Genomic DNA, 68635 nt, shown 5'->3' on the forward strand with positions numbered 1-68635 from the left:
GTATATCATAATAGGAACAACTATGCATCATGGAGTCGACCGAAGTAGCAGAAAAGATGGTGCTTTGATGATCGTGTCACCAATGGAATGCTAATCTTTGGTTATATCTTACCAGACAAGTCCTGGTACATAACCCCTATTATTCTGCACTTTATTTTTATGCTTGTGTATTAAGTTTTAAGGAGTTGAATAAAAACCACTTGCATATATATATCCTTATCCTATGAGTCCTACTAGTATGCTAGGATCGTATAGATTGCTATGCTATAGGATCCGGTAGAAGTCAAGTGATTACCTATCACTCACGAGAGATAGAAAAGATATTATTATTGTTATTATCATATTACTATTACAAGGAATATATATATCAGGATGATAATTGGGGACCAGGCGGAATGGTATTTTTGATCTAGACCTAGTTAGGCATTCGAGCGAGGCTCGGATTGTACTTATTCCACCTATGCCGATTGAGGACCGTCCGTTGCTGTGGATGGTAGTCAGGTCACAGACTTATTATCCTGAGCACATACTTGCTTATAGGAGCGGAAAGGCTCGTTACGCTCTTGTCGTGGGTTTCCGGCTCTTTTCGGACCGACTGATTGGAGGCAGGGAAAGGTGGAGGTCTAAGCACCATACTGAGACCGGGTCTCAAGTGTCGGGGCTTGGAGTCCAAGTTTGGACGGGGACCTGGACCCCTCGGGAGGAGTGGAATGGGTTGATCTTGTTTGTGCCTGGGGTACAAGCGAGGCGTGTATTTCGGGGTACTCAGCTAGGATACATTGATTCGTGAATCACCGTTTCTATGAGACGCTACCGACTTGGCTATGGTCTAACACCGTAGTAAGAACTAAAATATGAAAGATGGTAAAATGGTTCTAATTGCTTACCACCTGCTTGAAAGTAGCATAGGTGCTTACATAGAATGATTAGTTAATGAACTAATGATGACTGCTAATAAAACTTGGAACATAAGGATGCACTATTAGTAATGCTTCCGCAGATGCAATAACCCACAAGCCAAATAAGCCTTGCATATCCTTGGGTTCTTTTATTTTTCTCCTATCGGATAAGTCTTGTTGAGTACAATCGAGTACTCAAGGTTTTTATTCTCCCTGTTGCAGGTGATCGGAGGATACATAGAGCTAACCTTTGTGTGTGGAAACCTCCTGGTGGGCTCAGAGAGGATTTCTTTTACGCTACGACCGTAGTGTTTATTTATAACCCTCACTAAAGGTTTTTATAAGAAAAGATGTAAAATCTGCTAGCATCTCTTGTATAAAATGTCAACTATGTTAATGCTCCACCATGTCATTAAATTAATCTTTGCTTCCTCTGTAACTCTGATAAGATTGTTATATTCTGCTGTTATAATCAATTAAGGTAATATTCCATTACTATAATAAAGTGATGTAAGAAATGGCTTAAGAATATTGTAAGTTTTATTCTCTCATTTATGATCCTGATGAAAAATGTGGATTTTTGAGTTCTCTCTTGGGGTATGCTCGACGGAACTGCGTAGTTTAGTGTCCCTCTCTTGAGTACTTAGTGCCTAATAGAAGACAAGTACTCCTAGAATGCATTAGATTATGCGGTTCTGCCACAAAAACGATCCTACCTCGGATAGGAATGATCTAGAGTAGATTTAGTTTAGTTTAAGAGAATTTGTTCTCTTAAAACTTAACCTTCCCTCTACGGCTCTGGGCATTTTGACATTTTGAACTTTCCTATTTGACCTCAAAACCACCTTTCATTCCCTATTTGGCATTAAAGGGTAATGTTAAGTCACCTATACAGCAATGCGAAATGACTTAATTACCCTCCTCTTCCTTCCCTATCCTGGTCGAATGCAAGGGGGGTGGCCACCGACGACGAGCAAGCGAGCAGGCAGCTCACTGACGACACTATAGCGACTGAAACCCCATCTTCAGCTCACTCGTTCTCTCGATTCCATACAGAAACTCGATCATCGCCTTTAACAAAAGTTGCCCTCAGAGAGTTGCCTGCTCGCTTGCTCGTCGGTGGCCGCCCGCCGCCCTTCAGTGCCGCACTCGCATGCGCCTACACGCAGCTGCCTGCATGGAGTAGCAAAGCACGAGCTGGAGGCCTCTCCCGCATCGTCGTCGCCCTTAAAAATAGCTCGAGCCACCGGAGCCTTCTTTCGTTTTCCTTCTCTACTCTGCCACGGCCGTCCTCCATGGCCACCTCCACTCAAGACAGCCACACCCTCGCCTTCCCTAGTTAGCGCCGCCGCCGCCGGAGCACCGCCTGCGGCAGCCACCGCCACCTGAGCACCGCCTGCGGCAGCCACCGCCGGCATGACCACCGTTCATTCTCTCTTTTTTTCCTTTCCACCGACAGCGCCTCTCGCGAGCTGAAACCCTAGCCCACACGGATGGAGGTTCTCGTGCTGAAACTCAATTTACCAAACGTGATTTACTTGTGTTTCCTATGTTCATGTTAGCTTGAGTTATGTTGCATGTCTAATAGAGGCTACGACTAAAGCAAGCAACACCAATTACACACATACTCCTTTCGTAACAAAATGTAGGTTGACTTAGTTTTATAAGTTAAACTTATCCAACTATAAAAAAAATCATAGTTGATGTACTAAACTAATAGGATAATATCTAACAGGTGGGTCGAATATATTAGAAGAGGTTATTAGTGATCTAAACAAGAAATATCCGTTAATAATCCAGAATGTGGTATTGTCCTACCCCATTACCACTTCTTACCGTGGGAGTTGTATTGAGATGCTCTAAGGGAACCAAACAAATGCGCTAAGTATTCTAAGAACAGACCATTCGAGGCCCCAGCTTTCCATTTTAGTATGAAGCCAAAACCCACACAGAAGAAGAGCAATCCAGTAAACCAAACTCCAGCACATGATTGGCGACCAGGAAGCATCACGGAAACAACATCCATAATATGCTGAGCACGACACTCGGATGCCCAGTTAAAGACGGAACGTAAATTTTCATGGCAAGTCACTGGGGCCGGCCAGTGCCACAACGTAAAGGTTTGTCCTCCGATTCAGCAGAATTAACATGGGGATACAATCTAGTTTAGATCACGTCGGAAGCATCTTCAACTCTGAGCTGCCTCAGTCTTGGCTTCCGCCGACTCCGTCTTCTCGGCCTCAACAGCCTTGCCCTCAACAGCCTTGCCCGCAGCTTGAGGTTTCGACACTTCTTCTAAAAAGGGGGGCAGAAGGAAAAAATGATAATGTTAGGATGTCAGATTGATACAACACTACATGTAGTTGTTTTTTTCTCTGCATAAGCATTACAGCATAGTTATCCAGGTCACATAAATGTAAACACAATTAAGGGTCTCAATACTAAGTATACACTGAGCTGAAAACAAATTATCAAATTTTCATTTGGTCCATAAACTTCCTGTGAAGTTTATTCAGCATCAAGCCAACAAGAACCAACACTATTGCTCTGGCCGTTAAATTTATGTAAGCTTATTATGTAGCACTAGATGTATAATGATATAATGGAGTAATCATTAATATCAAACATTTTGGACAATGTAATTACGTAAGAAACAAGGATAAAAATTTCAATTTTAAAACTCAAATTATCTAGTTAAACCATTTTTCACAAGTCTGCATTTCACACCAAACAGTAAATTCATAATTTCCAAAATCTGATTGCAACCTCTTATTAGAATATTAAATATTGAATATGTAATCCCTTTGTAGAAAAGGATAATGGATTTTCTTGATCATGCATTGAAAACTGATTAGTATGGCACATGTACACATTTGACTAGCACTACATAATTCACTACTAGATGGGAAATTTACAATCTTTCAGCAATTCAACCTTTTGCTTAATGTCAACTACATTACATAAGTTGGATTTCATGTGATTTTTGTTATCTTCTAGCTAAAGAAGCAAACAAGAAAACTAATAAGTGGGAGAGGTATAACAGCAGAAGAAATACAAACCTTCATCATCACTCTCATCCTCGAAATCATCCATTCCCATACCGCCCATGCCACCAAGACCGCCCATGCCACCCATGCCACCAAGACCGCCCATGCCACCCATGCCACCAAGACCACCCATACCACCCATGCCACCGAGACCACCCAAACCAGCCATATCACCCATGCCGCCCATACCACCCATACCAGCGAAATTCTACAAAACAAAGAAAAATATCAAACCAATTTGCCACAATGTCAAGGAGTCTTAGAAGAAAAAACTGGTGAAAGAATTATTTACCGAGAAGTCCATCCCATCCAAGTTCACATCAGTACCTAAAAAAAGGAATAGACAAATGTAAGAACTTTTACATGCCCATGCCCAATGTAATGAGCAATCTTCTTGCATAACGTGTCAAACAAAATATTTTCTAGTTCATATCTATGACAATGTTGCACTATTAAGTTTGTACATCGAATATACAAAATAATGTGGTGAAATCTAAGGCAAGTGTGCAGCCTCCGGGAAGTTGGGCACACTGTTCTTATGCCTAAGAGGTGGTGTTTGGGTATAATCTAAGGCAGAGGTGTTGCCCATGACATATTTTTCAGGTAGAAGCAGTTACAGGCAATAATCCACTACTCCACAGTGTAAATTTATCAAGTAACAAGGTTCTTGCTGTGTCTGCGGTTTACTAAGATCATGGTTCGTCATTGCTCATTAAACTTGGGAGTGTTAAACACTTGAAACCAAATCTTTGCGTACTGACATCGAGTCCATGTGCATGTATCAGTTTGTGTATCACCCTAGTTAATTTCCTTCAATAGTATCCAAGAATATAAGTACATAGCGTACCATCATCATCTTCGTCAACCCATTTGTCCCAATCAACTTTCACAAAGTGAGGTGCCCTTTGATCATCTCGTACAAGTTTCTTCCACCATTTGGCCTCAGCTTTTTCTACGATACAGAATATGGACCTGACCCCCACACTTATTTTGCTAGCCTGTTATATTAAGAAGTAACATTGGGTTAAGGAAGAACAACTTTAAACATCAAGGATTTAAAGTAAATAAACCTTTACACATTTATATCACATGAAAATGCATTACCTCAACGTTTACTTTGTCATTCAGATCTAGTTTCAATTCATACACGTTTGTACCAGCACTGCCAGAGAATGTGAAGACACCATCTGGTTCCAAATTGACCTTAGCATCCTTGGCGTCAGGTAACTGTACAGTGATGTAAACCTTGTCGATCCTCTGGGCCCACTTCACTTCAGGGTGCCGACTACAGAAGACAATGCCACTTGTCAATCAAGAAACCAACATATAAACAGGAATTCACCTCTCTACAACCTTAATAGTTTGCATGAGAAGATTGCATAAATCCACAAGTGGGACTAGTGCAAATACACAAACCCAATGTGTAGGGGTATTATCGATCATACACAAGAGCAAATAGGAGTGATTAGAATAGAAAAACAGAGAATCAAGAACCAATTGTCCATTAGCATTAGTAGCCAATGTTGGCTAGCCAAACTATCCAACTAATGAATATTTTACCATGAAATTTGGTTTATAGATAGATCGGAATAAACAACAACGAAGCCTTTCAGTGCCAAGCAAGTTGGGGATGCGACAGCCCGATCCTGCTCACTAGACACCATGCCCAGATCACGACACAGCACGTCACAGGGTGACGACCCAGGCCTCGCCCATTTAACACTATACCCGGGTTCCGATATGGCACGTCGCTAAGAGGGTTACGCCCCCAACAGAGTTCTCTTGGGTTTCATCTCCAATGAGTAGCTAAGTTTGACGTTGGCTCACAAGCCTAAATATTATAAAGGAAAAGATAACCATAAACTCAAACAGAACATGATAGCTTAACACTTCCTGTAACAAGAAAGTAATCATAGATTGTTCCCAGCTGCAAGCATGTGCATACTTTCATCAATACCATTCAACAAAAATGAAGTTGAGAATCATTACAGAAATCATGCATGACAGAATAAAACTACCAACTATCACTATCGGAAAGCAGAAGATTTTGGCATTTCATGTTTAAAATAACATTATTAGTATTACATTTTGAACGTTTGCATGCGGTAATGCATGTTAGATGATAGTTGACAGGCACCTTCAAGGAAAGCAGTACCAGGCAGCAAATCTGTACTCTTTTCAATGTTCAAAACATGCCCAAATAATTTAGTCACAAGAAATTGGCAAAAAAGAATCCCAAATGCTAAACAGTCAAAATATAGCCAAACTGTGTTAAGAAATAAGAAATGCAATCTGAGACCTGCCTCCAAAATATCAAGGAATATGCAAAACGTAGCAACATATTACATTTCATGGACAAAATCACTTCAGTGTTATGATTTTAGAAAATGTCATAATATATTAGAGAAGGCAGTGATCAAAGTTATTTTTTTTAGCTAGCATGCCATGTCCAAACGATACTTGATTGGAAGGAGTAGAAGTGGTGTGATTGGAACCAGAACATGCAGGAAAGTTTAAATGAACAGAAAGTTGTAGGAATGAGAGGCACCATCACTCTCTAATGGAAAAACATTAAAGAACTATGACACACTAGGCATGTCTGTGATTGTGAAACTAGCTATGAAAACCAAATGGGACAACAGAAATTATACCATGCCACTCTAGGGCATGTCGATCAACTTTACGTCCTGAAACAAATAACTAAACCATAAATTTGCCACAATTTGCACATTACTAGAACATCTGAAACAAACTAGACTTGTAGACTAAGAAGCCAAAACTTAAGGCCCGTGCATATCAATCTAAGCATGGTTAATTAGTGAGCCATTACCAGCACTGAAAACAACTGCAATTGCAGAACTATGAACACATGGACACCACACCACCACACAAAACCATGGCCAACAAGCCATAATCTGCAGTTACCAGCATAACCATCTAAAGCTTTGCCCCCAACAACCCATCCACAGCCAACCAACAGAACCATTCAAAACCGCGGCACCACGAAATGAACCACGCGCCCCGCCCAAACCCTAGGGGCACATCGTAACTCGAATTAAACAACAGGAAACCCAACGGTTCCATCGAGCAGCCACATCTCGGCGGGAAACCCCTAGGGCTCGTGCTGAACCATGGACACGGCAGAGCGTGACCATGTGCACCCCCGCCCCCAAGATCCGCCCGCGCAGCCGTAGGCTGCCGCTGCGAATGATCTTGTTCCCACCGACCCGCGGAGCGAGACCGCCGAATCTAGAGAGAAGAGTAGATGCTGGATCGAGAGCACCCGGCGGATTTTGGCTCACCTCATCTTGACGCGGCTGGTACAGGCGGCGGCGTGGGCGGCGGCGGGTGGTGGGGAGCGAGGGTTTTGTGAGGTTTTCGGTGTTGGGAGGCTGGGAGAGCAGAGGAGAGATGGAAGTTTGGGACGAGTCAAGTAGGCGGTGGGAGGGCACGGAGAGACTCGCCGAAGCTCCGTCGAGCGACAAGGGTGGCGGTGGGGATCAGCTAGAGAAGCATGGCTGTTGTTCCTGGGCTTAGGGGAGCCATCCCGTAGTCTCATTAGTCAATGTGATTCTGCTTCCTGGTTTCAAGGATATTATTAGGGGGAACGCTAGGCGCCCGGATGTTAGCACACAGCCCGTGTATCGAACGGCTCAGAAATCTTGCTTCCATTTCTTCCTATCGCGTGCTGCTCTGGTTGACCATGTTTCTTTCATGCCATGCACGCTGCTCAAGCATGGCTTCTTCCATGCCATGCTGCCGCTCAACAATCATTGCAACAATCAATCCCCAATGTCTCACCTAATACAACAAATCGAGTTTCCCCTAGAGAATCATCCCTATGCACATCGCCCACCCCCAATCGTTGCAAGCCATTTGGTGGATTTGTTTAAGTAGACTCATGGAGGAGGTGCTCCGAGCAGCAGATTACCAGTTCATCGATTAGATGGAGATCTCACAGCTGCCAGTTCTAGGAGCTTTCCCATATCTACGATTTCTAGCTTCTTCTGACCTATGCTTGCAATAGTGGATAGTTCCTTGTTCTTATCTGTAGCAGACTGTATGCAGATTACCATTTGTAACAGGGTATTATAGAATGTGAAACATCTACTTATGCAGTTTGCAACATGGGGTGTAAAGCAGGATGACCTCAAATTTATGATGTATTTGCTGTGTTCATTTGATCTAGTCCATGGTTGCTTATCTTCATGTTTGTACTAAGGAAACGTAGAATTATAGCACATCAAACATCTACTTATGCAGTTTGCAACATGGGGTATATGCATGATGTAAATAGTGCCAGCATGCAACAACAAACATTTATTAGGACTGCCACAAAATGTCATAAGCTCAAGCAATAACAATTGCAGTCACACAATTGTTCATACATCATGTGGAATTGTTGCTAAAGTAAGATCTTTTTGCTACATCAAGCATTGTTTCATTAGTTTCCTTTAAGGAGGGTGCACATATGTGTCATGCTTAAAACTTTTGCAACATTGTTTTGCAAGGCCAAGGTGAAATTGATATCAATCAGAGTGTCTCGAACAATGCCACTGATGTGCAAGGCTATATTGATGTGGATGTGTCATCTAAAGAAGAAGTTTACCATGAAGAAGATGTGTGTTCACAGCCTGTTGTGCTATTTGTGGGGATGGAATTTGACATGTGTTGAAGAAGTGAGGAGAGTTTACAATGCTTATGCATTCAAAATGGGTTTTAGTATCCAGGTTGCATCAATAAGGAACAATACTGTTACTAAGGAGCTTATTAATAAGAAATTTGAGTGCATACATGCCAGAAGGCCAGATAGTGAGCAGGAGGAGAACGCTTCAACTAGCATGGTGACCAATGATGTATCAAAAGCTAAGGCCTCAAAGAGGAAGAGCTTGACAAAAGATGTAGCACAAGCTAAGGCCTCAAAGAAGAAGAGTTCTTCGGCTGTACTGACCATAGCATCAAAGAAGTGCAACACTATCAAGAAATATGACTGCAAGGCACATATGGTAGTTGGTCTATGGGATGGTAAATGGAGAGTGATTGTGATGAAAGTAGAACACACACATCCCTTGGTGAAATAGATTGGAAGAAGGAAACAACTAAGGTCCCATCGGCGCATTTCATTTGCAGATTATGAGCTTCTAAAGGCACTCCACCATAGGAACATTAGCACCATGCAAATCATGGTTGTGCTTTCTTATTTCCATGGTGGGATTGGGAACTTGTCTTACAACAGCAAGGATGTTTCAAACTTGAGGAGTCACCTAAGGAAGGGAGTTCATTTAAGAGATATGGAGGCAACATTAGAGTATTTTCAGAAGCAGCAGTCTGAGAGACCAACCTTTTTTATGCAGTGAAGATTAATAGTGATAATGTTGTTAGGGGGTTGTTTTGGGTGGATGAAAGGACAAGGGAGATGTACAAGACTTTTAGGGATTGTATCTTTTTTGACACAACCTTTTGTGTTAATAGGTACAACATGGCATTTGCGCCCATAGTTGGTGTGAACAACCATATGCAGAGCATATTGCTTGGTTGTGCCTTGCTTTCGGACAAAATGATTGAATCATTTGTCTAGGTATTCTGAACCTTGAAAGAAGCAATGGGTGGGCTCAAACCAAAGAATATAATGACCGATGAAGATAAGGCCATGAAGACTGCAATAGCGCTGGTGTTCCCTGATGCTATACATAGATGCTACAAATTTCATGTAGTGAGCAAGACTTGTGAGAAACTTGGTTGGCTGATCAACTCTAGTGAAGAATTTGCTAATGAGTTCGATTCTTGCATTAATCATACTGAAACACTAGAAGAATTTGAGCTCATGTGGCATAGCTTGGAACAGAAGTACAACCTACATAAGAATGAGGCATTTTAGAACATGTCAGTTGCTAGGACATGTGGGCGCTAGCATGCTTTAGGAAATCATTCTTCCCTTTCACAAGCACTACAGGAAGGTCAGAAAGTATAATTTCACTCTACAAGAAGCTAGTGCATCCACAAGATTCAGTGCTACAATTTGTAACATAATATGAGTACATCATGGATACAAGGATTGAGAAAGAGAATCTTGAAGGCTGTAAGGGTGAGATTTTAGAACCACTGCTTTGTGGGAGATATGCATTTCAGAAGCAAGCTGCTCGCTTCTACACTAGGAGTGTTTTCTTCAGATTCAACATCATGCAAGAAGGGGCATGTCACTATAGAGGGTGAAGGTGTTTCCATAGAAATATTGAAACAAGTGAGCAGATGCGGTCAGCTAACATGGAAAACCTACAACATTTCAGTCCAAGATATTACAACAACATATTCATGCACCTGCAATATGTTTGAGCAAGATAGGACTTTTATGTCCCCACATTCTGAAAGTATTCACCAGCTCGATGTAGAACAAATTCCAGAGAAATACTTGCTTAGAAGATGGTCAGAGGAAGCAACCATAAAGATCAATGAAAACCTCTTATCACCTGAAGCTTGTTTTGGTGTTCCTACAATCAACAAACTCAGATATAATGTATTGTGCAGAAAAACAAGTGGGCTAGCAGTAGATGCTTGTTTTGCTCCTAGACATGTATAAAATTTCTTCACAAGGGATAGACAAGGTTTGGTAAGATGTTAAGGTAGCCGGAAGTGCAGCAAGTATGGAAGTAGATGAATGCCAAGAACAAAGGACAGTCAACACAACCATGGTGAACAACCCTCCCACCAATGATACACTAGGAAGGCCAAAGGATAAAGTGGAAAGGAAGAAGAGCATTGTGTAGCAAGTGAGGAAGAAAGCTATAAAGAAGAGTAAATCAAAGAAGAAGGGAAGTAAGAAACCTCCCCCATGCTCCTATTGCAGTGAAGACGAGCATAGCGTTCAAACATGCAAATACATGCAAACAGCACAAGAGATACTAAAAGCAATGAAAGAAACGGAGTTGAAGCTCTAGTTTGAGTTCTTGTTCATAATTAGGTCATAGCACTAAATCATTTTTAATTTAATTTATAGCATTTTATAATACAATTAATTACTACTCTTGCAAGTGGTGTTCTCAAATGTGATGTATCAAAGTTTGAGTGGATGTACCCTAAAGACTACCAGCGGCAAAAGATAGCTGCATGTGGTGAAGTATGGCAAAAAGCACATTGATGTTCTGTTATGCCATTTTCTGAGACTCTAATTGATCATGTCGAATTGGTAGTAGTGGTCTATTGCAAGTACCTAAATCATATGTTGCAAGTACCTGAATCATATGTTACATCTAAAAAAATGTGGTCATGAAGCAACATAAATTCACTACTGTTACATCTGAAATGCTCTAATGAAACAGCAGAGTCTCACTACTGTTACATCTGAAAAATGTGGTCATGAAAATAGCAAAACTTGACTACTGTTACATCTGAAATGCTCTAATGAAACAGCCAAGTCTCACTGCTAGTTACATCTGAAAATCCTCTAATGAAATAGCATAAATTCACTACTGTTACATCTGAAATGCTCTAATGAAATAGCCAAGTCTCACTACTATTACATCTGAAAAAATGTGGCCATACAACAGCAAAGGTTTAATACTATTACATCTGAAATGCTCTAATGAAACAACCGAGTCTCACTACTGTTACATATGAAATTGTGGCTGTTGACACCAAAATTTGGTAATGTTATTGCCAATAAAAGGCTACAGAAGAAAGCTGATAATTCGATGAGTATTGAGTTTAAAAGGTCGATTCAAGGAATGCATGCTAGCTAGATCTCCAATATGAATCAACAAACCAGTTTAATTATCATTGGCATACTTATAGTTGGGTACAAGCAAGCAAGATGGCCGAATTTGGATGTGTCTAGACAAGATGGTTAAATTAAGATACATGTCTGAATTAAGATACATATATAGGCAAGATGCATACCATATATACCTTGCAATAATTGTCGTATCTAGGCTCGTCCAAACGAGAGAAAGCAGATGATGCAAGGAGATGGGAAAGAAAAGAGTCCGGCCTAGATATTTGAGAAAGATAGTATTTTTATATTATCCGGCTGGGCTACACAAGGAAATTTAAATGATGTACAAGGAAGAGGCAAGCAAATAAAAGAGTCACATACATGCATGTGGGGCTTGATGTGGATGCTGATTAAAGCAAAGGAGATATATATGCATATACGTGATCACAAGGCTTGCTTGTTCGGCTATTAGGAATATATGTATATTCATTAGCAAGGTAATGTACTTGCAAGGCTTTGCTGGTTGAGCCAAACAAGGAAGGATGCGTTAGTCAAAGAGGTTTTATTGGCAAGGATTCTACAAAAGGGAAAGCTAGAGTCCATGTTTCTTAATATTTCCTTTTATTTAGATATTTCTTTTGAGACAAGACTTATACGTTATGAACAGTTATGAGTCATTAGCCCAAGGGTATAAATATGAACCCCCGACCATTGTAAAAAGACACACAATCAATCAAATACTAGTTATTTACTTTTTTCGGCTCCGACCACCCTTTAGGAGTAGGAATAGAGTAGATCTTGGAGAGTTCTTCAGTAAGTACGGCTGCATTGATCCGGTTGACCTCCACTGCTTGTCTGTAAGTACCGTCATGGCTTATACCTCTGTTCGTATGGCTGCATCGATCCGATCGACCTCCACTGTGACTCTGGTATGAGTTAGTTATCGACTCTTGTCTAGTTCAAGTACGTCTGCATCGATCCGGTCGACCTCCACTGCTTGAACTAGATTAAGGTCAAGTTATCGGCTCTATCTAAGGGTGGCGCTCCTTCGAATAGATTCATTAAGTTACCGATATTACTTATTACTTCTATTATTTATGTAATTACAACAATATCACTTCACCCGATTGGGATTGATCAAGATCGGCCATATATCTTTTTTAATCCATCGTTTGTTAATCTAAACTAATCTAATTTGTACTTTAAACGATGAGTTATGTTTTATTGGCTATTTTATATCAATCTTGATCGTGCATAGCATGCGGTTAAGGCGTGTCTGATTTTGAGTAGATCTATTGGCTAGCGAAAACCATTTCATGGCCCATTATCATGGCCTGAGTGATTCTGCCTCACACCCCACTGTTAGCACCGTAGAGTGGGGATCGTTATTTGGTAGATCTGTTCCTAAGAGGGCATGACCTTAACTGTGTGCTATGCCTGAATCGACTATTTTAGACGATATCAAGCGCTTTCATGAACAGTTCGCATCACGAGATCGTTGAAGTAGCGATAGGTTGAAAGATGTGTTAGCCCCATGATCTTATTATTGTATTACGGCCTGCATGATTCTACCTCATGCCCCACTGATATTAGTAATAAGTTAGGGTCATTGAGTCTATTATTGTTTCTATGGCCTGCATGATTCTGCTTCATGCCCCACTAGTCATAGCGATAGATGAGATCTAATATGTTCATTAGATTTACCTCTATTAAATGGTTGAATGATGATGAACTGTTTCTTTTACATAAAAAGGGGTTCGGTTACTCGTAGTCATTGGCTTAGCATGAACTAATTATTGTTGATATCCTTTTGCTAGTGACCAATATTTGTTTAAAGAATGATATTCATCCTGAACGATAACCGATTCCTCTTACACAACCCCATGAGCTTTAACCGATTTATTCTTACGAATATGCTAGAATCAACTATTTAGTCGATCTCCTTTCATATCGGTTTTCAGGACCGCACATTCAGGACTATCTGGCAACACCGGCATATTCTGCCCTTAATTACTTATAATCTTTCTCTCCTTGTCAATTGTAGGGTCAAATTGACTGGCACGTCTCAGGAGGAGTGCGCAGGATCGACCACCCCTGCGCTAAAGCTAGGCGGATTTCTAGCTCCATCGAGCGGACCCTTTTGGCTTGCTCGTGTGTCCTCGACATGGGACGAAATTCCATGTCGACACACATTTCTGGCACGCCTGGTGGGACCATAATCGTTTGATTGAAAGTCAGTGCTTTTTGGATATTCTATTAGCTTCTAAATCATGATGAAGCTAAATTTTTCATCTACAACAAAAGGTCGATGTCAGAGTTTATTCGGCCATCTACCAAAGCATTATCCATCAAGGCCTCAACATCTGGCATCAATGGACAACAAGTCAAGCTCCAAGACCAATTTCAACTACATCTAAAAATCACCAATCCTAATTAAAAACAGCGAGTAACTGAATCTCAGTTGCCATTGTCGAGCGAATACGATGGCTTTTCAGTATGTCGGCTATAGAGTATACATCCTTATCAAGAGCCAATAGAGCTGATATATATGAATATATTGGTGAGTGATCAGAAAGATTTAGCATTGATCCTATTATACTATATCATCTTGGAGAGCAGCGATCAGTGCAAACTGTCAATGGAATGCTTACAGATATGCACGAGGTCATAAGCTCGGTCCATTCATATTGTTTATTCACTAGTTGGGATCTAGTAACAGCAGGTGCAATTGATGAGGAGAGTTTTGATGATCCGTATCCAAGGAAAACGATACATCCGGGATGTTGAAGCCAGTGATAATTGAAGTCGATGATGCAACGACTCCAATCAATACAATATTCTTACAAGAGCAGCCGATGGGAGTTGGCTGTTGCATTCAAAAGTATAGTTAAAGATCGAATTCACGTGAAGCATCGGCTCAAGCATGCATCACCCCTAGGATTGTTTTGACTATATGCCTGGAGATTCCATGGTGGATCATGCATATGAACAGAATTTCCATTGTATTCTTGCTGGTCCCTAACAAACAAGATTATTTGCTTGACTTGGTCACGAAGATGCAATGTTTGAGAAAGAGGAAAGGTTTAATCATTTAATTGGCTTGGCCGAGGAAAAAAAAGAAATTGCCTTCGTACTGATGCAAAAAAATCTTGTGCGCTTTAGCATGGCCGAGCAAATAGGGATTAACAATAGTATATCTAGACTTGGCAAAAGCATCTCCATGGGCCCTAATCTTCCTGTTGCTATTGCCACTGAGCCGATTTCTCAAGGCCCTATCAAGGAACCAGGAAATAGCTACCTTACTAGAATTAAGTGTTTGAACCGATGATGCCGAATGGAAGCCAATAGGCATTGACTGCTCAAAAGGTGGTGGAGTCTAAGCAATTGTCATTAGAGATTGATCAATGGGACAGAAGCTATGGTCTGAGTCTAGAGCTAATTGGCCGAGAACGTAAGTTGGATAAATTCATCGGCTACTTGAAGGTCAAATTATAACAAGACAAAATAAGAGTCGATGCATTTCATATTCGTCATCTGACTACATGTGTCAGACTTTATTCACTTGCCTCATCACTCTCTGCCTGGATGAAGACTACTTGTTGGCCGACCTACTGGTATCACGATGATCATCAACAAAATGGAGGGTAGAATCGGCCACTAATTTTGAAATTCAAGACTTACATACATGATGCAGGAGGTTTCGGCCTATAATAACCGATTTTAGGAGGCACGTAAAATATCAGAGGAGGATGTCGATGGCCATACTCATTGCATCCAGGGAGCTGAAGGGGCATCGGGACTTCAATTAAAAACAAGGATATTTGGCCTAATAGAGTTATTTTATTAGAAGTAGTCGATAAAGAATGCAGAAGATGCCACAATTGCTAAGCACGAGACTGGTCCTGATCTAGGAACAGCTGATGCAACACATACACCTGGTGACCGGTCAGGCACAGCAGGACTAAGCACATCACCTAGAGCGACCACATGCTCATCACCTATGGTGCATGCACGGGCTTCGACTGGAGTACATCACAACACAAGATCCACATGACTCGTGTCGCCAGGACATGGTGCGTGCGCTAACAATGGACAATTGCACCACCCGATAACATCGACTACAATCTTGACAGATGTGCCAGAACATACAATAGAGATACAGACATTTAGAAAGCAGTGGTAAACCTAGAGAAAATAAGCGTTGGACTCTTTCATCGGCTCTTGGTTTTTCTCTCAACACATGGGGCATAGCCGATCAATGAGCAGAAAAGGAGCTAACCATGTTTTGGGTTCTCAAATATTTACCATCTACTCTGCCTACGGACAAGTTTGGGTTAGCTTTTTCTCCTAGTGGTACATGTGTATCAAGTGCTGTCATGCCACCACCGACAGCGACACCTTCGAACGCGTATTCGGCGACACGTGTTGTCCCACATCTCTAGTTTCTTTCAAATGATTTTGAGATTTGGTCACTGACTCATCAGAAGTAGCAGCCAGCTGATCAAGCAAGGAAGTAGCAGCCATATGCATTTTTAGATTCACTCTGTGCTTCATGAGAGGGATTTTTCACCAATTAATCATTCAGCCGAAAGCTTCTTGTTTTCCTAAACTGCTTGGAAATCAAAGGAGTACGTGGTCAATTTGCCTTGGTTAGTGCTTGACAATCAATCAAAGCAGAGATCTGCTTCATGTAGGTCATGACAAGATAATTCTTTGGAAGCCAGAATTGATCAGAGTTCTTCCATCAGCTATCAGCTACTCCGCCATCAACTCTAAGACCATATATACAGAGATCAGCTAGGAAAGTTGAGGAAGCATTGATGAAGGTTAGCAGCAGGAGATGGCTAATGAAATTAATGATGAGCCGATGGAATTGATGACCGTCATCAGCAATATTACCACATCGCCCCTCACAGAAGCAAGCCAAGCCAACGATATTATGTCTCATCAGCTTGGAGGCATAGCATTTAGTATGGTGGCCAGAATATTTTATTGTCTGCATCGAGGCTGATGGGTATTTGGACATTGGTTTGGCATCGGCTAATCACACGTAGATAGCAAATAGCCGATAGCAAGGAAAAGCCAATATTCGTGCTTATTACCTCTAGCTCCAGATATAGCTGATTATAATTATAGCCCGAGTCATCAAAGATATCAGCTCCTGGTATTCGAAAAGTGCTCAGAATATACTCAAACAACATTGATATGGTGACTAGGATCCAAGGTATCAAGCTGATAGCCGATTGGGCCTTTTATGTGATTATGTCTCGTCGGACGATAGAAAAAGTTTATCAGTCTTCAGGGTGAAATAATTTGAAGCTAGCAATGATCAAACTAGAAGGAAAGAATCTGGCTCGATGAATACTGTATGAAGGAAACAAACAAAAGTTGGAACCTATATGTGTCGACGTTAGCCACCCGACCTCTTATTGGCATCGTAGTCAATAAACATCCGATCGCCTGATTCTGACTGTTTCGATGCCGCTTGCAAGATGGAGAAAAAGATTTCTAGAATCGGCTATGCGCTTTGCTGATGTGGATTGTAGGGCCATCATCTTGGTTCTAAGTCTCAACCAAGATGACCGAGGGATGTTGTCGGTCGTGTGTGCATGCATGTTGCCAATACCAAGAAAACATGGAGCTAGAGCCAAGAACGTTCCTGATCAGGTGGTCTTTATATGAGATTGGAGTCAATAATTATGGAATTTGAAAACAAGCCGATCCTGTATGTGAAAAAAGATGGTTCTGATCACATGATCGGCTCTTCACTGTCCAAGTTCTCATTAGTTCATGAGTAATTTCGTCAGTCGATGGATATATATATATCAAGGTCAACACTGGACATATAAAGTCATACTTTGATGGGGCTTCAATTAAGTTGATGATGTCTATACGTGTTTGCATCCACCAGCCGTAAGTCAAGAAGGATTAAGAATATTATTTTCAGCAGCATACAGGGATTCCAGGGGCAGCAGCCGATAAGCGCCTTGGTGAAAGCATCATTAGGGATCCCGAGCAGAGGCACTTATCGACTCAGGGTGAAGGAGCATACATGCATATATAAGGTACATGCCTTTCTATGGTTGGTTCATATATTCTTTATTCCTCGCTTTTTCTGCTACTTGTGAACCAACTATCATAGGGAAAGTATGCTATCTAAGTAGTTGATGAATGAGATATGGTATGATGAAAGAAACATTGCTTCTTTTTGCAAAGTACTTGGGAATTTTTCTTATAAAAATTCAAAATCAATAGCTTGTCTCCTCAATGATGTTGAATTTCCTACCAGAGCCATATATTAGTCTCATTAAAAACCTTCCACACAAGCTGCTTGCTCTGTGTTGAGTTTTGTCAAGTCTTGTTGACCCTTGTTGAGAGATTTATCATGTTCCCAAGATCAAGATCACGTACACGCCACATATATGTGTTGCTTCTATACTGGAAGTACGCAATTTTTCATCCACCTCAAAATGTTTTGCTCCTACACTGGGAGAAGACAAAAAATATATTAGGTTTTATTAGAATAAATGCTCCAAGTTCTTGATAATATTTCTCTCAAAAGTTTGTTATAAAGAGAGACATGGGTTATGCGAAAGATGGATGCAAAAAAACTCCAAAATAAATAAAAGGGAAAAAGAAAAGATGAGAAAAGATAGCCCATGTTCTCGCAAAAATATTCCATAAGAGAGAAATATATTTCAAAGAGCATAGTAGAATTGGGTTAGCCACCAAATATTCCACACACATGCACATCTTGATCTAAGAGTATTATATTTCTCTCCTTGGATCCAGGATTTGACCTTACAATATATGCAAGGTAAGTACGCTGCATATTTTATCCCTACCTAAAACTCCACATAAGCTTTTTAGAAGTAGGATAAGAAGAGACAAAACAATGCTTTGATGAGAAACTATACACATTGAGTGATCTGAGAGAATCATTTGAGGAGCAAAGCTATGTTTTAATTTGAAAAATTTTCAAAAAACCCAAGTTTTCTGAGTAGGGGAAGCGAGGATGACTAGATTCTAATCCGTTCTATTCCTCAACTACCCAAGACGTTATGGTAGACACTTCAAAGTTCACATGTGTAAGTGAGGCTTGGAATAAGGTAATATTGCTGCCAGTAAATTCCTTGGCTCCTTGGAAGAAGACTATCGGCTAGAATACCTCAACTTTTATGCAGCATATTCCCATACTACCGGTTAACTTGTATTGCTATGATTGAACTCGGGGGGCCAGCTCCTAATCAGCTAAAGCAGATGAGTGACGATGCAGAGAAAGATCAATTTTGAAGTTATCAAGATCAAAAAGAAGATGGAGTCGATGTAGCTTTTAGTGATTGCGATCAAATGTCATCGGCTGGGGAAAAGAAGACCATCGGATCAAAATAGTTCGAAGCATGAAAATTCATACTTCGAACTGGGAGGGGCCTATGTTGACACCAAAATTTGGTAATGCTATTGCCAATAAAAGACTACAGAAGAAAGCTGATAATTCAATGAGTATTGAGTTTAAAAGGCCGATTCGAGGAATGCATGCTAGCTAGATCTCCAATATGAATCAGCAAACCAGTTTAATTATCATTGGCATACTTATAGCTGGGTACAAGCAAGCAAGATGGGCCGAATTTGGATATGTGTCCAGACAAGATGGTTAAATTAAGATACGTGTCTAAATTAAGATACGTATATAGGCAAGATGCATACCATATATACCTTGCAATAATTGTTGTATCTAGGCTTGGCCAGACGAGAGAAAGCAGATGATGCAAGGAGATGGGAATGAAAGGAGTCCGTCTTTGATATTTGAGAAAGATAGTATTTTTATATTATCCAGGCCAGGCTGCACAACGAAATTTAAATGACGTACAAGGAAGAGGCAAGCAAATAAAAGAGTCACATACATGCATGTGGGGCTTGACATGGATGTTGATTAAAGCAAAGGAGATATATATGCATATACGTGATCACAAGGCTTGCTTGTTCGGCTATTAGAAATATACGTATATTCATTAGCAAGGTAATGTACTTGTAGGGCTTTGCCAGTTGAGCCGAACAAGGAACGATGCGTCAGTCAAAGAGGTTTTATTGGCAAGGGTTCTACACACGAGAAAGTTAGAGTCCATGTATCTTAATATTTCCTTTTATTTAGATATTTCTTTTGAGACAAGACTTGTATGTTATGAATAGTTAGGAGTCATTCACCTAGGGGTATAAATATAAACCCCTGACCATTGTAAAAACACACAATCAATCAAATACTAGTTATTTACTTTTTTTTTGGCTCTAGCCACCCCTTAGGAGTAGGAGTAGAGTAGATCTCAGTGAGTTCTTTAGCAAGTACGGCTACATCGATCTGGTCGACCTCCACTGCTTGTCTATAAGTACCATCATGGCTTATACCTCTGTTCGTATGGCTGTATTGATCCGGTCGACCTCCACTGCGACTCTGGTATGAGTTAGTTATCGACTCTTGTCTAGTTCAAATACGGCTGCATCGATCCGATCGACCTCGACTGCTCAAACTAGATTAAGGTCAAGTTATCGGCTCTAAGGGTGGCACTCCTTCGGATAGATTCATTAAGTTACCGATATTACTTATTGCTTCCATTATTTATTTAATTACAGAAATGTCACTTCGCCTGATTGGGATTGATCTAGATTCGGCCTTATATCTTTTTTAACCCATCGTTTGTTAATCTAAATTGATCTAATTTGTACTTTAAACGATGAGTCATGTTTTATCGGCTGTTTTATATCAATCTTGATCGTGCATAGCGTATGGTTAAGGCATGTCTAATTTTGAGTGGACCTATTGGCTAGCGAAAACCATTTCATAGCCCGTTATCACAGCCTGTGCGATTCTGCCTCACACCCCACTGTTAGCACCATAGACTGGGGATCAGTTATTTGGTAGATCTGTTCCTAAGAGGGCATGACCTTAACTATGCGCTATTGTAACACCTCGGGTGTTTAACATACTAAAACTGTCATATCATCATATGCATTGCAAGGCAATTGGTCATATTAAAAACTTTGAGATGCATACACTAAAACAAGTTTATATTCATGTGGTATGTGTTGAATTGTATTGTTTGACTTAAGTTCAAAGTTTGTTGGATTTTGAATTTTTCGAGAAAACCCTGATTTTCAGCATTTAAATCCTACCCTAAAAATCCATTTCAAAATCCTACCGCGAAGGAAAGTTATATTCAAATTATTAATTTTGCATCCATCATCGAGCATCATGTTTCGTATTCCTGCATCATGTTAAACATGGCATTGTTATTACGTGTAGTGAACGAAGGTGAAAACGTAGTAGTTAATTAAGTTGTCGAGGAGGTTAATCCGTCTGTTGAGGTCGGATCGAATACTTGTGAAATGTCGCAGGAGCCGGACTTTTCCGTCAATGAAGGCAAGCCCCGGATGCATACAACCCTACCTTGTGTTTTATAAATTAATTTCGCTTTTGCTTTCTGTTACTGCATTAAGTGATTAGGAGTTAAGTAAGAGCCTAATTGGTGCATTATCACCCTTGTTATTCCATATTTACCATATTACCAGTTTTAAACTCGTATATGCCTAGTTTTGCTTAGCTATGCGTAGAACTGATGAAAGTCGGGTGACTACCTACCACCTGCAAGTTTAAATGGAACATTGGTTAATTATGTTAGCATGTGATATGGGAATGTGGAGTAATAAATCTAGACTGGGCGGACTCGGTGTGTGTGAGCCACAAGACATGGAGGTCATGTGGGTGGGTTCTTTCCACCTGTGTCGATTAAGGCACATCCATTGTTGAATTGCATGAGGTGAGAATTTGTAGTACTAACCACATACTTCGGTAAGCCTAAACTTGGCAATTCTATTACGAGAATGGCTACTCGCGCACTGGGAGTGGAGAGATGGCGGGAATAGCGTGTACCCATGTGGCAATGGGCTAGATTGGTGGAGTACTGTATTCTCGAGTGGCGCGGACTCGTTCTTGTTTTAGAGGATCCGAGGGTAGGTTGGTATATATAGGTCGGGGACCTGCATATGTCGTGTGGTCTAGAATTCCCAGCTGAGTTTAATCGGTTCAAATCATCGTTGCTCCTCGATTATGGAGACTCAACTCACTGTTCATCATCATAGTATTAATAACTGGAACTTAAATAAGGCTTGTGAAGGTGTTGGATATGAAGTTTCATGATCTCAGCACGGATCATGTCAGCTTTGTATATAATTCTTATGAAGTTTTCTATATAAAAGAATTTTGTTAAAAGAGCTTTTATGCAAAAGAACTTTGATCATTGTTAAAGCTATACCTTGAATCCCTGAGCCTACATTCCTAAGTTATCAGTTAATATTTCAGTTAAGTCTTGTTGAGTACTTTTGTACTTAGGGTTCGTTGACCCTTGTTGCAGGTGAGCCTCATGAGTAAATCTATTTTGGATCGTGCTGCATGACTATTGTTCGTTCTGACGATGAGAAGTAAATGTGTGATCCTTTGGCAGGATGTTTAATTTGTGTGTTATGTATATGTTAATTATGCCACTCCACTACTACTATGGTTTGTAATAATTATCGAACTTAGTTTGTAAGGTTTGAAACAACTAGTTTGTAAACTATGTTATCAGTAAGACTTCCGCTTGTTTTTACTCTGGTGCTAATATTTGAATAAATGTTATAATACTGCAATGACTCTATAACGTGATCCTTCTTGGAAATCATGGATGATTCGGGGTTCCCCGAGGACACCCGACAGACTTCTTAAGTTACTAGGAACATATGCATAGTTGTCAAAGGTCGTTGGACAGTGATAAGTGCATGTGGGTCCTATAATTTAGGAGGTTCTGCCACAGAATGGTATCAGAGCGATCATTACAAGGTTTTTGTTGTATTGTTTTACAAAAACTTCAAAATGATTTGGAATGACTAAATTTAACTTGCTAATTTAGTCCAAATTGCTTCTGACTTATCTTATTTCTTTCTCACCATTCCTTATTTGATTAAAAGGGTCTTGTGTGGTGGAGTAGTAATCTTACTATGCCCTATATAAAAATAAATGTTGTTTATGTGCATTATAAACTTTGATGTTTTTGGTCATAAGAACGATTCATGCATCATGAATAATTCACTCGTTACTTCCTTCACCTCTTAGTCTGGAGTTAATTAGTGAGTCTGGTTTGAGTGATGTAATCCATCATAGCTGCTCTTTAGACTTTGATCAAATGGTCTTACTTGGATTAAATTGGTTTCCTACAGTATGGCTCGTGCCAAGATGACGCCCCGTAAGTCCACTGGACCCAAAGGAGTTCCTCGTCACCAACTTGCCCCTAGAAACGATGGTGCTAGCAGTAGCAGTTCTAGGCCTGATCCCCAAACAGAGATACAGAGGATTTCTGCAGAATTAGCACAAGCTACTAGAGATAGGGCTTTGGATGCTATACAGGTAGGAGAATTATAGGATCAATTGAGGTGTCTCACCACCGCGCACATGAACTGCAAAAGTATGTTAGTTCATACGGTGGAGGGACGAAATGAGGCTTGGCATAGGGAAAATGTAGCTTGAGCTAGAACTCATGAGCTAGAGTTCTATGTAGAAGATTTAGAAGAACATAATACTTATCTGCATGAGGAAGTTCATAGGCTTAGCAATCTACTAAATCCGAATCATGAGCCTTAAGCAGATGCCATGGACCCCGGTGTCATCCTTATCGATGATAACGAATCAGAAGAGGAAGAAGAAGAAGATCCTGAAGAATTAGTAATGATCAATGAAAGTGATGATGAAGGCGGTAATAATTCTGGAATGGATACCGAGTCTGAAGTTTGAAGTAATCACGTAAAAGAGTAGAGTTGTATAATAGTTAATTATGGTTAAGCTATGTATCTTGTTTTGGTACTTATAGGTTCTGGTGTTTATAGTAGTAAACCCTATGTAATGTGTCTGGAGTAAGCTTTTGTGCAATTCAATAAAGGCTTGTGAATAAAGTTTGGTTTGTTATGAGCAGATGCGTCGTACGTGGGGTTCGTATGTTCCTAGAACTTCACAAGATGAGGATGGTATTCTAGATCCGCCACCAGTTCCAACAAATCTAGCTGATGCTATAACCGCACTTGTCAATGTGACGGCTAAAAATTCCTGTTTGCTTCATGAGATCGCTCTAAGTAATCAGAATCAGATGCAAGGAAACAGTGGTCGTCACCATAACAGACAGGAGGCTACATATATTGACTTTATAGACACAAGACCACTGGTGTTCACTAAGGCAGATGAACCATTAGAGGCTGATGACTGGCTTCGAACCATGGAGCAGAAATTTGACCTTATTTCATGCATGGAGTATCAGAAACCTACAGTTTGCCGCCCAGCAACTTAGAGGAGTAGCAAGTGCTTGGTGGGCAAACTTAGTGGCTATGCAACCTGCTAGGCATTCCAATAACTTGGGCTAAGTTCCAGTACTACCTTCAGAGCCCATTATATCCCTGAAGGAGTGATGGCAATGAAGCTAGATGAATTCCTTGCTTTGAAACAAGGAGATCAAACAGTGATGCAATATGTGGGAAGATTCAATCACCTATCACAATATGCATCCGAACATGTTAATACTGATGCCAAGAAGAAGAGGTGGTTTATGAGAGGTTTGAATACCAAGCTGCAAACAATGGTGACAACTAAGGAGCTCAAAAAGAAAAAGAGTATGCCATCTGGATCTTTTGGGGAAAATCAGAAGAGGCAGAGGGTGATTTATCATCCAGTACATCATAATCGTCGTCCTTACCGTCCGCCATAGTCTCAAGCCGGGCAACGGTCAAATGTCCATCCTGCTATAACCTATCCGAATTCACAGTCAACCAATGCTTCTGGTGGCAATGCTCCAACGTCCCAGGGTCACAACTATCCATGTTATAATTGTGGAAGGACTAGTCATTTCTCCAGGGAATGTCCATATCCTAGGCAGGCTAATCAAAATTATCAGAAGGTCCCTGCCAATCAACAACAAGGTCAGGCACCAAACAAGAACCCCAATCAGAATGTTCAGAAGGGCAAAGATGAGAGGAAGATAGGACGGGTGTTCTATATTCAAGCTGGAGAAATTCTAGAAGGGGAGCCAGTGATGATGGGTATGTTTCCTGTTGCCAATCACCCGGCAGTTATACTTTTTGATTCTGACGCATCACATTCATTCATCAATAGAACATTTGTCGTGAAGCATGAAATTTCAATTGGGGCAACAAAGGAAAGTTTCTTTATACAGTCGCCTGGGCGACGTCTATGTACTAAGGAAATGGTATACCAGGTACCCGTAAACCTAGGTGGGCATATTTTTCCCACTACCATGATTATCCTTAAGGATCAGGATATAGATGTAATCTTGGGAATGAATTGGATGTATCAGCATAAGGCTGTTATAGATGCTTTGAATAGGACTTTAAGAGTAAGTTTGCCTAATAGTAATTCTCAACTTCTCATCCAACTTCCAACCCTAAGAAGATCAATGGGCAAGATTTGTGCAACTGCTGTCAAAGAGAATAGAGATATTCTGGTAGTGTGAATTTCCTGGATGTGTTTCCTGAAGATTTACCCGGTCTACCACCTGATAGGGATGTATAGTTTAATATAGAGTTACAACCTGGAATAGCTCCGATTTCTCGGAGAGCTTATAGGATGCCACCTAAGGAATTGGCCGAGTTGAAGACTCAGTTACAAGAATTGATTGAGAAGGGGTTTACCCAACCTAGTTCCTCACCTTGGGGATGTTCGGCAATTTTTGTGAAAAAGAAAGATGAGACCCTGAGGTTATGTGTTGACTATCGTCTGTTGAATGAAGTGACCATCAAGAATAAGTATCCATTACCTCAGATAGATTTGCTTTTTAATCAATTGGCTGGAGCCAAAGTTTTCTCCAAGATAGATTTGAGATTAGGGTGTCACCAAATAAAGATAAAGCCTGAAGATATTCCCAAAATGACATTTACCACAAGATATGGATTATATGAATACTTGGTGATGTCTTTTGGTTTAACAAATGCTCCCGCTCATTTCATGTATCTGATGAACTTAGTATTCATGCCTGAGCTAGACAAGTTTGTAGTAGTGTTTATTGATGACATTTTAGTATATTCCAAGAATAAGGAAGAACATGCAGGAACTATCTCAGAATTGTTCTGACCCGCTTGAGAGAACATCAACTATATGCCAAGTTCAGCAAGTGTGATTTTTGGCTTAAGGAAGTGCAATTTCTTGGACATGTCTTGTCAGCCGAAGGAGTTGCAGTTGATCCCTGGCAAGGTAAGTGATGTGCTTGATTGGAAACCGCCAACCATAGTTCATCAAGTTTGGAGTTTTCTAGGTTTGGCGGGGTATTACTGTCGGTTTATTCCAGATTTCTCAAAAATATCAAAGTCCATAACGGAATTGTTGAAGAACCAAGTTAAGTTTGTCTCGTCATCAGAGTGTGATGAGGCTTTCTAGACTTTGAAGAGACTGTTGACTACTGCACCAGTGTTAGCCCAACCTGACATCAAGAAGTTGTTTGATGTTTATTGTGATGCTTCAGGTATTGGTATTGGATGTGTGTTGATGCAAGAAGGCCGAGTCATTGCTTATGCATCTAGGCAACTTAAGCAACATGAAGAACACTATCCGACTCATGACTTGGAGTTAGCAGGCTGTGGTTCATGCTCTAAAGATTTGGCGGCATTACCTGCTTGGTAATACGTGTCATATGTATACAGACCACAAGAGCTTAAAGTATATCTTTACTCAATCAGAATTGAACATGCGACAAAGAAGATGGTTAGAACTGATTAAGAATTATGATTTGGAAGTACATTATCACCTTGGTAAGGCAAATGTGGTTGCAGATGCCCTTAGTTGCAAAAGTTATTGCAATTGTCTGATAGTGAGAACAATGGGTTTGAATTTATGCCAAGAAATGGAGAAGTTGAATGTAGAAGTAATTCAACAAGAAAGTTTGACCAGCATAATTGTTGAAGCTACTATTCGAGATCAAGTTATTGCTGCTCAGAAGGAAAACAAGGGTATATCCCATATCAAGGAAAAAGTCAAGAATGGAAAAGCGGAATGCTTCAGCATAGATGATGAAAATGTGTTATGGTTCAAGAATCGCCTGGTGGTACCAAAAGTTCTTGAGTTGCGATAGTCAATTCTAGATGAGGCACATGCTACTAGGTTATCTATCCATCCAGGAAGCAACAAGATGTACCATGATTTGAAGCAAAGATTCTGGTGGACTAAAATGAAAATAGAGATTGCTAGATATATAGCGAAGTGTGATACTTGTCAAAAGGTAAAAGCTATACATTTGAGGTCTGCTAGTGAATTACAACCATTGCCTATTCCCTCTTGGAAGTGGGAGGACATAAGTATGGATTTTATTAGTTGGTCTACCCAAGACATCAAAGGGATTTGACTCAGTATGGGTTATTGTAGATCGACACACTAAGTCAGCACATTTTCTTCCAGTCAAGACAATATATCCCACGATCCAATATGCCAAGATGTACTTAGCAAGAATCATGAGTTTGCATGGGGTACCAAAAACCATAGTGTCAGATAGGGGTACATAGTTTGTCTCTAGCTTTTGGAAACACTTATATGCTTCGTTAGGTACCAAACTTCTGTATAGTACAGCTTATCATCCGCAGACTGATGGGCAGACTGAAAGAGTCAATCAAGTACTTGAAGACATGTTAAGATGTTGTGTCCTTAACTACTCCAATAAGTGGGATGAGTGCTTATCTTTGGCCGAGTTCTCATACAACAATAGTTATTAGGAAAGCATTAGAATGGCTCCATTTGAAGCACTCTATGGTCGTAGATGCAGAACATCATTGAGTTGGTCTAAGTCAGGAGAGAGAAGATTCTTTGGAGTTGACCTTGTGAAAGAAACAGAAGACAAGGTTAGGCAAATACAGAATAATCTGAAGATAGCTCAGTCCCGCCAAAAGAGTTATGCTGATAAACGGCGAAGACCATTGGTATTCAACAAAGGAGATTTTGTATATCTGAAAGTATCACCAATGAAGGGAGTTAACCGTTTTGGTGTTAAAGGAAAGTTGGCACCCCGATACATTGGGCCGTATCAAATTTTGGAGAGATATGGAAAAGTAGCATATCGCTTGAAATTACCTAAACATCTCGCAGCTGTGCATGATGTGTTCCATGTTTCTCAATTGAAGAAGTGTCTCCGAGTGCCTGAACAGAATGTTGAAGTTGGAGTGGAACTAGAACCGGATTTAACTTATTCCGAATATCCTATCCGAGTGTTAGATCAGAAAGATCGTGTTACTCGATGATGAACAATCAAGTTCTATAAGATACAATGGAATCAACATTCAGAAGAGGAAGCTACCTGGGAATCAGAAGATTACTTGCTAGAAAAGTTTCCAGAGTTTCTAGCATCAATATAGAATAGAATAATGTTAATTGAGCTCGGTTACTACAAATTGTGTTTTGTAAAGGAACCTCAGTTGTTTTATCGACAAGTTCTGGATGTTTTTGGATTAACACATTTCCTTTTCCATTACTTACTCTATGGCGTTGAATCTCGGGGTGAGATTTCTTTTAGGGGGAAGGATTGTAACACCTTGGGTGTTTAACATACTAAAACTGCCATATCATCATATGCATTGCAAGGCAATTGGTCATATTAAAAACTTTGAGATGCATACACTAAAACAAGTTTATATTCATGTGGTATGTGTTGAATTGTATTGTTTGACTTAAGTTCAAAGTTTGTTGGATTTTGAATTTTTCGAGAAAACCCTGATTTTCAGCATTTAAATCCTACCCTAAAAATCCATTTCAAAATCTAAGCATATTTTGGGGTTGAGCCCAAAAGCAAAAGTGTAGAGCTTGGCAAGTTATACAAAGTTTGTTTTTGGAGTTTTTCAAGTTGTTTAGAAAAATTTTGAGTAATTCAAAAAGGCGTAATTCGTTAAAAATTCCCCATTCAAATTCAAAAGTTCATTTCAAAATCTAGACCGAATTAGGAGATGGTTATAGAAGCAAAGTTGTAGAACTTTTGATTTTGAACAACTTTTGTTTTTGGAGATTTTTGAGTTGTTATGAAAATTTGGGAGTAATTTGTGAAATTTGGCGAATGGCAACTCTGTAAACTCGATGAACAGTGTTCACCGCTTGCGCTACACCGCCGGCGAGCTTCGGTTAGCTTCCAGTCGCGCGCGTGGCCATCTGGGCATCACGTTGGCACGGCGAAGGCTTCCATGTGGCTTCTTTGCGCTTCCTAGTCACGTTATAAGCCAGCCACCGTCGCCGTTCTTCGTTTTCTCTTTTCCTCTGTTTTCCAGTCACCGCCGCCGCTGCTCCGTCAAGCTCTCGCCATCGACCTAGCGTCGTTGCCGTCTCGGCAAAGCCTGTCCCAGCTTTGCCTATTCCTTGCGCACCTAGCCAACCAACCTTGGTCACCTGTGTTCGCCGAGAACTCACGGTGCGCGCTCTTCTTCCTCGCGGCCGGCAGCGTCCCCGTCGCGAGCGCTTCGCCATGGCCAGCGTGTTACGGTGATCCTCTGCCCCTGCTGAGTCTTGTTTCAGCTTCGCCACGATGATGTAGTCCTCCCTGACCCTTTGATTTCTTATTTTGACCACCACAGCTCCTGGAACATCACCACCGACGACGATCTGCTCTGCCGTGCTTGCTCGGAACGTCGACCCACCTCTCCGTTGCTCCTCCGGCCTTGTGCTCTGCTCAGTCACGTTTGGGGTGAGCTGCTGATGCTTCCTAGGCCTTCTGTTTAAGCTGTATTGGTCTCACGTCATCGGTGTAGCGCTGCCGTGCCACCGCGTCCGCCATGGCCGACGACGAGCTAGTATAGGACCGTAATCAGGGCTGATAGGGACGTCAATCGATGCGCCTAGTCTTGGTGATCATTTTGGTGCTTTAGCCGTCGCCGTTGGACTCACCGTCGACGAGTTTACGCCGATCAGCGCCGTCGCTATCATAGTCAAACATGCGAGGTTAGGGATGACAGGTGGGACCCGTTGTCAGTGACTCAGCGTTCAAACGGATTTTTTCTATTTTCAGATTTGAATGAATAGTGTATGTTTTTGTTATTTTTGTGTAGATTTATTTATAGCTCCAAAAATTATGAAAATTTTTGTGTGACTTCTTTGTGATGTATAGTATTTAAGAAAAATATGAAATAATGTTTTTCAGTACTTTTTGAATGTGATAAAAATTGCTCAATTTATTAATAAATGGATTTCTATGATTTTTCTAGACTTATTTAATTGTCCAAAAATTATGAAATTTGTTTTGCCACTTACTTATCATGTAATGAACATGTACTAAAATTTTGAGTTCAATTAGAAAAAGTTGATTTATTTCATAATTTTTAATTAAATAATTAATTCATAAAAGTAAATAGTAACCTTTAATGATTTATGTTTTGTTTGAAATTTTGGATTGAGTGATGACCTTGGGTCATTAGTTGATAATGATCCTTGGCAATTGATGTATGTGTTACGAAAAAGATTTAGTCCGTTTGACTTGCAACTGTACCGCGAAGGAAAGTTATATTCAAATTATTAATTTTGCATCCATCATCGAGCATCATGTTTCGTATTCCGCATCATGTTAAACATGGCATTGTTATTACATGTAGTGAACGAAGGTGAAAACATGGTAGTTAATTAAGTTGTCGAGGAGGTTAATCCGTCTGTTGAGGTCGGATCGAATACTTGTGAAACGTCGTAGGAGCCGGACTTTTTCGTCAACGAAGGCAAGCCCCGGATGCATACAACCCTACCTTGTGTTTTATAAATTAATTTTGCTTTTGTTTTCTGTTACTGCATTAAGTGATTAGGAGTTAAGTAAGAGCCTAATTGGTGCATTACCACCCTTGTTATTCCATATTTACCATATTACCAGTTTTAAACTCGTATATGCCTAGTTTTGCTTAGCTATGCGTAGAACGATGAAAGTCGGGTGACTACCTGCCACCTACAAGTTTTAAATGGAACATTGGTTAATTATGTTAGCATGTGATATGGGAATGTGGAGTAATAAATCTAGACCGGGCGAACTCGGTGTGTGTGAGCCACAAGACATGGAGGTCTTGTGAGCGGTATCTTTCCACCTGTGTTGATTAAGGCACGTCCGTTATTGAATTGCATGAGGTGAGAATTTGTAGTACTAACCACATACTCCGGTAAGCCTGAACTTGGCAATTCTATTACGAGAATGGCTACTCGTGCACTGGGAGTGGAGAGATGGCGGGAATAGCGTGTACCCATGTGGCATTGGGCTGGATTGGTGGAGTACTGTATTCTCGGGTGGCGCGGACTCATTCTTGTTTTAGAGGATCCGAGGGTAGGTTGGTATATATAGGTCGGGGACCTGCATATGTCGTGTGGTCTAGAATTCCCAGCTGAGTTTAATTGGTTCAAATCGTCGTTGCTCCTCGATTATGGAGACTCAACTCGCTGTTCATCATCGTAGTATTAATAACTGGAACTTGAATAAGGCTTGTGAAGGTGTTGGATATGAAGTTTCATGATCTCAGCGTGGATCGTGTCAGCTTTGTATATAATTCTTATGAAGTTTTCTATATAAAAGAATTTTGTTAAAAGAGCTTTTATGCAAAAGAACTTTGATCATTGTTAAAGCTATACCTTGAATCCCTAAGCCTGCATTCCTAAGTTATCAGTTAATATTTTAGTTAAGTCTTGTTGAGTACTTTTGTACTTAGGGTTCGTTGACCCTTGTTGCAGGTGAGCCTCATGAGCAGATCTGTTTTGGATCGTGCTGCATGACTATTGTTCGTTCTGACGATGAGAAGTAAATGTGTGATCCTTGGGCAGGATGTTTAATTTGTGTGTTATGTATATGTTAATTATGTCACTCCACTACTACTATGGTTTGTAATAATTATCGAACTTAGTTTGTAAGGTTTGAAACAACTAGTTTGTAAACTATGTTATCATAAGACTTCCGCTATTTTTACTCTGGTGCTGATATTTGAATAAATGTTGTAATACTGCAATGACTCTGTAACGTGATCCTGCTCAGAAATCATGGATGATTTGGGGTTCCCCGAGGACACCCGATAGACTTCTTAAGTTACCAGGAACATATGCATAGTTGTCAAAGGTTGTTGGATAGTGATAATTGCATGTGGGTCCTATAATTTAGGAGGTTCTACCACAAAATGGTATCAGAGCGATCGTTACAAGGTTTTTATTGTATTGTTTTACAAAAACTTCAAAATGATTTGGAATGACTAAATTTAACTTGCTAATTTAGTCCAAATTGCTTCTGACTTATCTTATTTCTTTCTCACCATTCCTTATTTGATTAAAAGGGTCTTGTGTGGTGGAGTAGTAATCTTACTATGCCCTATATAAAAATAAATGTTGTTTATGTGCATTATAGACTTTGATGTTTTTGGTCGTAAGAATGATTCATGCATCATGAATAATTCACTCGTTACTTTCTTCACCTCTTAGTCTGGAGTTAATTAGTGAGTCAGGTTTGAGTGATGTAATCCATCATAGCTGCTCTTTAGACTTTGATCAAATGGTCTTACTCTGATTAAATTGGTTTCCTACAGTATGGCTCATGCCAAGATGACACCCCGTAAGTCCACTGGACCCAAAGGAGTTCCTCGTCACCAACTTGCCCCTAGAAACGATGGTGCTAGCAGTAGTAGTTCTAGGCCTGATCCCCAAACAGAGATACAGAGGATTTCTGCAGAATTAGCACAAGCTACTAGAGATAGGGCTTTGGATGCTATACAGGTAGGAGAATTATAGGATCAATTGAGGCATCTCACCACCGCGCACAGGAACTGTGAAAGTATGTTAGTTCATATGGTGGAGGGACGAAATGAGGCTTGGCATAGGGAAAATGTAGCTAGAACTAGAACTCATGAGCTAGAATTCTATGTAGAAGATTTAGAAGAACATAATACTTATCTGCATGAGGAAGTTCATAGGCTTAGGAATCTACTAAATCTGAATCATGAGCCTCAAGCTGATGCCATGGACCTCGGTGTCATCCTTGCCGATGATAACGAATCAGAAGAGGAAGAAGAAGATCCTGAAGAATTAGTAATGATCAATGAAAGTGATGATGAAGGCAGTAATAATTTCGGAATGGATACCGAGTCTGAAGTTTGAAGTAATCACGGAAAAGAGTAGAGTTGTATAATAGTTAATTATGGTTAAGCTATGTATCTTATTTTGGTACTTATAGGTTCTGGTGTTTATAGTAGTAAACCCTATGTAATGTGTCTGGAGTAAGCTTTTGTGCAATTCAATAAAGGCTTGTGAATAAAGTTTGGTTTGTTATGAGTAGATGCGTCATACGTGGGGTTCGTATGTTCCTAGAACTTCACAAGATGAGGATGATATTCCAGATCCACCACCAGTTCCAATAAATCTAGCTGATGCTATAACCGCACTTGTCAATGTGACGGCTAAAAATTCCCGTTTGCTTCATGAGATCGCTCTAAGTAATCAGAATCAGATGCAAGGAAACCATGGTCGTCACCATAACAGATAGGAGGCTACATATGTTGACTTTATAGACACAAGACCACCGATGTTCACTAAGGCAGATGAACCATTGGAGGCTGTTGACTGGCTTTGAACCATGGAGCAGAAATTTGACCTTATTCCATGCATGGAGTATTAGAAACCTACGTTTGCCGCCCAGCAACTTAGAGGAGCAGCAAGTGCTTGGTGAGCAAACTTAGTGGCTATGCAATCTACTGGCATTCCAATAACTTGGGCTGAGTTCCGTACTACCTTCAGAGCCCATTATATCCCTGAAGGAGTGATGGCAATGAAGCTAGATGAATTCCTTGCTTTGAAACAAGGAGATCAAACAGTGATGTAGTATGTGGGAAGATTCAATCACCTATCACAATATGCATCTGAACATGTTAATACTGATGCCAAGAAGAAGAGGTGGTTTATGAGAGGTTTGAATACCAAGCTGCAAACAATGATTACAACTAAGGAGCTCAAAAAGAAAAAGAGTATGCCGTCTAGATCTTTTGGGGGAAATCAGAAGAGGCAGAGGGTGATTTATCATCCAGTACATCATAATCATCCTCCTTACCGTCCACCATAGTCTCAAGCCGGGCAACGGTCAAATGTCCGTCCTGCTATAACCTATCTGAATTCACAGTCAACCAATGCTTCTGGTGGTAATGCTCCAACGTCCCAGGGTCACAACTATCCATGTTACAATTGTGGAAGGACTGGTCATTTCTCCAGGGAATGTCCATATCCTAGGCAGGCTAATCAAAATTATCAGAAGGTCCCTGCCAATCAACAACAAGGTCAGGCACCAAACAAGAACCCCAATCAGAATGTTCAGAAGGGCAAAGATGAGAGGAAGACAGGATGGGTGTTCTATATTCAAGCTAGAGAAATTCCAGAAGGGGAGCCAGTGATGATGGGTATGTTTCCTATTGCCAATCACCCTGCAGTTATACTTTTTGATTCTGGCGCATCGCATTCATTCATCAATAGAACATTTGTCGTGAAGCATGAAATTTCAATTGGGGCAACAAAGGAAAGTTTCTTTATACAGTCGCCCGGGGGACGTCTGTGTACTAAGGAAATGGTATACCAGGTACCCATAAACCTGTGTGGGCATATTTTTCCCACTACCATGATTATCCTTAAGGATCAGGATATAGATGTAATCTTGGGAATGAATTGGATGTATCAGCATAAGGCTGTTATAGATGCTTTGAATAGAACTTTAAGAGTAAGTTTGCCTAATAGTAATTCTCAACTTCTCATCCAACTTCCAACCCTAAGAAGATCAATGGGCAAGATTTGTGCAACTGCTGTCAAAGAGATTAGAGATATTCCGGTAGTGTGTGAATTTCCGGATGTGTTTCCTAAAGATTTACCTGGTCTACCACCTAATAGGGATGTATAGTTTAATATAGAGTTACAACCTAGAACAGCTCCGATTTCTCGGAGAGCTTATAGGATGTCACCTAAGGAATTGGCCGAGTTGAAGACTCAATTACAAGAATTGATTGAGAAGGGGTTTATCCAACCTAGTTCCTCACCTTGGGGATGTTCGGCAATTTTTGTGAAAAAGAAAGATGAGACCCTGAGGTTATGTGTTAACTATCGTCCATTGAATGAAGTGACCATCAAGAATAAGTATCCATTACCTCGGATAGATTTACTTTTTGATCAATTGGCTGGAGCCAAAGTTTTCTCCAAGATAGATTTGAGATCAGGGTATCACCAAATAAAGATAAAGCCTAAAGATATTCCCAAAACGACATTTACCACAAGATATGGATTATATGAATACTTGGTGATGTCTTTTGGTTTAACAAATGCTCCCGCTCATTTCATGTATCTGATGAACTCAGTATTCATGCCTGAGCTAGACAAGTTTGTAGTAGTGTTTATTGATGACATTTTTAGTATATTCCAAGAATAAGGAAGAACATGCAGAACATCTCAGAATTGTTCTGACCCACTTGAGAGAACATCAACTATATGCCAAGTTCAGCAAGTGTGATTTTTGGCTTAAGGAAGTGCAATTTCTTGGACATGTCTTGTCAGCCGAAGGAGTTGCAGTTGATCCCGGCAAGGTAAGTGATGTGCTTGATTGGAAACCGCCAACCACAGTTCATCAAGTTTGGAGTTTTCTAGGTTTGGCGGGGTATTACTGTCGGTTTATTCCAGATTTCTCAAAAATATCAAAGTCCATAACGGAATTGTTGAAGAACCAAGTTAAGTTTGTCTGGTCATCAGAGTGTGAGGAGGCTTTCTAGACTTTGAAGAGACTGTTGACTACTGCACCAGTGTTAGCCCAACCTGACATCAAGAAGCCATTTGATGTTTATTGTGATGCTTCAGGTATTGGTATTGGATGTGTGTTGATGCAAGAAGGCCGAGTCATTGCTTATGCATCTAGGCAACTTAAGCAACATGAAGAACACTATCTGACTCATGACTTGGAGTTAGCAGCTGTGGTTCATGCTCTAAAGATTTGGCGGCATTACCTGCTTGGTAATACGTGTCATATGTATACAGACCATAAGAGCTTAAAGTATATCTTTACTCAATTAGAATTGAACATGCGACAAAGAAGATGGTTAGAACTGATTAAGAATTATGATTTGGAAGTACATTATCACCCGGGTAAGGCAAATGTGGTTGCAGATGCCCTTAGTCGCAAAAGTTATTGCAATTGTCTGACAGTGAGAACAATGGGTTTGAATTTATGCCAAGAAATGGAGAAGTTGAATGTAGAAGTAATTCAACAAGAAAGTTTGACCAGCATAATTGTTGAAGCTACTATTCGAGATCAAGTTATTGCTGCTCAGAAGGAAAACAAGGGTATAGCCCATATCTAGGAAAAAGTCAAGAATGGAAAAGCGGAATGCTTCAGTATAGATGATGAAAATGTGTTATGGTTCAAGAATCGCCTGGTGGTACCAAAAGTTCCTAAGTTACGACAGTCAATTCTAGATGAGGCACATGCTACTAGGTTATTTATCCATCTAGGAAGCAACAAGATGTACCATGATTTGAAGCAAAGATTCTGGTGGACTAAAATGAAAATAGAGATTGCTAGATATATAGCGAAGTGTGATACTTGTCAAAAGGTAAAAGCTATACATTTGAGGTCTGCTGGTGAATTACAACCATTGCCTATTCCCTCTTGGAAGTGGGAGGACAGAAGTATGGATTTTATTGTTGGTCTACCCAAGACATCAAAGGGATTTGACTCAGTATGGGTTATTGTAGATCGACACACTAAGTCAGCACATTTTCTTCCAGTCAAGACAATATATCCCATGATCCAATATGCCAAGATGTACTTAGCAAGAATCATGAGTTTGCATGGGGTACCAAAAACCATAGTGTCAGATAGGGGTACACAGTTTGTCTCCTGCTTTTTAAAACACTTATATGCTTCGTTAGGTACTAAACTTCTGTATAGTATAGCTTATCATCCGTAGACTGATGGGCAGACTGAAAGAGTCAATCAAGTACTTGAAGACATGTTAAGATGTTGTGTCCTTAACTACTCCAATAAGTGGGATGAGTGCTTATCTTTGGCCGAGTTCTCATACAACAATAGTTATCAGGAAAGCATTAGAATGGCTCCATTTGAAGCACTCTATGGTCGTAGATGCAGAACATCATTGAGTTGGTCTGAGTCAGGAGAGAGAAGATTCTTTGGAGTTGACCTTGTGAAAGAAATAGAAGACAAGGTTAGGCAAATACAGAATAATCTGAAGATAGCTCAGTCCTGCCAAAAGAGTTATGCAGATAGACGGTGGAGACCATTGGTATTCAACAAAGGAGATTTTGTATATCTGAAAGTATCACCAATGAAGGGAGTTAACCGTTTTGGTGTTAAAGGAAAGTTGGCACCTCGATACATTGGGTCGTATCAAATTTTGGAGAGATATGGAAAAGTAGCATATCGCTTGAAATTACCTGAACATCTCGCAGCTGTGCATGATGTGTTCCATGTTTCTCAATTGAAGAAGTGTCTCCGAGTGCCTGAACAGAATGTTGAAGTTGAAGGAGTGGAACTAGAACCGGATTTAACTTATTCCGAATATCCTATCCGAGTGTTAGATCAGAAAGATCGTGTTACTCGATGATGAACAATCAAGTTCTATAAGATACAATGGAATCAACATTCAGAAGAGGAAGCTACTTGGGAATCAGAAGATTACTTGTTAGAAAAGTTTCTAGAGTTTCTAGCGTCAATATAGAATAGAATAATGTTAATTGAGCTCGGTTACTACAAATTGTGTTTTGTAAAGGAACCTCAGTTATTTTATGGACAAGTTCTGGATGTTTTTAGATTAACACATTTCCTTTTCCATTACTTACTCTATGGCTTTGAATCTCGGGGTGAGATTTCTTTTAGGGGGAAGGATTGTAACACCTTAGGTGTTTAACATACTAAAACTGCCATATCATCATATGCATTGCAAGGCAATTGGTCATATTAAAAACTTTGAGATGCATACACTAAAACAAGTTTATATTCATGTGGTATGTGTTGAATTGTATTGTTTGACTTAAGTTCAAAGTTTGTTGGATTTTGAATTTTTCGAGAAAACCCTGATTTTCAGCATTTAAATCCTACCCTGAAAATCCATTTCAAAATCTAAGCATATTTTGGGGTTGAGCCCAAAAGCAAAAGTGTAGAGCTTGGCAAGTTATACAAAGTTTGTTTTTGGAGTTTTTCAAGTTGTTTAGAAAAATTTTGAGTAATTCAAAAAGGCGTAATTCGTTAAAAATTCCCCATTCAAATTCAAAAGTTCATTTCAAAATCTAGACTGAATTAAGAGATGGGTATAGAAGCAAAGTTGTAGAACTTTTGATTTTGAACAACTTTTGTTTTTGGAGATTTTTGAGTTGTTATGAAAATTTGGGAGTAATTTGTGAAATTTGGTGAATGGCAATTCTGTAAATTCGATGAACAGTGTTCACCGCTTGCGCTACACCGCCGGCGAGCTTCGGTTAGCTTCCAGTCGCACGCGTGGCCGTCTGGGCGTCGCGTTGGCACGGCGAAGACTTCCGTGTGGCTTCTTTGCGCTTCCTAGTCACGTAATAAGCCAGCCACCATCGACGTTCTTCGTTTTCTCTTCTCCTCTGTTTTCCAGTCACCGCCGCCGCTGCTCCGTCGAGCTCTCGCCGTCGACCTAGCGCCGTTGCCATCTCAGCAAAGCCTGTCCCAGCTTTGCCTATTCCTTGCGCACCCAGCCAACCAACCTTGGTCACCTGTGTTCGTTGAGAACTCACGGTGCATGCTCTTCTTCCTCGCGGCCGGCAGCGTCCCCGTCGCGAGCGCTTTGCCATGGCCAGCATGTTACGGTGATCCTCTGCCCCTGCTGAGTCTTGTTTCAGCTTCGCCACGATGATGTAGTCCTCCCTGACCCTTTGATTTCTCATTTTGACCACCACAGCTCTCGAAACATCACCACCGACGACGATCTGCTCCACCGTGCTTGCTCGGAACGTCGACCCACCTCTCCGTTGCTCCTCCGGCCTTGTGCTCTGCTCAGTCGCATTTGGGGTGAGCTACTGATGCTTCCTAGGCCTTCTGTTTAAGCTGTATAGGTCTCACGTCGCCGGCGTAGCGCTGCTGTGCCACCGCATCCGCCATGGCCGACGACGAGCTAGTATAGGACCGTAATCAGGGCTGATAGGGACGTCAATCGATGCGCCTAGTCTTGGTGATCATTTTGGTGCTGTAGCCGTCGCCGTTGGACTCACCGTCGACGAGTTTACGCCGGTCAGCGCCGTCGCCATCATAGTCAAACACGCGAGGTTAGGGATGACAGGTGGGACCCGTTGTCAGTGACTCAGTGTTCAAATGGATTTTTTTTATTTTCATATTTGAATAAATAGTGTCTATTTTTATTATTTTTGTGTATATTTATTTACAGATCCAAAAATTATGAAAATTTTTGTGTGACTTCTCTATGATGTATAGTATTTAAGAAAAATATGAAATAATGTTTTTCAGTACTTTTTGAGTGTGATAAAAATTTCTCAATTTATTAATAAATGGATTTCTATGATTTTTCTAGACTTATTTAATTGTCCAAAAATTATGAAATTTGTTTTGCCACTTACTTATCATGTAATGAACATGTACTAAAATTTTGAGTTCAATTAGAAAAAGTTGATTTATTTCATAATTTTGAATTAAATAATAATTCATAAAAGCAAATAGTAACCTTTAATGATTTAGGTTTTGTTTGAAATTTTGGATTGAGTGATGACCTTGGGTCATTAGTTGATAATGATCCTTGGCAATTGATGTATGTGTTATGAAAAAGATTTAGTCTGTTTGACTTGCAACTATACCGCGAAGGAAAGTTGTATTCAAATTATTAATTTTGCATCCATCATCGAGCATCATGTTTCGTATTCCGCATCATGTTAAACATGGCATTATTATTACGTGTAGTGAACGAAGGTGAAAACATGGTAGTTAATCAAGTTGTCAAGGAGGTTAATCTGTCTGTTGAGGTCGGATCGAATACTTGTGAAACGTCGCAGGAGCCGGACTTTTCCGTCAACGAAGGCAAGCCCCGGATGCATACAACCCTACCTTGTGTTTTATAAATTAATTTTGCTTTTGCTTTCCGTTACTGCATTAAGTGATTAGGAGTTAAGTAAGAGCCTAATTGGTGCATTACCACCCTTGTTATTCCATATTTACCAGTTTACCAGTTTAAACTCGTATATGCCTAGTTTTGCTTAGCTATGCGTAGAACGATGAAAGTCGAGTGACTACCTGCCACCTGCAAGTTTTAAATGGAACATTGGTTAATTATGTTAGCATGTGATATGGGAATGTGGAGTAATAAATCTAGACCGGGCGGACTCGGTGTGTGTGAGCCACAAGACATGGAGGTCTTGTGAGTGGGTTCTTTCCGCCTGTGTCGATTAAGGCACGTTTGTTGTTGAATTGCATGAGGTGAGAATTTGTAGTACTAACCACATACTCCGGTAAGCCTGAACTTGGCAATTCTATTACGAGAATGGCTACTCACGCACTAGGAGTGGAGAGATGGCGGGAATAGCGTGTACCCACATGGCAATGGGCTGGATTGATAGAGTACTGTATTCTCGGGTGGCGCGGACTCGTTCTTATTTTAGAGGATCCGAGGGTAGGTTGGTATATGTAGGTCGAGGACCTGCATATGTCAGTGTGGTCTAGAATTCCCTAGCTGGGTTTAATCAGGTTCGAATCATCGTTGCTCCTCGGTTATGGAGACTCAACTCACTATTCATCATCGTAGTATTAATAACTGGAACTTGAATAAGGCTTGTGAAGGTGTTGGATATGAAGTTTCATGATCTTAGCACGGATCGTGTCAGCTTTGTATATAATTCTTATGAAGTTTTCTATATAAAAGAATTTTGTTAAAAGACCTTTTATGCAAAAGAACTTTGATCATTGTTAAAGCTATACCTTGAATCCCTGAGCCTGCATTCCTAAGTTATCAGTTAATATTTCGGTTAAGTCTTGTTGAGTACTTTTGTACTCAGGGTTCGTTGACCTTTGTTGCAGGTGAGCCTCATGAGCAGATCTGTTTTGGATCGTGCTGCATGACTATTGTTCGTTCTGACGATGAGAAGTAAATATGTGATCCTTGGGCAGGATGTTTAATTTGTGTGTTATGTATATGTTAATTATGCCACTCCACTACTACTATGGTTTGTAATAATTATCGAACTTAGTTTGTACGGTTTGAAACAACTGGTTTGTAAACTATGTTATCGTAAGACTTTCACTGTTTTTACTCTGGTGCTGATATTTGAATAAATGTTGTAATACTGCAATGACTCTGTAACATGATCCTTCTCGAAAATCGTGGATGATTCGGGGTTCCCCGAGGACACCCGACAGACTTCTTAAGTTACTAGGAACATATGCATAGTTGTCAAAGGTCGTTGGACAGTGATAAGTGCATGTGGGTCCTATAATTTAGGAGGTTCTGCCACAGCTATGCCTGAATCAGCTGTTTTAGCCAATATCGAGCGCTTTCACAAATAGTTCACATCACGAGATCATTGAAGTAGCGATAGGTTGAAAGATGTGTTAGCCCCATGATCTTATTATTGTATTACGGCCTACATGATTCTACCTCATGCCCCACTGATATTAGTAATAAGTTAGGGTCATCGAGTCTATTGTTGTTTCTACGGTCTACATGATTCTGCCTCATGCCCCACTGATCATAGCAATAGATGAGATCTAATATGTTCATTAGATTTACCTCTATTAAATGGTTGAATGATGATGAATTGTTTCTTTTACATAAAAAGGGGTTCGGTTACTCGCAGTCATTGGCTTAGCATGAACTAATTACTATTGATATCCTTTTGCCAGTGACCAATATTTGTTTAAAGAATGATATTTATCCTGAACGATAACCAATTCCTCTTACACAACCCCATGAGCTTTAACCAATTTATTCTTACGAATATGCTGGAATCGACTATTTAGTCTATCTCCTTTCATATCGGCTCTCAGGGCCGCACATTCAGCACTATCTGGCAACACCGGCATGTTCCGCCCTTAAATACTGATAAACTTTCTCTTCTTGTCAATTGCTGGTTCAAATTGACTGGCACATCTCAGAAGGAGTACGCAGGATTGACCACCCCTATGCTGAAGCTAGGCAAATTTCTAGCTCGATCGAGTGGACCCGTTCAGCTTGCCTCATGTGTCCTTAGCACGGGACAAAATTCTGTGTCAACAGTGGCTATGCAAAAGCAATGGTTGACTACCAGATCTTGCATATGGTCAACATTGTTGCAAAAGTGGACAAACAATGACAAGCATGGATCGATAGAAAAAGAAATGTTGCAACACAAGCTAAAGAACTAACCAATATTTTTAGAAAGATGTTCATAGTACACAGCATTGCAACACTAGCAGACTTTAGTTGCTACCAAAAAGTAGATCAACATCATGCTAGGATGTTTCTAGGGTATGATGACCTAAGATTACAAGAATTCACATATTGCCACATAGCATAACAGGACTCCATATTTACAAGAATTCTGGTGTTTCAATACATATCGTTCTCCTAACACCTCCTAAGGTACATAGCATCAACTTGATCAGGTCTTCTTGGCATCATACTTCTTCACAAAGTCATCTAGCTTAACCACATTGCGTTTTCATAGGAGTAGTGTAGTAGCGTGCTTCTTGTACTCTAGCATCGACTCCTGGGTAGAGAGATAATGAAAAAAAGAAAGGAGAGCAAAACTGAGAAAGCATATTTAGAGACAAAAATAGGAGTTGCAAAAATAAGAAAGTTTTAGAATGGAAACACATACTTTCTCAAGTGATGAAGCTATAATCTTATTGCCATCCCATGCGTCCATATAATCCATTGTGTACAGCCCGCAGTCGAACCATTTAAGAAAAAGGAACAATAAAACATGTGAACATCCAATCATTAGGCGATAATGACAAGGAGGGACATGCTAAATTAGAAACATACAAATTCTTTTGTTTAGGATATCCTATAGGGTAGATCCAGTCAAAACAAGACACGTTAGTTTTGAGGACCCCATGTTTTAGTGTTGTGGCTGCAAAATTCTGAATCTGAAAAACAATGAAACAATTTAGGAATACACATGCAACAGATAATCAAGAGCTACTTCAACAACTGAAAAATGAATGTGCAACATGTACAAGAGGCAGTGACAAATTAGAAAAAAACCAGGTTCACACTAGATTTTTAGAATCCTCTTATTTGGTATTTTTCAGCTTGCTAGCTAAATCATATGCACATCATATGTCATCACATGTGTTGAAATTTACACCAAGAACTACAAATATGTTGCAACTAGGTAATCAACAGCTATTTCAACAAAGGTGGAATGAATGTGCAACAACTAAAAGTAAAAAGCTACTTGAAACACCCAAGAAAACACTAGGATACAGCAAGGAAGCCACTTACCAAGTTCTAGGGATGCTTCAAACATGTGCTCTCCTTGGAGGCACTCAAAGAGTTGAAGAAAGCAATTTGCTTCATGAACATACTAACACAAAGAAGCACCCAGTGGTTCTCAAATACTATCAGAAAGAACATTTGCATAGTATGGTTATGTAAAATTAAATAAATTAATTTGGCACCTTTGACAACATCGTTAATTGTATTTCATTGAAACCAAACAATGTATATATAGCTCATGTACTAGATCCATCTTGGCAATAGTCCATTTTTCATTTATCTTGGTGTAAATGTTCTTGCAAGTCCCATCATGTCTGAAAGAAGCTGGATCCACACTCATGAAGTCCTGTCCAGCACACATAAAAAGAAAAAAAGCTAAATAAAAGATGAGTTCTAGGAATTCAGTTTGAAATGGAAAGTCATAGGTATTTTATCATTACCATGGCCAACTAGGGGAAAGCAAATTTTATATTTCTTGTTTTTTTCTCTTCATACAATTGAAGGTGGTCAAGATTGAACTGGTAACTCCACAAGGCCATTACATTGTTACCAACCAATCCCCTTGGCTTGAAGGAGTCATAAAACTCATCGTATGTAACATGGAAGGCATCGATCTCAATGAAAGGTGGCCTTGTAGAAAAGAAAAGGCGATATAATTACCACAATTGATGTATAATCAAAACATACTAGAAGAAAGATGAGCAAAGTGCTAAACCAATAGAAGCTTGTTTCAACAGTTGAAAAATACACTTGCAACAATTAAATAAAGCTATGGCTACAACTACTTGAACACATATGAATGAAGTAGAGCCAATTTTTATTTTTTGTTTAAAAAATGAAGACTACAGAGGTGGGAAACAAGCAAAAGCAAACTGATCACTTAATGCAATAGGTATGAATGAAGTATGGAAACAAAAAAAGAGCTAATTTCAACACATGAATAATGCATTCACAACAACTAAGCAAGCCTAATGCAACAGATATTGACAGCACATTAAACTGAGCATAAGTGTAGGACAAGTCAAACTAAAAAAAGGTAGGTGGAGTTAGGAGTGGGTAAACTCACGGTTGGCTTTCACCCTCTATCTTGAATCCCTGATCAAAAGCTCTTTTAGCCAAAAACTTGTTCCAAATTTCTTTGGTATCATCATCATCACCCTTGGATCTTTTTTGCTTCAGCCCAAGGCCAACATAAATTATTTTCCTCTTCTTTCTATTCCTTTTTTTGATTGTGCTTGAGCCTATTTGTCTGTCCTTGGAAGCCTTAATGGTGGTGTCCCCTAGACAAAAAATCAGGGCTGAAGTATATGGAAACATACGTACTAAAACTTATATAGATAGCTACTGCAACACATGAGGTAGTACCAATGAAACAGTAGAAAATTAGGGTTGAAGTATGTGGAAACATATATGGATAGCTACTGCAACACATAAGGTAGTACCATTGAAATAGTAGAAAATTAGAGCTGAAGTATATGGAAACATATATACTGAAACATATATAGATAGCTACTGCACCACACTGAGGTGGTGCCAATGAAATAGATTAGCAAAGTTATTGCAATGGGGCTACAAAAGAATATAAGACAAAAAGAGAAAAAAGGATGTGTCAAACAAAGAAGCCACATTTGAACAAATAAAATGAGATGGATGAAAAAATCAGAGTGTTTACCAGTAGGCATAGGGCTTCTAGGATCTTTCTCCACAGATATCTTCGAACTCTGGTTCATCAGGTTTGAATAGGTCAAATGAAGGGATATCATGTACATATGAAGGTACTGATGGCTTGCAAGGAACTAGACCGCTTTTACTCTCCTCTGGTGGGATTGGCAGAGGGGAAGTAATTGGACCTTTTGTACTCTCCTCTGGTGGGATTGGTGTAGGAGAAGGAACTAGACCTTTTGTACTCTCCTCTGGTGGGATTGGTGGAGGGAAAGGAATTGGACCTTTTGTACTCTCCTCTGGTCGGATTGGTGGAGGGGAAGGAGTTGGTTCATCTGTTCTATCCTCTGGTGGGATTGGTGCACTAGAAGTACTTGCATGTTATGTACTCTCTAGTGGGCTGGATGGTTTTTTGGGTGACTCGGCTGGTGAAGCTATTGTATCTGGTGGAGGATGCATGTTGGCATTGTCATTGGAAGGTTTTTTCAGCTGGCTCATCTTACTTGCCAAATCAGCAACATCATTCAGACGTTTGTTCAGATGGATCAACTTAGAAGCCAACTCAGCACCATGCTTTGCCATGATCACCTTTCCTTGCTCTTTCATTGCTTGTGCAAGCTCATCAAAATCTTTCTCCACCAAAGAATTATGCTGAGCCAATAGAACTTGGTATTCTTCAGGATGGGACTACAATAAAATAATATATGCAATGTCAAACATAGGAAATTGCAAACATATATATACATATATATTTGCACAATATAAAATAGGGTCACTAACACATGTAGGAAATGACACTACAACATATCAAGTGGAGTAAATGAAGTATGGAGGAAATTATACTGCAACATATGAATGCACATTATGCAACATGTATGGAAATTGTGAGAGGGTTTTGACAAAATCACCTCAATGGCAACCGCAGGAGTATCAACTGGACGACGGTTGGAAGTGCCTAGGCAATCTAGCCAGTCCTTGAGACTTGGCTACATGGGCTCTTCTTCTTCTTCAGGCATTGGCAGCGGGGGTGGCCCTATGGCCTCTTCTTTAGGCTTTGGCGGCGGGGGTGGAATGCAACCAGTCATGGGCACCGGGGTAGGGTAGGGGCTGGTCGTTCGGAACTAACAATGAATGAAGATATATTATGTCAAGAAATAACATAATGACTAAAAGAAATGACCAAAGATGAATGAAGATAAAAAAGCATCAAACTCACAAGTTGCCGCCCATATGCAATAAGCTATAGCCTACTCCTGTCAACATTTTCAATGAATTTAAAGTCGTTGTTGGTGACATGGCAAATGCATGGGATAGAATAATTGATCTTGTGAGTAGCCCGGTCAGCAGGTATGTCAAGGTGGTCCATGTATGCAATCTACATACAACCAAAAAACATGAAGGCCCAACATTTAGGAAATTGAGGCTCTAGTATGTGGAAGCACATGTAATGAAACATGTATAGATAGCTACTGCAACACATGAGGTAGTAGCAATGAAATAGTAGAAAATCAGGGCTAGAGTATATGGAAGCACATGTACTGAAACATACATAGATAGCTACTGCAACACATGAGGTAGTACCAATGAAATAGTAGAAAATCAGGACTGAAGTATATGGAAACATATGTACTGAAATATATATAGATAGCTACTGCAACACATGAGGTAGTACCAATAAAACAGTAGAAAATCAGGGCTGAAGTATATGGAAACATATATACTGAAACAAATATAGATAGCTATTGCAACACATGAGGTAGTACCAATGAAACAGTAGAAAATCAGGGCTAAAGTATATGGAAAACTTATGTACTGAAACATATATAGATAGCTATTACAACACATGAGGTGGTATGAAATAGATTAGCAAAGTTATTGCAATGGGACTACAGAAAAGAATATAAGACAAAAGGGAAAAATGAACATACCGCCAAAATAGCAAGGCAGGAGCTAAGGTAGGGGCTTGCGGCAACACCTTTAGCTTCAGGATCACAGGTCTGGTACTTTCGGACTTGATTCATCAACTCATCAAGGATGTGCCTAGTCCAGTCCAATGATTTGATTTTAGAGACATCCTATAAGTGTACAAGTACCATGAGGTGGTTGCATTATCTGTTCTTGGGCAGAGTACAAACCCCAAGGCAAGCAATGTGAATGCCCTCATAAAAGAGTTTTTGTCCTTAGGTTTAGTCAACACCTCCATGCACTTGGGCCACTTCCCTTTGAATCCATCCATAAAAGGCTACCGAATCTTCTGGAATGCTTCATATTGATCGGCGATGGAAGTAATCTTAGCAGGCTCTTCTCTGCTAGGCACACCAAGAATGTTGCAAACAAGCTGCTTATCAAATACAATGACTTTATGTTTGAGCATAAACTCTCTCAAATCAACATCAATGTGCTTCATAATCCATGCAACGAGCTTCACAGGGATGGAAAACTTAGACATGGCAAGTAAAGCACCAAAACTAGCCTCTTCAATCCACCCTATCTAATCTTGACTGAACTCGTGGTCACGGATCCTGTGGACTGAAAATCTTGTTATGAAGGGGTCTCCATTGCCTTTGCCTTTGGTTTTGGGAGCATTAATTCCTGCATAAAAAAGATAAAGAAACAACATATTAAAATTAAATCCAAAAATTGGGGTACACGGTTCATAATAACGCATAAAAAAGTAGACACAAGGTGCTACATGTTCCAACACGTAGGTGGACAGCATAGATGTGCCAATAACACATCACATTTAAAAAAATGAAACATGCCAATATATAGACGCCCTATAGCTGATTGTTGCAAAAAAAATATATGAAGAAGGCATGAAACACTGGACATATCATGGTGAAAAAACGCAGGACAGCATAATGAAACATGTTCAAAGTTTTTATCCAACACTAACCCTAGCAGGAATTAGCATACATGTTCAAAGTTGCTATCCAACACTAGCCCTAGCTGGAATCAACATACATTTGATCATATATGATAAACAGAAAATCCATTGGAGATGCAGTAAAGAGTAATGGCATGTCTAATCTCAAGATTTTAATTATATTTCTTCAATATCTGCAGTCATTGGACATGCATCTACTGCCTAGCAAGCACCACCAACATACATTGAACACACTATCATCCAGTGTATTGCATTTACGAATTCTAAAAATGTGCATATGAGATGCTTCAGGTACCCAGGAGCTACATGTTCGACTCCATACCTTCCTGGTTTGGGACCTCCTTCATTGGAGATTTCTTCACAGAGATGTTGCTTCGTCCTTTGCTCGAAGATGCTTGTCCTGCCTTGCTGTTGGGGACCTTGCTCACTGTCAGACCCCCTCGTGCCCTGCTGTTGGGGACCTTCCTCACTGACAGACGCCCGCGACCACGTCCCCACCCAGTATCTACCTCCTCATCGGTGCTGCTGGGCGAGTCGCCCCTGACGGGCAACACATCCTGGCCTGATGTTGTATGCATCACTCAAAACCAGGCATTTGGTCATGGTGGAGAATGGAGGAGCGGGCGGGAGGCAGGCAACTAGCGTCGTACCTGCACCGCTAGGATTCGGGTGATAGGCAACCGTCACAATCCCTGTGATGGCAGGCTGCACGATGCAGGTAGTCACGGCGGGAGGATGGGACGGTGGAGACGATCAGCGAAGGTCGGGGCGGAATGGAGCGGCACGGTGGACCGGGCAGCGACAGGCAGACACAGCGGTGGGGGCGTACGGTGAGCGGGAAAGGCGGGCGGCGCGGTGGAGGAGGGCGGCGCGCTAGAGGCGGGTGACGCGGTGGAGGCCAGCATGGCGGGCGGATGGCGCAGTGGAGGCGCCGCGCGGCACAGTGGAGGATTCCGCGGCGAGGTGGACGCAGCCGCGATCGCGGTCAGGTGAGGGGAAATGCCAATTCAGAAAGTCGTCGCTGAGTGGGGAACATGCGTGGGAGTGTCTGGGCCACTCGTCCGAAAGCCCACCAAAGAGGTGTTCAGATGGCTGCGCTTCGGCCGGACGCCCTACACCGAGCATTTCTGTATTATTAGGGCCTGCCTCAACGAAATTGCCAGGGCCAAATCAAATAGTAATAGAAATTCATATAATTACAAATTTGAGCATTTTTTGGTTTGGCAGGTGACCAAACTGAGACAGAAGAAGTCTTGTAATTGCGTCCTCAAATGTGTCATTGCTGCTGACCATGCTGCCTTTGGTGGACCAACACCCACAGGACATTGTGGCGCTGGTAACAGAAAATGGAGTCACGGTTAGAATGTGATTTTTCTTTGGACATGAATTGGATTTTGAATCTTTATTTGTTACTTACCACTGTGGACATCTTCTTATCTCCTGCGGCTACAGGTTTGGGCTATCTCCCAACCACTACGATGGTAGAAGTTCACCAGCAAATGGGAGAGGAGGCCACGTGATTATTGCCGTCATGGTCAGATGGTTGGTCGTTGGAACTTGGAAGGTTGCCGAAGGACAGCGACCGGGAGAAGCCTGTGGCCCACACGAAATCGGATCACCGCGCCAGGGCCATCTCCCAATGCTCCCAATGTGCACGTGTTTTACTCTCCTCCCAAACACGTGTTGGTACGGGAGATAAGAGATGGCCAATGCCCAATGGCGGACACAAAATTCGCCTATGCATATACGGAGTATTTAGACCGAAAAATCATGACCCAAACAACCCAATCTTATCTGTTTAAAGAAACCGATCAGACGGACCATTATATCGGTTAGTACTTACTTAGTACTCACTTTTCAAAAAGTCAAATCAAATAGTTTAAATGTTGGCTGAAGTTATATAAAAATACTAATATTATTTACTACAAAATTGGTGAAAGTTAAGTTAACTTAACGGGCGTGGATCCAATAGTTGTATTTTTTTTACCAAGGGAGTACCATCAAACATAACACATGAAAAAAAAATTCAACCCAACACGTCTTCTGTTAAAACAGAAGCAGACCAAAAAATTGCTCCATGGACCCAATTGATATGCATGGCTAGTTATTAATTGAGACTAAAATTAATCTCAATTAGTTGTGATTAGCTAGATAGTTTACTAACAACTAGTTAAAGACTTAACTAAAAAATTAGCTCACCTGTTAACCCTCTTGATTGTATACACTAGAGATAATTTTAGTTATTTTTTAGCTAACTAATAATTAGCCTTTGCATCCAAACAAACTCTATGTCGGGTTAGGCTAACCTAAAGAGTGTCCACACAAATCAAACTCGATCTGACACAGCACATGGATAGGCTCATATGTACTCATTATATTTTTAGAAAATATATATTTAATGTAAAATAATCACAAACTCATGTTATATGTAACATCTGGCTCGGTTTGAATTTAGCGATGGTAGTTCATATTATGTATTGACGTGTAAGGTGTAAAGGAGAGAATGCGTTAAACCCAAATATAAGGCTTCTAGAGTCTATATATCTTCAATCAATGGTGAATCCGGAAATCTCCTAAAGCCATGGCCACCTGATATAAACCAAGTTACAGATAATAATTTTGAAGCTAAAATGACCATTCAACATTACACATCTGAATTTGCACTACTATAGAAAGTGTTATCGCAGCATCCTTATGATCATCATTTATTACATAACCGGTTTCACCGCCGGTTTGAGGGGTGGCCGGACGCAAAGACCATTTGAACTAGTGGTGAAAAGTCTATTCACTGTCGACATATAGTATGATTTGGTGGTGATCTTTAATGACCTTGTTGCCGCCGGTTCAGAGGCCGAGCCAGCAGCGATAGTAGTTATCACCGCTGGCCTAAAAGGGCCACATATGGATTGGTGGTCAAAAATCTCCGTGAATGTTCAGTGTCCTAACTTTCAACGCCCTTTCAATGTCTTAATATTATTGACGCTATCTGCCCTCTGGAACTACCCCTCTGGTTTCTTCACTCCCTTCCTTCAACTTCAATCATGACAGGCTTCAAGCTACCCGACAACCACTCCAGCGAGAAAGAATACGAGCGTTGGGCGAGTATTGGCGATGAGGGCTCCAGCAATGAGAGCTCGCCTGATTGAAGTCTGTGGGGCTCTTATGATGATTGTGTGTTTATGATGATGGTGACGGCGTTGAGGAGGAGGAAGATGATGAGGATAAGGATGAGGACGAGGAAGAGGCCACCGATGAACCTCCAGCAAAGCAGCAAAGGAAAACTATAACACCCCTGGTGTTACAAGCTTGCTTAGCACCGAGATTTAGGTCCGAGAGGAATTAGCCAAACAAGTTTTCGGGTTTTAAAAATTTATAACGCACGTGAAATGATAAGCGAATCCTATGTGACTCACTTTTGTGGTTGAGAAAAATCAAGATAAATAGTGTTAACTAGTGCTCTTGGGAGCTCAAAAATCAAATTTGACGTTAAGATAAGCTCTTTTCGTTAAGTCGGCAAACACTTGAACTATTGTTAAAATACCATTTTTGACAAATTATATTGAGCAAAATAGTTAAATGGTGCTTAGATATTTTGCTCCTATGGGTTAGTATAAGGTATGGACTATTGCATGGAGTATTTGTTGGTTGAAGTTAACAAGGTTTAGACCTATTAAAAATTACGACAAAAGAGTTAATGGTTACTTAGCCCCAACTGAAATCCTTAACTTTTCTAAGTATGGAAAAGTAGTAAGACAATGCTATTTTAATATTTAATTTCTAACAAAAATGTTTAAACACTAGCTGCATGTTTTGGTATTGTTGATTGCATCAAAGTGAGTGCTTGAGCATGGCATAGGTCAAAGTTGTGTTGGATGTCACGTTGCTCTCGTAAAAGTTGCCCAAACCTCCTTAGAACGCGTTGTAACCAAGTTGTTGGCGCTCTGTTCGTGAACCGGCACTCTAGCGACGAACCTAAGTTGGCATCCTTTTATCTCCCTCTCTGGTTGCTCTTGGGTCATGACGATTCCTCTGCTAGCTAGCTGGTAGTGTCGACTTTAGGTTAGTAGGATCGGTTGAACTTCAGTTGAGATGATCGGCATCCTTTGCTTTCGCTTTAAAACACGTGCACGTCACCATTTGTAGTTGTTCGGCCTAGGTTCGCAGTCACCACATGAGTACGCTGCTGCTGCTTGGCCGTTCCTAGCCATGGCCGTTGCCCCATTGGTCGGCCTCGTCGACTTCCGTAGGGCCAGGCTGAGCTGCAGTACGGCTGTGTGGCTACCGCAGTGCGCGCTGTCGGCCAGGCCATGCGCCAGGCCAAGCCGATGCCGCGGTAGTCGCCGTCTGGCCATCGTGGCGCTCATCTTCGCCGCTCAACTCACCTACCCGCCGAGTCGCTGTATGCATCCTCTTTTCCATCGCATTGCTGCCCTTTGTCATGGTGCCAATGCCTTTTCCGCGTGACCACTATTCCACTGCCGCCGTTCGCGCCCTGCTAAGACCGAGCGATCCCATCTCAGCACCCCACAGCACGCTCCCTCTGAGTTGCACCATGCGGACGCTCTCATTCATTAAAAGCAGCCTCGCCTGAGGTTGGATAAGCCTGGAAGCCGCTGCCCTGTTGCCCTTGCCAGCCGAAGGAGCCGCGCCGCTTCGCAAGCTTAAAACACGTGGTCTATGATATCCCACCTCGATTCAGTACCCCAGCGACTAGGATTGGAAGCTAGCTAGCAAACCGATCCGCACTAAGGCGCAGATGAGCCTTGTAGTTCGGCCAATTCGGCGTTTTGCTCACCACCGGCTAGGTGCGCCGCCGAGCCGATAGAGTTGGGGGTAAGGCCCATAGGAGTGTAATAGTTCAATTGCTCGTAACCCTGAGTTCGCCTTGACTTCCTCCATCCAGTGCTTGCACTATTTTGGTCAGAGAACTCGTCGACGACTGTGGTGATGCGTCGGTGACTGGCTCGGAGCGTCGCCGCGTGGTGCAGGCGCACGTGGCCAGACCACCTCAGCACTTCCTAGTTTCAACCATCACCGCAGCTCGGTGCACGGTGAGCTACTGATGCTTCCCTGTCATCTCTACCTTTCCGTCAGGACAGGCTCGTTGGAACGCTCGCGCCGTCGTACGGAATCCACTATCTTTGAGGCTATGGTTGGGTAGTACACCGTTAGACTTTCCGCCACCTCCCACCATTGCACATTGGTCCGTGAGTCGACGTTGGCCTCGATGGACGCATATTTTTGGCCCTCGGTAGGCCGACGTGGCCGTTCTATGCCGGGTGGATGTTGCGCCGTCGTGCACAGGGCGTTGGGGACCGACTCAGTGAGACGGTAGGGTTTTTGGGGGTGCTCGATGTAAAAGGTATCTCTAATGCAATAGTGCTCGGGATCGCCGTGTAGTAATCTAATAAGTCGGGGACTCTTTTGCAAAATGCGTGGACGCACTCGCATAGCGGGCCAGTTGGGCCGACCTGATGACGCGCGATCACGCCCCGCGCGGGCTGTAGTGGGCTGTTGGGCTGTCGGGCCAGATTGGGTTGCTGCCGACCCTTTTCTTTTTCTAAAGTGTTTTCTAATTTAGTTTTTAAGGTAAAATTGTAAATTCAAAATAAATTTATGTAGTTGACCAAAAATTATGAAACCAATTTTGTTAAGTTCCTAAAATTATGATCTATCTGCTAGTATATTTTCTTCACATAGTTTTATAATATTTTTAGGAGTTATCTAATTAATTTAAGATGCTTAATATTATAAGATATAAATTTATAGGAATTTTTGTGATAAATTGGTGATAGTGTTGCCTCTGAAACTTTTATAGTAAATTTCTAATATTATTAGGTGCTCACTGTAATTTTTGTAGCTCTATAATAATTAGTTTGCTAGGGTAGCTAAATGAGCCCTAGTTCAAAAATATATGTTTAATCAATAAAATGCCGAAACACCTTGGATTTTAGAACTAAAACATTTTTCTGGAGACAAAGCCTTACTTGACAACGTGGATACGTAGACTAGTACGCTAGTCATTAAAGCTAGCTCGTTAGCATGCGGAGCAGTAATCGTATTTTAGAGTTGTAGTTGTCGTTGATTATTTACATCTCTGCGTTGCATCCACGTATATCATAATAGGAACAACTATGCATCATGGAGTCGACCGAAGTAGCAGAAAAGACGGTGCTTTGATGATCGTGTCACCAATGGAATGCTAATCTTTGGTTATATCTTACCAGGCAAGTCCCGGTGCATAACCCCTATTATTCTGCACTTTATTTTTATGCTTGTGTATTAAGTTTTAAGGAGTTGAATAAAAACCACTTGCATATATATATCCTTATCCTATGAGTCCTACTAGTATGCTAGGATCATATAGATTGCTATGCTATAGGATCCGGTAGAAGTCAAGTGATTACCTGTCACTCACGAGAGATAGAAAAGATATTATTGTTGTTATTATCATATTACTATTACAAGGAATATATATATATATCAGGATGATAATTGGGGACCAGGCGGAATGGTATTTTTGATCTGGACCTAGTTAGGCATTCGAGCGAGGCTCGGATTGTACTTATTCCACCTATGTCGATTGAGGACTGTCCGTTGCTGTGGATGGTAGTCAGGTCACAGACTTATTATCCTGAGCACATACTTGCTTATAGGAGCGGAAAGGCTCGTTACGCTCTTGTCGTGAGTTCCGGCTCTTTTCGGACCGACTGATTGGAGGTAGGGAAAGGTGGAGGTCTAAGCACCATACTGAGACCGGGTCTCAAGTGTCGGGGCTTGGAGTCCAAGTTTGGACGGGGACCTGGACCCCTCGGGAGGAGTGGAATGGGTTGATCTTGTTTGTGCCTGGGGTACAAGCGAGGCGTGTATTTCGAGGTACTCAGCTAGGATACATTGATTCGTGAATCACCGTTTCTATGAGACGCTACCGACTTGGCTATGGTCTAACACCGTAGTAAGAACTAAAATATGAAAGATGGTAAAATGGTTCTAATTGCTTACCACCTGCTTGAAAGTAGCATAGGTGCTTACATAGAATGATTAGTTAATGAACTAATGATGACTGCTAATAAAACTTGGAACATAAGGATGCACTATTAGTAATGCTTCCGCAGATGCAATAACCCACAAGCCAAATAAGCCTTGCATATCCTTGGGTTCTTTTATTTTTCTCCTATCGGATAAGTCTTGTTGAGTACAATCGAGTACTCAAGGTTTTATTCTCCCTGTTGCAGGTGATCGGAGGATACATAGAGCTAACCTTTGTGTGTGGAAACCTTCCTGGTGGGCTCAGAGAGGATTTCTTTTACGCTACGACCGTAGTGTTTATTTATAACCCTCACTAAAGGTTTTTATAAGAAAAGATGTAAAATCTGCTAGCATCTCTTGTATAAAAATGTCAACTATGTTAATGCTCCACCATGTCATTAAATTAATCTTTGCTTCCTCTGTAACTTGATAAGATTGTTATATTCTGCTGTTATAATCAATTAAGGTAATATTCCATTACTAGTAATAAAAAGATGTAAGAAATGGCTTAAGAATATTGTAAGCTTTATTCTCTCATTTATGATCCTGATGAAAAATGTGGATTTTTGAGTTCTCTCTTGAGGTATGCTCGACGGAACTGCGTAGTTTAGTGTCCTCTCTTAAGTACTTAGTGCCTAATAGAAGACAAGTACTCCTAGAATGCATTAGATTATGCGGTTCTGCCACAAAAACGATCCTACCTCGGATAGGAATGATCTAGAGTAGATTTAGTTTAGTTTAAGAGAATTTGTTCTCTTAAAACTTAACCTTCCCTCTACGGCTCTGGGCATTTTGACATTTTGAACTTTCCTATTTGACCTCAAAACCACCTTTCATTCCCTATTTGGCATTAAAGGGTAATGTTAAGTCACCTATACAGCAATGCGAAATGACTTAATTACCCTCCTCTTCCTTCCCTATCCTGATCGAATGCAAGGGGGGTGGCCACCGACGACGAGCAAGCGAGCAGGCAGCTCACTGACGACACTATAGCGACTGAAACCCCATCTTCAGCTCACTCGTTCTCTCGATTCCATACAGAAACTCGATCATCCCCTTTAACAAAAGTTGCCCTCAGAGAGTTGCCTGCTCGCTTGCTCGTCGGTGGCCGCCCGCCGCCCTTCAGTGCCGCACTCGCATGCGCCTACACGCAGCTGCCTGCAGTGGAGTAGCAAAGCACGAGCTGGAGGCCTCTCCCGCATCGTCGTCGCCCTTAAAATAGCTCAAGCCACCGGAGCCTTCTTTCGTTTTCCTTCTCTGCTCTGCCACGGCCGTCCTCCATGGCCACCTCCACTCAAGACAGCCACACCCTCGCCTTCCCTAGTTAGCGCCGCCGCCGCCGGAGCACCTCCTGCGGCAGCCACCGCCACCTGAGCACCGCCTGCGGCAGCCACCGCCAGCATGACCACCGTTCATTCTCTCTTTTTTTCCTTTCCACCGACAGCGCCTCTCGCGAGCTGAAACCCTAGCCCACACGGATGGAGGTTCTCGTGCTGAAACTCAATTTACCAAACGTGATTTACTTGTGTTTCCTATGTTCATGTTAGCTTGAGTTATGTTGCATGTCTAATAGAGGCTACGACTAAAGCAAGCAACACCAATTACACACATACTCCTTTCGTAACAAAATGTAGGTTGACTTAGTTTTATAAGTTAAACTTATCCAACTATAAAAAAAAATCATAGTTGATGTACTAAAACTAATAGGATAATATCTAACAGGTGGGTCTAATATATTAGAAGAGGTTATTAGTGATCTAAACAAGAATATCCCTTAATAATCCAGAATGTGGTATTGTCCTACCCCATTACCACTTCTTACCGTGGGAGTTGTATTCAGATGCTCTAAGGGAACCAAACAAATGCGCTAAAGTATTCTAAGAACAGACCATTCGAGGCCCCAGCTTTCCATTTTAGTATGAAGCCAAAACCCACACAGAAGAAGAGCAATCCAGTAAACCAAACTCCAGCACATGATTGGCGACCAGGAAGCATCACGGAAACAACATCCATAATATGCTGAGCACGACACTCGGATGCCCAGTTAAAGACGGAACGTAAATTTTCATGGCAAGTCACTGGGGCCGGCCAGTGCCACAACGTAAAGGTTTGTCCTCCGATTCAGCAGAATTAACATGGGGATACAATCTAGTTTAGATCACGTCGGAAGCATCTTCAACTCTGAGCTGCCTCAGTCTTGGCTTCCGCCGACTCCGTCTTCTCGGCCTCAACAGCCTTGCCCTCAACAGCCTTGCCCGCAGCTTGAGGTTTCGACACTTCTTCTAAAAAGGGGGGCAGAAGGAAAAAATGATAATGTTAGGATGTCAGATTGATACAACACTACATGTAGTTGTTTTTTTCTCTGCATAAGCATTACAGCATAGTTATCCAGGTCACATAAATGTAAACACAATTAAGGGTCTCAATACTAAGTATACACTGAGCTGAAAACAAATTATCAAATTTTCATTTGGTCCATAAACTTCCTGTGAAGTTTATTCAGCATCAAGCCAACAAGAACCAACACTATTGCTCTGGCCGTTAAATTTATGTAAGCTTATTATGTAGCACTAGATGTATAATGATATAATGGAGTAATCATTAATATCAAACATTTTGGACAATGTAATTACGTAAGAAACAAGGATAAAAATTTCAATTTTAAAACTCAAATTATCTAGTTAAACCATTTTTCACAAGTCTGCATTTCACACCAAACAGTAAATTCATAATTTCCAAAATCTGATTGCAACCTCTTATTAGAATATTAAATATTGAATATGTAATCCCTTTGTAGAAAAGGATAATGGATTTTCTTGATCATGCATTGAAAACTGATTAGTATGGCACATGTACACATTTGACTAGCACTACATAATTCACTACTAGATGGGAAATTTACAATCTTTCAGCAATTCAACCTTTTGCTTAATGTCAACTACATTACATAAGTTGGATTTCATGTGATTTTTGTTATCTTCTAGCTAAAAGAAGCAAACAAGAAAACTAATAAGTGGGAGAGGTATAACAGCAGAAGAAATACAAACCTTCATCATCACTCTCATCCTCGAAATCATCCATTCCCATACCGCCCATGCCACCCATGCCACCAAGACCGCCCATGCCACCCATGCCACCAAGACCACCCATACCACCCATGCCACCGAGACCACCCAAACCAGCCATATCACCCATGCCGCCCATACCACCCATACCAGCGAAATTCTACAAAACAAAGAAAAATATCAAACCAATTTGCCACAATGTCAAGGAGTCTTAGAAGAAAAACTGGTGAAAGAATTATTTACCGAGAAGTCCATCCCATCCAAGTTCACATCAGTACCTAAAAAAAGGAATAGACAAATGTAAGAACTTTTACATGCCCATGCCCAATGTAATGAGCAATCTTCTTGCATAACGTGTCAAACAAAATATTTTCTAGTTCATATCTATGACAATGTTGCACTATTAAGTTTGTACATCGAATATACAAAATAATGTGGTGAAATCTAAGGCAAGTGTGCAGCCTCCGGGAAGTTGGGCACACTGTTCTTATGCCTAAGAGGTGGTGTTTGGGTATAATCTAAGGCAGAGGTGTTGCCCATGACATATTTTTCAGGTAGAAGCAGTTACAGGCAATAATCCACTACTCCACAGTGTAAATTTATCAAGTAACAAGGTTCTTGCTGTGTCTGCGGTTTACTAAGATCATGGTTCGTCATTGCTCATTAAACTTGGGAGTGTTAAACACTTGAACCAAATCTTTGCGTACTGACATCGAGTCATGTGCATGTATCAGTTTGTGTATCACCCTAGTTAATTTCCTTCAATAGTATCCAAGAATATAAGTACATAGCGTACCATCATCATCTTCGTCAACCCATTTGTCCCAATCAACTTTCACAAAGTGAGGTGCCCTTTGATCATCTCGTACAAGTTTCTTCCACCATTTGGCCTCAGCTTTTTCTACGATACAGAATATGGACCTGACCCCCACACTTATTTTGCTAGCCTGTTATATTAAGAAGTAACATTGGGTAAGGAAGAACAACTTTAAACATCAAGGATTTAAAGTAAATAAACCTTTACACATTTATATCACATGAAAATGCATTACCTCAACGTTTACTTTGTCATTCAGATCTAGTTTCAATTCATACACGTTTGTACCAGCACTGCCAGAGAATGTGAAGACACCATCTGGTTCCAAATTGACCTTAGCATCCTTGGCGTCAGGTAACTGTACAGTGATGTAAACCTTGTCGATCCTCTGGGCCCACTTCACTTCAGGGTGCCGACTACAGAAGACAATGCCACTTGTCAATCAAGAAACCAACATATAAACAGGAATTCACCTCTCTACAACCTTAATAGTTTGCATGAGAAGATTTGCATAAATCCACAAGTGGGACTAGTGCAAATACACAAACCCAATGTGTAGGGGTATTATCGATCATACACAAGAGCAAATAGGAGTGATTAGAATAGAAAAACAGAGAATCAAGAACCAATTGTCCATTAGCATTAGTACCAATGTTGGCTAGCCAAACTATCCAACTAATGAATATTTTACCATGAAATTTGGTTTATAGATAGATCGGAATAAACAACAACGAAGCCTTTCAGTGCCAAGCAAGTTGGGGATGCGACAGCCCGATCCTGCTCACTAGACACCAGTGCCCAGATCACGACACAGCACGTCACAGGGTGACGACCCAGGCCTCGCCCATTTAACACTATACCCGGGTTCCGATATGGCACGTCGCTAAGAGGGTTACGCCCCAACAGAGTTCTCTTGGGTTTCATCTCCAATGAGTAGCTAAGTTTGACGTTGGCTCACCAAGCCTAAATATTATAAAGGAAAAGATAACCATAAACTCAAACAGAACATGATAGCTTAACACTTCCTGTAACAAGAAAGTAATCATAGATTGTTCCCAGCTGCAAGCATGTGCATACTTTCATCAATACCATTCAACAAAAATGAAGTTGAGAATCATTACAGAAATCATGCATGACAGAATAAAACTACCAACTATCACTATCGGAAAGCAGAATTTTGGCATTTCATGTTTAAAATAACATTATTAGTATTACATTTTGAACGTTTGCATGCGGTAATGCATGTTAGATGATAGTTGACAGGCACCTTCAAGGAAAGCAGTACCAGGCAGCAAATCTGTACTCTTTTCAATGTTCAAACACGGCCCAAATAATTTAGTCACATAAGAAATTGGCAAAAAAGAATCCCAAATGCTAAACAGTCAAAATATAGCCAAACTGTGTTAAGAAATAAGAAATGCAATCTGAGACCTGCCTCCAAAATATCAAGGAATATGCAAAACGTAGCAACATATTACATTTCATGGACAAAATCACTTCAGTGTTATGATTTTAGAAAATGTCATAATATATTAGAGAAGCAGTGATCAAAGTTATTTTTTTTAGCTAGCATGCCATGTCCAAACGATACTTGATTGGAAGGAGTAGAAGTGGTGATTGGAACCAGAACATGCAGGAAAGTTTAAATGAACAGAAGTTTGTAGGAATGAGAGGCACCATCACTCTCTAATGGAAAAACAATTAAAGAACTATGACACACTAGGCATGACTGTGATTGTGAAACTAGCTATGAAAACCAAATGGGACAACAGAAATTATACCATGCCACTCTAGGCATGTCGATCAACTTTATGTCCTGAAACAAATAACTAAACCATAAATTTGCCCACATATTGCACATTACTAGAACATCTGAAACAAACTAGACTTGTAGACTAAGAAGCCAAAACTTAAGCCCGTGCATATCAATCTAAGCATGGTTAATTAGTGAGCCATTACCAGCACTGAAAAGCAACTGCAATTGCAGAACTATGAACACATGGACACCACACCATCACACAAAACCATGGCCAACAAGCCATAATCTGCAGTTACCAGCATAACCATCTAAAGCTTTGCCCCCAACAACCCATCCACAGCCAACCAACAGAACCATTCAAAACCGCGGCACCACGAAATGAACCACGCGCCCCGCCCAAACCCTAGGGGCACATCGTAACTCGAATTAAACAACAGGAAACCCAACGGTTCCATCGAGCCCAGCCACATCTCGGCGGGAAACCCCTAGGGCTCGTGCTGAACCATGGACACGGCAGAGCGTGACCATGTGCACCCCCGCCCCCAAGATCCGCCCGCGCAGCCGTAGGCTGCCGCTGCGAATGATCTTGTTCCCACCGACCCGCGGAGCGAGACCGCCGAATCTAGAGAGAAGAGTAGATGCTGGATCGAGAGCACCCGGCGGATTTTGGCTCACCTCATCTTGACGCGGCTGGTACAGGCGGCGGCGTGGGCGGCGGCGGGTGGTGGGGAGCGAGGGTTTTGTGAGGTTTTCGGTGTTGGGAGGCTGGGAGAGCAGAGGAGAGATGGAAGTTTGGGACGAGTCAAGTAGGCGGTGGGAGCGCACGGAGCGCAGTAGCAGGCCGAAATGGGCTGGGATTTCGTCGTAGGTATAAATGGGCCTAGTTAGTCCTGTGGCTGTTTATATAAAAGGAAAACGTCTATTTGACCTAATAGACCTTCTTTTATTTAACTATTACACGTGAGTTCAGTAAAACCGGACTTTTAGATTCCTTAAAACTCTCGAAATCATCCAATTTTATCTCTTTGAGTGATTTGAAAAGGGTTTTAACAAATGTGATGTCATGTCAGTTGTTCTAAATGGAGTCACGTTAACCGCGGGGAGGGTAAATCCAAATCAGATTCGTGATAGTTCAAAGAGGTCAAATAGACTTTATAAATAAATGAAGACATAATTTTCAAAAAAATTCTAAATACTTTTAAATGCATATGCGTTTTAAATACTAAATATGATTTAATATTAGAAATCATAGAGATTTTGTTTTAACTCAAAAAAAAATGAAGCCAAATTCACATTTTTCCTAAAGTCATGCTTTATATTTCTACTATGAGCTAGGCACCTTAATATAGAGAATAATTTTAGAAAACGCAGAAGGTCAGCATCCCGAGCCTATCCATATTGCCTTCCTGGTTGATCTTGTGCTCCCGCAACGTGCACATATCTACGACGGTGATGACGAACGAGGATGCAGCTGCACCTGTCCGGATGTTGTCGGCCAAATCGCATAAGTCGATTCAGTCTGAGAAGTCACACGCCAGATGGTCCAACGAGTCTACACACGTCATCGTCGTGATGTCCCATGAAGAAGAAATGCTGCTATAAATTTAAACCACATGACACATGTTAATGTGCAAACAAAGCTTGAATTATAATTTTATTTTGAATTTCTCATGCATGTCTCGATGGTTAAGCAATGTAACATTGCTAATGAGGAAACCTTTTTTTCAATTTGCATGGCTGGTTGCACGGTGATTCACACTGCAGTTTGCAAGGATTTTGTTTTGATCTACATTCTTCATTTCATATTTGGCCTAGTTTCAAATTTAAGAGACCATAAGAGATTCAAATAATTCTAAGAAAATGACAGAAAAGTAACATTAATATAACAATAGGTTCTTATAGAATAAATAGCCAAATGAATATATTGGCGACATAATTTAGAGTGACTCTTAGAGATGTTCTTGCTCTATGTCATGCTTTTTATTCCATTTTATTTATTTGGTTATAGAACGTCGTTGTATACATGATACATGCACACATGACACACGTTGCTACTGCACGTCTATATGCACGCATGTCACTCGTACTCCATAAAATACACGTATATACCCCTAGCCAATTGTCGGGACCAATACTAGGTACCCGAAGAGGAGGAGCTAATGACCATCAACATTGATTCATTCGAGCAGTCAAAAGCGCGACTATAGCTCCACCCGACCCTAAGGCCGCAAGCTCCGCCTCGCTCGACCCTTGGGTTTGTGCTCCGCCTCGCTCAACCCCTTGGGGCGAGCTCTGCCTCGTCCGACCACGAGACCACAGGCTCCGCCCCGCCCGACCCCAAGGTCGCGGGCTCCGTCTTGCCCGACTCTAGGGTTTGTTCTCCGTCTCGCCCGACCTGAGGATTCACATCAAGAACATTGTTGGGCGTACCAGTGTTGTTCTGCCTAACCTCCGTACGAATGCTGACAGGCGTGTCAGCTCACCACGACGTCCACTGTGACGGAATGGAACGCCATGACCCGCAGATGACGCCTGCGCATGGTGCCAGTAACAGACAGGGCCACGATGCGGAGCTATCCCTGTTGACATCTATAGGGTCGGCGGGACCTAAATGAAGGATAAGAAGGACTCGGCGATCCTGAAGGACTTCTTCTCTCTCGTTCTTCTCTTTTCCTCTGCTGTAACCCATGCTTTCTCTTAGCGTATAAAAGAGAAAGCAGGGCGTCCCATGAAGGGGGCCTATGGGGGGTACGACCTTGGATACCCACAGCAGACCAAATGGGCTGTGCCCTCAGGGGCGGCCCAGCCCACAGGACAAAGCCTTGCGGGGCACGACTCTGCTCGACGCCTCCCGCAAGACATCTGGAAGATATTCTGAAGATACTACGAGATCTGTTAGGATATGTATGATCCCAAGATTCTTGTAGTCAGTTATTACTTTCCGGTTATCTCTTAGATCTAACCAACTTGTAACCCTGCTCCCCGGACTATATAAGGAGGGCAGGGACCCCCTCCAAACTCACGTAATATCATACGATAGCTAATACAAACCAACAAACCACAAGAGTAGGGTATTATGTCATACTGATGGCCTGAACCTGTCTAACTCGGCTGTCTCTGTTGCCTTCTTGTTCTTGATCTCATGCTTCTCTACCGATCAATCTACCTTCGTGGGATACCCCTCGGAGAACTGCCGATGATATTTTGTAGATAGTTAGCGCGCTAGGTAGGGGCTTGTGTGCTGTTTCCTTATCGAACAAGATGACTTTTTTGCAGGCCTTACATCCCTCCCGCAACCCGACCAGATCTTCATGGTCAGATCAATCTCGTGGATCATCAACGCTGACGGAGTCGAAGAGCTCCTCGAGCCAGTGCAGATCGATTCTACGCCGATCACCCCCGCACCTGTGACTGTAGATCTGATCTCAGAACCGCCTCTGAGGTCGCCCTCATCAACAACTCACCACCCGCTTCCTCGCTACTAGAGGAGACAGATCAACAACGATGATCTGATCGCATCAATCGATCAGATTGGTCAGAAGCTCACCGATTGCCTCTCCATCACCGAATTAGCTCTGGACACTCTGGCCTAGCACCGACCACCCTCTGATCCAGATCTGCCAGAGGCAGCTCAGAAAACTCTAGAAGTTGCAGCTCTGGCCTTTGGGCTCACCAACGTCGCTGCCACCTTCCAAGACGCCCTAAGAGGCAAATTCATCGACCAGGTGGGAGACGTCCATCCTCTCGCTGACTAGATCACCGACCAGCCTCCGTCGGCTGTCAACATGCTCCACGTCGTCCGACGCTCCAGAGCGTCCCTCCAGACCATCTCGGAGGAGAATCCGGGCTCTGAGTCCCAGGGCTCTATGGAAACCCTCGCCAAAACCTTCACCGAGCAACTTCCTCTCCCTCCGTTCTGTGGTAGCACAATCTTCAACGGCAGCGTCGACAGGCCCCCTTGGAATGGTGAAACCGAGGAGGAACGCGCCGCTTGTGAGAACCGGAACGTCAACCGTGCACAACGCCAAGCAAATGAGATTTCCCTTGCGATGGCCGAGCAACAGCTTGACTCGCAAGGAAGGCCACTCCAGCGCAACCTAGATGACGAGTTTCTCCACGTTGATGGCCACAACGTCTACAAGACTCCAAGCGCCAACTTGGCCATGGCCGCCAATGAGCTCGCTCGGCTCTAGCAGACACCGAAGGTCGCCAGGGTCGCCGCAATGTTCAAAACAGTGCATTGTCAGGTCAATGAGATTCGCCAGGATCAGAGACCTTCCTACTCCACAACCTCGATTCGCCGATCAGTCGCCACAACATCCGATCACCACCCAAGTCACTTCACCGACCAGCGCCACGACGATAGGCAACCCCTACAGGGTGGAGCTAGGTGCAAGCGCATTGAACATCACCGCCAACCCGACCAGGAGGTCGACCAGGACGTCCGAGTGCACCTCAACAATCTCTGAGATGCACGACGACACATCAACGAATGCTGCTTCGGTCGCCATGAAGACGAAGTACACCGCCGCTAGGAGTACAATAACCCGAACTCAGCTCTCGAGCCGCTCGCTGATGGCAACGCTGCAGACGACGGCGCTGACAATCCCAAGGGGCCCCCAGCATTGACAAGGGTGCTCCAAACACTTTAGTGGCCCCGTGGTTTCAAAATCACCGGGTAAAGCCCTACGAAGGATGGATGAACCCGACATAGTGGCTACAGGCTTACGCCACTGCTGTCTGTGCCACCGGAGGAGACACTAGTGTCATGGCAAACTATCTTCCCATCATGCTCATGCCAGCTGCCATGAGCTGGTTTACCAGCCTTGCCCCAGACTCCATCAGATCCTAGGAAGAGCTAAAAAAAGTCTTCACCGATAATTACATGGCTACGTGTACTCGGTCGGGCACCAAGCACGATCTAAACCGCATCAACCAGAAGCCGTCTGAGCTCCTCTATAGCTACATTCAATGCTTTTCTGAGATGAGGAACTCTATCACCAACATCATGGAAGCAGAGGTCATCACCGCCTTCATTCGAGGACTCCACCACCGCGAGCTCCGCTCCAAGTTCAACCGCAAGCTGCCTACTAGGATTGGCGAGATGATCACAACCACCAACCAGTACGCTGACACCGAGGAAGCCAAGGTGCGCTTCAACTAGGATGTGGGCACTCATCGCCCAACACGCCGCTACGATGACCACCCCAACGACCGATGCCACAATGATCGCTGCTTCGACGACCATAGTTACCATCGTGATGGCGATCGTGATCGTCCAGAAGGGCCCAAGTCTGGCCAAAATCGTCGCCGCCGGCTAGACCACATCGTCGCTGCCATCAATGAACCTCGCACCAAGCGCAACTATGACGAGCAGTACAAGAAAATCCTTGATGGCCCATGCCCTCTCCATAAGAACGCCAAGCACAAGATGAAGAACTGACTCAGTTTGGCTAAGGAGTTCTAGGACAAAAGGCTAGACGACGACACCAACGACGGATCCGGAGGCCACCGACCACCTAGGGGCAATAACAATGCCTTCCAAGACCACGACAAGGTGGTCTCCACCATCTTCGGGGGCCTCGCCTCCACCGAAAGCAGAAGAGAACGGAAGCTCACCGCACGGCGGGTGCTTGCTATCACTACGAAGGACGTCGTCGCCAACACCAGCTATCACCCATGGTCTGAGGTCCCCATCACCTTTAGCAGGGCCGACTAGTGGGCGAACATCACCTATATAGGGCGTTTCCCCTTCATCCTCGCCGCCACCATCCAGAAGGTGCTTTTTAGAAAAGTGCTCATCGATGATGGGAGCACTCTGAATCTCCTCTTCATCGGAGCCCTAAAGGAGTTGGGCCTCGGGTTAGCAGATCTCACACCCTCCAAGTCCTCCTTTTGGGGTGTGGTACCTAGTAGGGCCTCCAAAACTGCTTGGAGAGATCACCCGACCAGTACAGTTCAGCACGGCAAGCAACTACCGTGTCGAGCACATCAACTTCTACGTCGCCGACTTCAACACCGCCTACCATGCCATACTTGGTTGGCTAGCTCTGGCCAAGTTCATGGATGTACCGCACTATGCGCATCTAGTGCTAAAGATACCTTCGCCTACATGAGTTCTGGCCCTATGGGCCAACCTCTCCATCACCTACGCCTGCGAGACAAAGAGTCTCGCCCTCGCCGAAGCCACCGACCTCTCCATCTAAATGGCCAGCGTGGTCATCGAAGCCAAGACAGTGCCCGCCGACGACATAGAGATCCCAGAGCTAGAGCCTCCTCGTGCCTTCGCCAAGTCCAAGGAAATAAAGGAGGTCAGCCTCGGCCTCGATGACCCCTCCAAGACCGTGAAGATTGGGGCTCACCTTGACCCCAAAAAGGAAAGCGCGCTCATCTCTTTCCTACGTGCCAATGCTGATGTGTTTGCTTGGAAACCTACAGACATACCGGGGGTACCACGAGAGAAGATCGAGCACTCCTTGAATGTCTCGCTGACTGCCAAACCGATCAAGCAAAAACTCCACCGATTCGTGCCAAACAAGAAGGAGGCTATTAGGGTAGAAATAAAACGGCTCTTAGCTGCCAGATTTATAAAAGAAGTGTATCATCCTGAGTGGTTAGCGAACCTGTTCTCGTTTAAAAAAAGAATAAAGAATGGAGAATGTGTGTTGCTTACACTGATCTTAACAAAAACTGCCCTAAAGACCCCTTCGGTTTGCCTCGGATAGACGAGGTTGTAGATTCCACCACCGGTCGCGAACCGCTCTCCTTCCTTGACTGTTACTCCTATTATCACCAGATCTCTCTCAAGGAAGAAGACCAGATCAAGACATCGTTCATTACGCCCTTCGGTGCGTACTACTACACCACCATGTCCTTTGGACTCAAGAATGTTGGGGCGACTTATCAAAGGGCTATTTAGATGTGCCTCGATCAACAGATTGGCCACAACATCGAAGCTTACATCAATGATGTGGTTGTCAAGTCCAAGACCGCCGATGATCTTATCGCCGACCTCAAAGAAACGTTCACCAACCTCAAAAGGTACCGATGGAAGCTGAACCCTTCAAAGTGCATCTTTGGAGTTCCATCTGGTATACTCCTGGGCTACATTGTCAGCACACGAGACATTGAGCTCAATCCTAACAAGGTCTCTTCCATCACCAACATGAAATGACCAACATGCGTCAAGGATATACAGAAGCTTACATGCTGCATGGCTGCTTTAAGCCGCTTCATATCGCGCCTCGGTAAAAAAGGGCTACCGTTCTTCAAACTCCTCAAGGCCTTTGAGCGCTTTTCCTGGTCAGAAGAGGCAGACACAGCCTTCGAGCAGCTTAAGTTGTTCCTAACAAAGCCTCCGATCATGACGGCGCCACGACCAGACAAAACTCTCCTGATCTATATCGCCGCTACTTCTCGTGTCGTCAGCACAGCAATTGTGGTCGAACATGAGGAGGTTGTGCACACCAATAAGGTGCAATGTTCAGTATATTTCATTAGTGAGATTCTTAACGAGCCCAAGACTCGTTATCCTCAGGTCTAGAAGCTGCTATACGCCGTTCTAATTATGTCGCGCAAGCTCCACCACTACTTCGAGTATTACAAGATCATTGTGGTCACCGAGTTCCCTCTGGGGACATTCTTCGCAACAAAGAGGCCAATGGTCGTATCATCAAGTGGGCTATCAAGCTCAGCACTTACTCCATTGAATTCAGAAGCAAGCCTACCATCAAGTCTCAGGCGCTTGCTGATTTTATCACTGAGTGGACTGAGATCCAAGAGCCCATCACCGCCACCTGCCCCGAGCATGGGGTGATGTACTTCGATGGCGCCCTTAACATCAACAGTGCTGGTGCGGGCATTCTGTTCATTACACCGACCAAGGATAAGCTCTGATACGTTCTCTGGATACACTTTTTGGCCTCCAACAACGCTGTCAAATATGAAGCATATCTCCACAGACTCTATATAGCCATTGATCTCAGCGTCAAACGCCTCATGGTATATGGGGACTCCGCGTTGGTCATCAATCAGCTTAACAAAGACTGGTCTTGCTCTAGCGAGAAGATGGATGCATATTGCGCTGAAATCAGGAAGCTTGAAGGGAAGTTCTACGATATCGAGTACCGCCACATGGTATGCGATCAAAATTAGCTCGCCGGTCACCTATCCTAGTTAGGCTCCTCTCGCGCTGTGATTCTACTAGGGGTCTTCGTTCAAGATCTTCTGGCGCCATCCATTAAGGAAGATAAGGAAATTTAGGAAGTTCCTCCCGCCGAGCAGTTG

At 41.9% G+C, this 68635-nt stretch overlaps 2 protein-coding genes and 1 pseudogene across 2 annotated transcripts; 1 reads left to right on the top strand and 2 right to left on the bottom strand.

Moving 5' to 3' along the window:
- Positions 1–2906: 2906 nt before the first annotated feature.
- Positions 2907–7391, bottom strand: LOC136501037 (uncharacterized protein Os08g0359500-like). Its single transcript, XM_066496530.1, has 6 exons — positions 7249–7391; positions 5051–5231; positions 4794–4944; positions 4239–4273; positions 3959–4154; positions 2907–3194 (listed from the first exon to the last, which is right to left on the bottom strand). Exons 1-6 carry the CDS (start codon positions 7251–7253, stop codon positions 3088–3090), a joined length of 675 nt encoding a protein of 224 aa, XP_066352627.1. The 5' UTR covers positions 7254–7391; the 3' UTR covers positions 2907–3087.
- Positions 7392–8496: 1105 nt separating this feature from the next.
- Positions 8497–10881, top strand: LOC136499787 (protein FAR1-RELATED SEQUENCE 9-like; annotated as a pseudogene).
- A 45782-nt stretch (positions 10882–56663) lies between these two features.
- LOC136500598 (uncharacterized protein OsI_027940-like) lies at positions 56664–61182 on the bottom strand. Its single transcript, XM_066495988.1, has 6 exons — positions 61025–61182; positions 58826–59006; positions 58570–58720; positions 58017–58051; positions 57756–57933; positions 56664–56990 (listed from the first exon to the last, which is right to left on the bottom strand). Exons 1-6 carry the CDS (start codon positions 61027–61029, stop codon positions 56884–56886), a joined length of 657 nt encoding a protein of 218 aa, XP_066352085.1. The 5' UTR covers positions 61030–61182; the 3' UTR covers positions 56664–56883.
- Between the last annotated feature and the right edge of the window lie 7453 nt (positions 61183–68635).

Source organism: Miscanthus floridulus, chromosome 13 (assembly GCF_019320115.1).
Source record: "Miscanthus floridulus cultivar M001 chromosome 13, ASM1932011v1, whole genome shotgun sequence".
Classification (NCBI taxonomy): Eukaryota; Viridiplantae; Streptophyta; class Magnoliopsida; order Poales; family Poaceae; genus Miscanthus; species Miscanthus floridulus.

What these genes read in the sequence shown, in the direction of transcription:
- LOC136501037 (XM_066496530.1), bottom strand. An exon ending in TGGATGGGATGGACTTCTCG is followed by an intron (nt 4,155 to 4,238) that starts GTAAATAATTCT and finishes TTTGTTTTGTAG; the next exon opens with AATTTCGCTGGTATGGGTGG. An exon ending in GGATGAGAGTGATGATGAAG is followed by an intron (nt 3,195 to 3,958) that starts GTTTGTATTTCT and finishes CCCCCTTTTTAG; the next exon opens with AAGAAGTGTCGAAACCTCAA.
- LOC136500598 (XM_066495988.1), bottom strand. An exon ending in ATGACAAAGTAAACGTTGAG is followed by an intron (nt 58,721 to 58,825) that starts GTAATGCATTTT and finishes TTAATATAACAG; the next exon opens with GCTAGCAAAATAAGTGTGGG. An exon ending in TGGATGGGATGGACTTCTCG is followed by an intron (nt 57,934 to 58,016) that starts GTAAATAATTCT and finishes TTTGTTTTGTAG; the next exon opens with AATTTCGCTGGTATGGGTGG.